At 36.0% G+C, this 72,089-nt stretch overlaps 2 protein-coding genes across 3 annotated transcripts; both read left to right on the top strand.

Moving 5' to 3' along the window:
* The first annotated feature begins 39,829 nt into the window (after window positions 1-39,829).
* On the top strand, window positions 39,830-56,562 carry LOC310734078 (uncharacterized protein). Of its 2 annotated transcripts, none has more exons than XM_083555718.1 (14): window positions 39,830-40,078; window positions 43,704-43,997; window positions 44,816-45,115; window positions 46,050-46,355; window positions 46,516-46,626; window positions 49,449-49,610; window positions 49,946-50,221; window positions 50,348-50,398; window positions 50,493-50,750; window positions 52,241-52,594; window positions 54,657-54,926; window positions 55,239-55,508; window positions 55,608-56,170; window positions 56,497-56,562. In XM_083555718.1, the coding sequence occupies exons 1-13, from the start codon at window positions 40,027-40,029 to the stop codon at window positions 55,634-55,636; spliced, it is 2,733 nt and encodes a 910-aa protein (XP_083411844.1). In that variant the 5' UTR covers window positions 39,830-40,026; the 3' UTR covers window positions 55,637-56,170; window positions 56,497-56,562. The 2 variants fall into 2 exon arrangements, with proteins under 2 accessions (XP_083411844.1, XP_083411843.1); XM_083555717.1 differs by having other exon boundaries at window positions 56,489-56,562.
* Window positions 56,563-57,240: 678 nt separating this feature from the next.
* Window positions 57,241-71,682, top strand: LOC310734068 (uncharacterized protein). Its single transcript, XM_083555693.1, has 6 exons — window positions 57,241-57,703; window positions 63,452-68,707; window positions 68,809-69,019; window positions 70,271-70,365; window positions 70,523-70,614; window positions 70,991-71,682. The coding sequence occupies exons 1-6, from the start codon at window positions 57,647-57,649 to the stop codon at window positions 71,046-71,048; spliced, it is 5,769 nt and encodes a 1,922-aa protein (XP_083411819.1). The 5' UTR covers window positions 57,241-57,646; the 3' UTR covers window positions 71,049-71,682.
* Window positions 71,683-72,089: the final 407 nt, after the last annotated feature.

Below are 72,089 nucleotides of genomic sequence, written 5' to 3'. Positions count from 1 at the left end.
CTTTTCCTATACTTCAAAAGCATGTAACTCATATTAAAAGTAGGCCAAACAAGTCTTTCAAAAAAGACAAATAAATAAAGCAATCTTTTAAACAGGACTTTTTAATTAACAAGTAGATTTATAGTTTAATTTTACAAAGTAGACAAACTAGTAGATTTCAAAAGAAAATTAAAAAATTTTACTTGGCAATGCCTGGGATTGAACCCCCAACCTTGTGGGGACCTGCTGATCGATAAACCAACACCTTACCAACTGAGCTATCTTTTCTCCCTTGTGCAAGCAGTCAATGGGCCTAATAAACTAAAATGGCTTCTTTTCCTATACTTCAACCCTTTGTAACTTATATTAAAAGTAGGCCAAACAAGTCTTTCAAAAAAGACAAATAAATAAAGCAATCTTTTAAACAGGTCTTTTTAATTAACAAGTAGATTTATAGTTTAATTTTACAAAGTAGACAAACTATTAGATTTCAAAAGAAAATAAAAAAATTTACTTGCCAATGCCTGGGATTGAACCCCCAACGTTGTGGGGACCTGCTGATCAATAAACCAACACCTTACCGACTGAGCTATCTTTTCTCCCTTGTGCAGGCAGTCAATAGGCCTAATGAACCAAAATGGCTTTTTTTCCTATACTTCAACACTATGTAACTCATATTAAAAGTAGGCCAAACAAGTCTTTCAAAAAAGACAAAGAAATAAAGCAATCTTTTAAACAGGTCTCTTTAATTTACAAGTAGATTTATAGTTTAATTTTACTAAGTAGACAAACTATTAGATTTCAAAAGAAAATTTAAACATTTTACTTGGCAATGCCTGGGATTGAACCCCCAACCTTGTGGGGACCTGCTGATCGATAAACAAACACCTTACCGAATTAGCTATCTTTTCTCCCTTGTGCAGGCAGTCAATGGGCCTAATGAACCAAAATGGCTTCTTTTCCTATACTTCAAAACCATGTAACTCATATTAAAAGTAGGCCAAACAAGTCTTTCAAAAAAGACAAATAAATAAAGCAATCTTTTAAACAGGTCTTTTTAATTAACAAGTAGATTTATAGTTTAATTTTACAAAGTAGACAAACTATTAGATTTCAAAAGAAAATTAAAAATTTTTACTTGGCAATGCCTGGGATTGAACGCCGAAACCTTGTGGGGACCTGCTGATCGATAAACCAACGCCTTACCAAGTGAGCTATCTTTTCTCCCTTGTGCACGCAGTCAATAGGCCTAATGAACCAAAATTGCTTCTTTTTCTATACTTCAACACCATGTAACTCATATTAAAAGTAGGCCAAACAAGTCTTTCAAAAAAGACAGAGAAGTAAAGCAATCTTTTAAACAGGTCTCTTTAATTACCAAGTAGATTTATAGTTTAATTTTACAAAGTAGACAAACTATTAGATTTCAAAAGAGAATAAAAAAATTTACTTGGCAATGCCTGGGATTGAACCCCCAACTTTGTGGAGACCTGCTGATCGATAAACCAACAGCTTACCGAGTGAGCTATCTATTCTCCCTTATTCAGGCAGTCAATAGGCCTAATGAACCAAAATGGCTTTTTTTCCTATACTTCAACACTATGTAACTCATATTAAAAGTAGGCCAAACAAGTCTTTCAAAAAAGACAAAGAAATAAAGCAATCTTTTAAACAGGTCTCTTTAATTTACAAGTAGATTTATAGTTTAATTTTACTAAGTAGACAAACTATTAGATTTCAAAAGAAAATTTAAACATTTAATTTGGCAATGTCTGGGATTGAACCCCCAACCTTGTGGGGACCTGCTGATCGATAAACCAACACCTTACCGAGTTAGCTATCTTTTTTCCCTTGTGCAGGCAGTCAATGGGCCTAATGAACCAAAATGGCTTCTTTTCCTATACTTCAAAAGCATGTAACTCATATTAAAAGTAGGCCAAACAAGTCTTTCAAAAAAGACAAATAAATAAAGCAATCTTTTAAACAGGACTTTTTAATTAACAAGTAGATTTATAGTTTAATTTTACAAAGTAGACAAACTAGTAGATTTCAAAAGAAAATTAAAAAATTTTACTTGGCAATGCCTGGGATTGAACCCCCAACCTTGTGGGGACCTGCTGATCGATAAACCAACACCTTACCGACTGAGCTATCTTTTCTCCCTTGTGCAGGCAGTCAATAGGCCTAATGAACCAAAATGGCTTTTTTTCCTATACTTCAACACTATGTAACTCATATTAAAAGTAGGCCAAACAAGTCTTTCAAAAAAGACAAAGAAATAAAGCAATCTTTTAAACAGCTCTCTTTAATTTACAAGTAGATTTATAGTTTAATTTTACTAAGTAGACAAACTATTAGATTTCAAAAGAAAATTGAAACATTTTACTTGGCAATGCCTGGGATTGAACCCCCAACCTTGTGGGGACCTGCTGATCGATAAACAAACACCTTACCGAGTTAGCTATCTTTTCTCCCTTGTGCAGGCAGTCAATAGGCCTAATGAACCAAAATTGCTTCTTTTTCTATACTTCAACACCATGTAACTCATATTAAAAGTAGGCCAAACAAGTCTTTCAAAAAAGACAGAGAAGTAAAGCAATCTTTTAAACAGGTCTCTTTAATTACCAAGTAGATTTATAGTTTAATTTTACAAAGTAGACAAACTATTAGATTTCAAAAGAGAATAAAAATTTTTTATTTGGCAATGCCTGGGATTGAACCCCCAACCTTGTGGAGACCTGCTGATCGATAAACCAACAGCTTACCAACTGAGCTATCTATTCTCCCTTATGCTGGCAGTCAATAGGCCTAATAAACCAAAATGGCTTTTTTTCCTATACTTCAACACTATGTAACTCATATTAAAAGTAGTCCAAACAAGTCTTTCAAAAAAGACAAAGAAATAAAGCAATCTTTTAAACAGGTCTCTTTAATTTACAAGTAGATTTATAGTTTAATTTTACTAAGTAGACAAACTATTAGATTTCAAAAGAAAATTTAAACATTTTACTTGGCAATGCCTTGGATTGAACCCCCAACCTTGTGGGGACCTGCTGATCGATAAACAAACACCTTACCGAATTAGCTATCTTTTCTCCCTTGTGCAGGCAGTCAATGGGCCTAATGAACCAAAATGGCTTCTTTTCCTATACTTCAAAACCATGTAACTCATATTAAAAGTAGGCCAAACAAGTCTTTCAAAAAAGACAAATAAATAAAGCAATCTTTTAAACAGGTCTTTTTAATTAACAAGTAGATTTATAGTTTAATTTTACAAAGTAGACAAACTATTAGATTTCAAAAGAAAATTAATAAATTTTACTTGGCAATGCCTGGGATTGAACCCCCAACCTTGTGGGGACCTGCTGATCGATAAACCAACACCTTACCAACTGAGCTATCTTTTCTCCCTTGTGCAAGCAGTCAATGGGCCTAATGAACTAAAATGGCTTCTTTTCCTATACTTCAACCCTTTGTAACTTATATTAAAAGTAGGCCAAACAAGTCTTTCAAAAAAGACAAATAAATAAAGCAATCTTTTAAACAGGTCTTTTTAATTAACAAGTAGATTTATAGTTTAATTTTTTACAAAGTAGACAAACTATTAGATTTCAAAAGAAAATAAAAAAATGTACTTGCCAATGCCTGGGATTGAACCCCCAACGTTGTGGGGACCTGCTGATCAATAAACCAACATCTTACCGACTGAGCTATCTTTTCTCCCTTGTGCAAGCAGTCAATGGGCCTAATGAACCAAAATGGCTTCTTTTCCTATACTTCAACACCATGTAACTCATATTAAAAGTAGGCCAAACAAGTCTTTAAAAAAAGAGACAAAGAAATAAAGCAGTCTTTTAAACAGGTCTCTTTAATTAACAAGTAGATTTATAGTTTAATTTTACAAAGTAGACAAACTATTAGATTTCAAAAGAAAATAAAAACATTTTACTTGGCAATGCCTGGGATTGAACCCCCAAACTTGTGGGGACCTGCTGATCGATAAACCAACACATTACCGACTGAGCTATCTTTTTTCCCGTATGCACGCAGTCAATGGGCGTAATGAACCAAAATGGCTTCTTTTCCTATACTTCAACACCATGTAACTCATATTAAAAGTAGGCCAAACAAGTCTTTCAAAAAAGACAAATAAATAAAGCAATCTTTTAAACAGGTCGTTTTAATTAACAAGTAGATTTATAGTTTAATTTTACAAAGTAGACAAACTATTAGATTTTAAAAGAAAATTAAAACATTTTACTTGGCAATGCCTGGGATTGAACCCCCAACCTTGTGGGGACCTGCTGATCGATAAACCAACACCTTAACGAGTTAGCTATCTTTTCTCCCTTGTGCAGGCAGTCAATGGGCCTAATGAACCAAAATGGCTTCTTTTCCTATACTTCAATCCTTTGTAACTTATAACCCAGCCATTAGGGGGGCACACGCCAGTGTACTCTTAGTGCCGGTCCCAAGCCCGGGTAAATGGGGAGGGTTGCGTTAGGAAGGGCATCCAGCGTAAAACATGTGCCAAATCAAATATGCGGATCACAAATGAGAATTTCATACCGGATCGGTCGAGGCCCGGGTTAACAACGACCGCCACAGGTATCGTTAGCCGACAGGGTACCGGTGGAAATTGGGCTACTGTTGGCCGAAGGAGGAGAAGGAGAGGAGGAAGGCGTCTACAGAGACGGCAGGAAAAGGAGCAGTGTAGGAGAGTAGAGGTTCGGGTTGGTACTTTAAATGTTGGTACTATGACGGGTAAAGGGAGAGAGATAGCTGATATGATGGAGAGGAGAAAGGTAGATGTGTTGTGTGTTCAGGAGACCAAGTGGAAAGGGAGTAAGGCCAGGAACATTGGAGGTGGGTTTAAACTGTTTTATCATGGTGTGGATGGGAAGAGAAATGGTGTAGGGGTGATTCTGAAGGAAGCGTACAGTAAGAGTGTAGTGGAGGTGAAGAGAGTTTCTGATAGGGTGATGATCGTGAAGGTGGAAGTTGAAGGGATAATGATAAATGTCATCAGTGCCTATGCTCCACAAGTTGGCTGTGAGATGGAGGAGAAAGAAAGATTCTGGAGTGAATTAGATGAAGTGGTAGATGGTGTACCTAGGAAAGAACGATTGGTGATTGGGGCAGACTTTAATGGGCATGTAGGTGAAGGGAACAGAGGTGATGAGGAGGTGATGGGTAGGTATGGTTTTAAGGAGAGGAATGTGGAAGGTCAGATGGTGGTAGATTTTGCTAAAAGGATGGAAATGGCAGTGGTGAACACGTATTTTAAGAAGAAGGAGGATCATAGGGTGACGTATAAGAGTGGAGGAAGGTGCACACAGGTGGATTATCTTCTGTGTAGGAGATGCAACCTGAAGGAGATTGGAGACTGTAAGGTGTTGGCGGGGGACAGTGTAGCTAGACAGCATCGGATGGTGGTCTGTAGGATGGTTTTGGAGGCGAAGAAGAAGAGGAGGAAAGTAAGGTTTGAAAGAAGAATAAGATGGTGGAAACTAAAGGAGGAAGAGTGTAGTGTGAGGTTCAGGGAAGAGGTCAGACAGGGGCTCGGTGGAGGTGAAGAGGTGCCGGATGATTGGGCAACTACTGCAGGAGTGATGAGGGAGGCAGCTAGAAAAGTACTTGGTGTGACATCTGGAAATAGAAAGCAAGACAAGGAGACGTGGTGGTGGAATGAGGAAGTGCAGGAGAGCATTAGGGGGAAGAGGTTGGCAAAACAGAAGTGGGATCGACAGAGTGATGAGAAAAGTAGGCAGGAGTACAAGGAGATGCGGCAGCAGGTTAAAAGGGATGTGGCGAAAGCCAAGGAAAAGGCATATGAGGAACTGTATAAGAGGTTGGACACTAAGGAAGGAGAAAAGGATTTATACCGATTGGCCAAGCAGAGGGACCGAGCTGGGAAGGATGTACTGCAAGTTAGAGCAATAAAGGATGGAGAGGGAAATGTGTTGACTAGTGAGGAGAGTGTGTTGAGAAGATGGAGGGAGTATTTTGAGCAGCTGATGAATGAGGAAAATCAGAGAGAGAGAAGGTTGGAGGATGTGGAGTTAGTAAAGCAGGATGTAGATAGGATTAGTAAGGAGGAAGTGAGAGCAGCGATTAAGAGGATGAAGAATGGAAAGTCGGTTGGACCAGATGACATACCGGTAGAAGCGTGGAGATGTTTAGGAGAGATGGCAGTGGAGTTTTTAACCAGATTGTTTAACAGGATTCTGGAAGGGGAGAGGATGCCTGAGGAATGGAGAAGGAGTGTGCTGGTACCGATCTTTAAGCATAAGGGAGATGTGCAGACCTGCAGTAACTACAGGGGAATTAAGTTGATCAGTCACACCATGAAGTTATGGGAAAGAGTAGTGGAAGCCAGGTTGAGAGAAGAGGTGACCATCTGTGAGCAACAGTATGGTTTCATGCCGAGGAAGAGCACCACAGATGCCTTATTTGCTTTAAGGATGTTGATGGAGAAGTACAGAGAAGGACAGAAGGAGCTGCATTGTGTATTTGTGGATTTAGAGAAAGCGTACGACAGGGTGCCGAGAGAGGAGTTGTGGTATTGTATGAGGAAGTCAGGTGTGTCAGAGAAGTATGTGAGGGTGGTGCAGGACATGTATAAGGACAGTGTGACGGCAGTAAAGTGTGCAGTAGGTACGACAGACTGGTTCAGGGTGAAGGTTGGACTGCATCAAGGATCGGCCCTGAGCCCTTTCCTGTTTGCAGTGGTGATGGACAGGTTGACGGACGAGGTCAGACAGGAGTCTCCCTGGACTATGATGTTTGCAGATGATATTGTGATTTGTGGTGAGAGTAGAGAGCAGGTTGAGAAGAGCCTGGAGAGGTGGAGATATGCGCTGGAGAGAAGGGGAATGAAAGTCAGTAGGTGTAAGACAGAGTACATGTGTGTGAATGAGAGGGAGGGCAGTGGAGTGATGCGGTTGCAGGGAGAAGAGGTGGAGAAGGTGGAGGAGTTCAAGTACCTGGGGTCAACAGTGCAAAGTAATGGAGAGTGTGTTAGGGAAGTAAAGAAAAGAGTGCAGGCAGGGTGGAGTGGGTGGAGAAGAGTGACAGGAGTGATTTGTGATAGAAGAGTATCTGCAAGAATGAAAGGGAAAGTTTATAGGACTGTGGTGAGACCTGCGATGTTGTATGGATTAGAGACAGTGGCATTGAGTAAAAGACAGGAGGTGGAGCTGGAGGTAGCAGAGCTGAAGATGTTGAGGTTTTCGTTGGGAGTGACGAGGATGGACAAGATTAGAAATGAGTTTATTAGAGGGACAGCACATGTAGGATGTTTTGGTGACAAGGTGAGGGAGGCGAGATTGAGATGGTTTGGACATGTGCAGAGAAGGGACATGAATTATATTGGTAGAAAAATGCTGAAGATGGAGCCACCAGGTAGGAGGAAAAGAGGAAGGCCAAGGAGGAGGTTCATGGATGTGGTGAGGGAAGACATGCAGGTAGTTGGTGTAAAAGAGGCAGATATAGAGGACAGGGTGGTATGGAGACGGATGATCCGCTGTGGCGACCCCTAATGGGAGCAGCCGAAAGAAGAAGAAGAAGAATCCTTTGTAACTTATATTAAAAGTAGGCCAAACAAGTCTTTCAAAAAAGACAAATAAATAAAGCAATCTTTTAAACAGGTCTCATTAATTAACAAGTAGATTTATAGTTTAATTTTACAAAGTAGACAAACTATTAGATTTCAAAAGAAAATAAAAAAATTTTACTTGGCAATGCCTGGGATTGAACCCCAAACCTTGTGGGGACTTGCTGATCAATAAACCAACACCTTACCAACTGAGCTATCTTTTCTCCCTTGTGCGAGCAGTCAATGGGCCTAATGAACCAAAATGGCTTCTTTTCCTATACTTCAACACTATGTATCTCATATTAAAAGTAGGCCAAACAAGTCTTTAAAAAAAGACAAAGAAATAAAGCAATCTTTTAAACAGGTCTCTTTAATTAACAAGTCGATTTATAGTTTAATTTTACAAAGTAGACAAACTATTAGATTTCAAAAGAAAATTAAAACATTTTACTTGGCAATGCCTGGGATTGAACCCCCAACCTTGTGGGGACCTGCTGATCGATAAACCAACACCTTACCAAGCGAGCTATCTTTTCTCCCTTGTTCACGCAGTCAATGGGCCTAATGAACCAAAATTGCTTCTTTTTCTATACTTCAACACCATGTAACTCATATTAAAAGGAGGCCAAACAAGTCTTTCAAAAAAGACAGAGAAGTAAAGCAATCTTTTAAACAGGTCTCTTTAATTAACAGGTAGATTTATAGTTTAATTTTACAAAGTAGACAAACTATTAGATTTCAAAAGAGAATAAAAAAAATTACTTGCCAATGCCTGGGATTTACCCCCAACCTTGTGGGGACCTGCTGATCAATAAACCAACACCTTACCGACTAAGCTATCTTTTCTCCCTTGTGCAAGCAGTCAATGGGCCTAATGAATCAAAATGGCTTCTTTTCCTATACTTCAACACCATGTAACTCATATTAAAAGTAGGCCAAACAAGTCTTTCAAAAAAGACAAAGAAATAAAGCAGTCTTTTAAACAGTTCTCTTTAATTAACAAGTAGGTTTATAGTTTAATTTTACAAAGTAGACAAACTATTAGATTTCAAAAGAAAATAAAAAAAATTTACTTGGCAATGCCTGGGATTGAACCCCCAACCTTGTGGGGACCTGCTGATCGATAAACCAACACATTATCGACTGAGCTATCTTTTCTCCCGTATGCACGCAGTCAATGGGCCTAATGAACCAAAATGGCTTCTTTTCCTATACGTCAACACCATGTAACTCATATTAAAAGTAGGCCAAACAAGTCTTTCAAAAAAGACAAATAAATAAAGCAATCTTTTAAACAGGTCTCTTTAATTAACAAGTAGATTTATAGTTTAATTTTACAAATTAGACAAACGATTAGATTTCAAAAGAGAATAAAAAAATGTACTGGCCAATGCCTGGGATTGAACCCCCAACCTTGTGGGGACCTGCTGATCGATAAACCAACACCTTACCAAGTGAGCTATCTTTTCTACCTTGTGCAGGCAGTCAATAGGCCTAATGAACCAAAATTGCTTCTTTTTCTATACTTCAACACCATGTAACTCATATTAAAAGTAGGCCAAACAAGTCTTTTAAAAAAGACAAATAAATAAAGCAATCTTTTAAACAGGTCTCTTTAATTAACAAGTAGATTTATAGTTTAATTTTACAAAATAGACAAACTATTAGATTTCAAAAGAAAATAAAAAAATTTTACTTGGCAATGCCTGGGATTGAACCCCCAAACTTGTGGGGACCTGCTCATCGATAAACCAACACCTTACCAACTGAGCTATCTTTTTTCCCTTGTACAAGCAGTCAATGGGCCTAATGAACCAAAATGGCTTCTTTTCCTATACTTCAACACTATGTAACTCATATTAAAAGTAGGCCAAACAAGTCTTTCAAAAAAGACAAAGAAATAAAGCAATCTTTTAAACAGGTCTCTTTAATTTACAAGTAGATTTATAGTTTAATTTTACTAAGTAGACAAACTATTAGATTTCAAAAGAAAATTTAAACATTTTATTTGGCAATGTCTGGGATTGAACCCCCAACCTTGTGGGGACCTGCTGATCGATAAACCAACACCTTACCGAGTTAGCTATCTTTTTTCCCTTGTGCAGGCAGTCAATGGGCCTAATGAACCAAAATGGCTTCTTTTCCTATACTTCAAAAGCATGTAACTCATATTAAAAGTAGGCCAAACAAGTCTTTCAAAAAAGACAAATAAATAAAGCAATCTTTTAAACAGGACTTTTTAATTAACAAGTAGATTTATAGTTTAATTTTACAAAGTAGACAAACTAGTAGATTTCAAAAGAAAATTAAAAAATTTTACTTGGCAATGCCTGGGATTGAACCCCCAACCTTGTGGGGACCTGCTGATCGATAAACCAACACCTTACCAACTGAGCTATCTTTTCTCCCTTGCGCAAGCAGTCAATGGGCCTAATAAACTAAAATGGCTTCTTTTCCTATACTTCAACCCTTTGTAACTTATATTAAAAGTAGGCCAAACAAGTCTTTCAAAAAAGACAAATAAATAAAGCAATCTTTTAAACAGGTCTTTTTAATTAACAAGTAGATTTATAGTTTAATTTTACAAAGTAGACAAACTATTAGATTTCAAAAGAAAATAAAAAAATGTACTTGCCAATGCCTGGGATTGAACCCCCAACGTTGTGGGGACCTGCTGATCAATAAACTAACACCTTACCGACTGAGCTATCTTTTCTCCCTTGTGCAGGCAGTCAATAGGCCTAATGAACCAAAATGGCTTTTTTTCCTATACTTCAACACTATGTAACTCATATTAAAAGTAGGCCAAACAAGTCTTTCAAAAAAGACAAAGAAATAAAGCAATCTTTTAAACAGGTCTCTTTAATTTACAAGTAGATTTATAGTTTAATTTTACTAAGTAGACAAACTATTAGATTTCAAAAGAAAATTGAAACATTTTACTTGGCAATGCCTGGGATTGAACCCCCAACCTTGTGGGGACCTGCTGATCGATAAACAAACACCTTACCGAGTTAGCTATCTTTTCTCCCTTGTGCAGGCAGTCAATAGGCCTAATGAACCAAAATTGCTTCTTTTTCTATACTTCAACACCATGTAACTCATATTAAAAGTAGGCCAAACAAGTCTTTCAAAAAAGACAGAGAAGTAAAGCAATCTTTTAAACAGGTCTCTTTAATTACCAAGTAGATTTATAGTTTAATTTTACAAAGTAGACAAACTATTAGATTTCAAAAGAGAATAAAAATTTTTTATTTGGCAATGCCTGGGATTGAACCCCCAACCTTGTGGAGACCTGCTGATCGATAAACCAACAGCTTACCAACTGAGCTATCTATTCTCCCTTATGCTGGCAGTCAATAGGCCTAATAAACCAAAATGGCTTTTTTTCCTATACTTCAACACTATGTAACTCATATTAAAAGTAGGCCAAACAAGTCTTTCAAAAAAGACAAAGAAATAAAGCAATCTTTTAAACAGGTCTCTTTAATTTACAAGTAGATTTATAGTTTAATTTTACTAAGTAGACAAACTATTAGATTTCAAAAGAAAATTTAAACATTTTACTTGGCAATGCCTTGGATTGAACCCCCAACCTTGTGGGGACCTGCTGATCGATAAACAAACACCTTACCAAACTAGCTATCTTTTCTCCCTTGTGCAGGCAGTCAATGGGCCTAATGAACCAAAATGGCTTCTTTTCCTATACTTCAAAACCATGTAACTCATATTAAAAGTAGGCCAAACAAGTCTTTCAAAAAAGACAAATAAATAAAGCAATCTTTTAAACAGGTCTTTTTAATTAACAAGTAGATTTATAGTTTAATTTTACAAAGTAGACAAACTATTAGATTTCAAAAGAAAATTAATAAATTTTACTTGGCAATGCCTGGGATTGAACCCCCAACCTTGTGGGGACCTGCTGATCGATAAACCAACACCTTACCAACTGAGCTATCTTTTCTCCCTTGTGCAAGCAGTCAATGGGCCTAATGAACTAAAATGGCTTCTTTTCCTATACTTCAACCCTTTGTAACTGATATTAAAAGTAGGCCAAACAAGTCTTTCAAAAAAGACAAATAAATAAAGCAATCTTTTAAACAGGTCTTTTTAATTAACAAGTAGATTTATAGTTTAATTTTACAAAGTAGACAAACTATTAGATTTCAAAAGAAAATAAAAAAATGTACTTGCCAATGCCTGGGATTGAAACCCTAACGTTGTGGGGACCTGCTGATCAATAAACCAACATCTTACCGACTGAGCTATCTTTTCTCCCTTGTGCAAGCAGTCAATGGGCCTAATGAACCAAAATGGCTTCTTTTCCTATACTTCAACACCATGTAACTCATATTAAAAGTAGGCCAAACAAGTCTTTAAAAAAAGAGACAAAGAAATAAAGCAGTCTTTTAAACAGGTCTCTTTAATTAACAAGTAGATTTATAGTTTAATTTTACAAAGTAGACAAACTATTAGATTTCAAAAGAAAATAAAAACATTTTACTTGGCAATGCCTGGGATTGAACCCCCAAACTTGTGGGGACCTGCTGATCGATAAACCAACACATTACCGACTGAGCTATCTTTTTTCCCGTATGCACGCAGTCAATGGGCGTAATGAACCAAAATGGCTTCTTTTCCTATACTTCAACACCATGTAACTCATATTAAAAGTAGGCCAAACAAGTCTTTCAAAAAAGACAAATAAATAAAGCAATCTTTTAAACAGGTCGTTTTAATTAACAAGTAGATTTATAGTTTAATTTTACAAAGTAGACAAACTATTAGATTTTAAAAGAAAATTAAAACATTTTACTTGGCAATGCCTGGGATTGAACCCCCAACCTTGTGGGGACCTGCTGATCGATAAACCAACACCTTAACGAGTTAGCTATCTTTTCTCCCTTGTGCAGGCAGTCAATGGGCCTAATGAACCAAAATGGCTTCTTTTCCTATACTTCAATCCTTTGTAACTTATATTAAAAGTAGGCCAAACAAGTCTTTCAAAAAAGACAAATAAATAAAGCAATCTTTTAAACAGGTCTCATTAATTAACAAGTAGATTTATAGTTTAATTTTACAAAGTAGACAAACTATTAGATTTCAAAAGAAAATAAAAAAATTTTACTTGGCAATGCCGGGGATTGAACCCCAAACCTTGTGGGGACTTGCTGATCGATAAACCAACACCTTACCAACTGAGCTATCTTTTCTCCCTTGTGCGAGCAGTCAATGGGCCTAATGAACCAAAATGGCTTCTTTTCCTATACTTCAACACTATGTATCTCATATTAAAAGTAGGCCAAACAAGTCTTTAAAAAAAGACAAAGAAATAAAGCAATCTTTTAAACAGGTCTCTTTAATTAACAAGTCGATTTATAGTTTAATTTTACAAAGTAGACAAACTATTAGATTTCAAAAGAAAATTAAAACATTTCACTTGGCAATGCCTGGGATTGAACCCCCAACCTTGTGGGGACCTGCTGATCGATAAACCAACACCTTACCAAGCGAGCTATCTTTTCTCCCTTGTTCACGCAGTCAATGGGCCTAATGAACCAAAATTGCTTCTTTTTCTATACTTCAACACCATGTAACTCATATTAAAAGGAGGCCAAACAAGTCTTTCAAAAAAGACAGAGAAGTAAAGCAATCTTTTAAACAGGTCTCTTTAATTAACAGGTAGATTTATAGTTTAATTTTACAAAGTAGACAAACTATTAGATTTCAAAAGAGAATAAAAAAAATTACTTGCCAATGCCTGGGATTTACCCCCAACCTTGTGGGGACCTGCTGATCAATAAACCAACACCTTACCGACTAAGCTATCTTTTCTCCCTTGTGCAAGCAGTCAATGGGCCTAATGAATCAAAATGGCTTCTTTTCCTATACTTCAACACCATGTAACTCATATTAAAAGTAGGCCAAACAAGTCTTTCAAAAAAGACAAAGAAATAAAGCAGTCTTTTAAACAGTTCTCTTTAATTAACAAGTAGATTTATAGTTTAATTTTACAAAGTAGACAAACTATTAGATTTCAAAAGAAAATAAAAAAAATATACTTGGCAATGCCTGGGATTGAACCCCCAACCTTGTGGGGACCTGCTGATCGATAAACCAACACATTATCGACTGAGCTATCTTTTCTCCCGTATGCACGCAGTCAATGGGCCTAATGAACCAAAATGGCTTCTTTTCCTATACGTCAACACCATGTAACTCATATTAAAAGTAGGCCAAACAAGTCTTTCAAAAAAGACAAATAAATAAAGCAATCTTTTAAACAGGTCTCTTTAATTAACAAGTAGATTTATAGTTTAATTTTACAAATTAGACAAACGATTAGATTTCAAAAGAGAATAAAAAAATGTACTGGCCAATGCCTGGGATTGAACCCCCAACCTTGTGGGGACCTGCTGATCGATAAACCAACACCTTACCAAGTGAGCTATCTTTTCTACCTTGTGCAGGCAGTCAATAGGCCTAATGAACCAAAATTGCTTCTTTTTCTATACTTCAACACCATGTAACTCATATTAAAAGTAGGCCAAACAAGTCTTTCAAAAAAGACAAATAAATAAAGCAATCTTTTAAACAGGTCTCTTTAATTAACAAGTAGATTTATAGTTTAATTTTACAAAATAGACAAACTATTAGATTTCAAAAGAAAATAAAAAAATTTTACTTGGCAATGCCTGGGATTGAACCCCCAAACTTGTGGGGACCTGCTCATCGATAAACCAACACCTTACCAACTGAGCTATCTTTTTTCCCTTGTACAAGCAGTCAATGGGCCTAATGAACCAAAATGGCTTCTTTTCCTATACTTCAACACTATGTAACTCATATTAAAAGTAGGCCAAACAAGTCTTTCAAAAAAGACAAAGAAATAAAGCAATCTTTTAAACAGGTCTCTTTAATTTACAAGTAGATTTATAGTTTAATTTTACTAAGTAGACAAACTATTAGATTTCAAAAGAAAATTTAAACATTTTATTTGGCAATGTCTGGGATTGAACCCCCAACCTTGTGGGGACCTGCTGATCGATAAACCAACACCTTACCGAGTTAGCTATCTTTTTTCCCTTGTGCAGGCAGTCAATGGGCCTAATGAACCAAAATGGCTTCTTTTCCTATACTTCAAAAGCATGTAACTCATATTAAAAGTAGGCCAAACAAGTCTTTCAAAAAAGACAAATAAATAAAGCAATCTTTTAAACAGGACTTTTTAATTAACAAGTAGATTTATAGTTTAATTTTACAAAGTAGACAAACTAGTAGATTTCAAAAGAAAATTAAAAAATTTTACTTGGCAATGCCTGGGATTGAACCCCCAACCTTGTGGGGACCTGCTGATCGATAAACCAACACCTTACCAACTGAGCTATCTTTTCTCCCTTGCGCAAGCAGTCAATGGGCCTAATAAACTAAAATGGCTTCTTTTCCTATACTTCAACCCTTTGTAACTTATATTAAAAGTAGGCCAAACAAGTCTTTCAAAAAAGACAAATAAATAAAGCAATCTTTTAAACAGGTCTTTTTAATTAACAAGTAGATTTATAGTTTAATTTTACAAAGTAGACAAACTATTAGATTTCAAAAGAAAATAAAAAAATGTACTTGCCAATGCCTGGGATTAAACCCCCAACGTTGTGGGGACCTGCTGATCAATAAACCAACACCTTACCGACTGAGCTATCTTTTCTCCCTTGTGCAGGCAGTCAATAGGCCTAATGAACCAAAATGGCTTTTTTTCCTATACTTCAACACTATGTAACTCATATTAAAAGTAGGCCAAACAAGTCTTTCAAAAATGACAAAGAAATAAAGCAATCTTTTAAACAGGTCTCTTTAATTTACAAGTAGATTTATAGTTTAATTTTACTAAGTAGACAAACTATTAGATTTCAAAAGAAAATTGAAACATTTTACTTGGCAATGCCTGGGATTGAACCCCCAACCTTGTGGGGACCTGCTGATCGATAAACAAACACCTTACCGAGTTAGCTATCTTTTCTCCCTTGTGCAGGCAGTCAATAGGCCTAATGAACCAAAATTGCTTCTTTTTCTATACTTCAACACCATGTAACTCATATTAAAAGTAGGCCAAACAAGTCTTTCAAAAAAGACAGAGAAGTAAAGCAATCTTTTAAACAGGTCTCTTTAATTACCAAGTAGATTTATAGTTTAATTTTACAAAGTAGACAAACTATTAGATTTCAAAAGAGAATAAAAATTTTTTATTTGGCAATGCCTGGGATTGAACCCCCAACCTTGTGGAGACCTGCTGATCGATAAACCAACAGCTTACCAACTGAGCTATCTATTCTCCCTTATGCTGGCAGTCAATAGGCCTAATAAACCAAAATGGCTTTTTTTCCTATACTTCAACACTATGTAACTCATATTAAAAGTAGGCCAAACAAGTCTTTCAAAAAAGACAAAGAAATAAAGCAATCTTTTAAACAGGTCTCTTTAATTTACAAGTAGATTTATAGTTTAATTTTACTAAGTAGACAAACTATTAGATTTCAAAAGAAAATTTAAACATTTTACTTGGCAATGCCTTGGATTGAACCCCCAACCTTGTGGGGACCTGCTGATCGATAAACAAACACCTTACCGAATTAGCTATCTTTTCTCCCTTGTGCAGGCAGTCAATGGGCCTAATGAACCAAAATGGCTTCTTTTCCTATACTTCAAAACCATGTAACTCATATTAAAAGTAGGCCAAACAAGTCTTTCAAAAAAGACAAATAAATAAAGCAATCTTTTAAACAGGTCTTTTTAATTAACAAGTAGATTTATAGTTTAATTTTACAAAGTAGACAAACTATTAGATTTCAAAAGAAAATTAATAAATTTTACTTGGCAATGCCTGGGATTGAACCCCCAACCTTGTGGGGACCTGCTGATCGATAAACCAACACCTTACCAACTGAGCTATCTTTTCTCCCTTGTGCAAGCAGTCAATGGGCCTAATGAACTAAAATGGCTTCTTTTCCTATACTTCAACCCTTTGTAACTTATATTAAAAGTAGGCCAAACAAGTCTTTCAAAAAAGACAAATAAATAAAGCAATCTTTTAAACAGGTCTTTTTAATTAACAAGTAGATTTATAGTTTAATTTTACAAAGTAGACAAACTATTAGATTTCAAAAGAACATAAAAAAATGTACTTGCCAATGCCTGGGATTGAACCCCCAACGTTGTGGGGACCTGCTGATCAATAAACCAACACCTTACCGACTGAGCTATCTTTTCTCCCTTGTGCAAGCAGTCAATGGGCCTAATGAACCAAAATGGCTTCTTTTCCTATACTTCAACACCATGTAACTCATATTAAAAGTAGGCCAAACAAGTCTTTAAAAAAAGAGACAAAGAAATAAAGCAGTCTTTTAAACAGGTCTCTTTAATTAACAAGTAGATTTATAGTTTAATTTTACAAAGTAGACAAACTATTAGATTTCAAAAGAAAATAAAAACATTTTACTTGGCAATGCCTGGGATTGAACCCCCAAACTTGTGGGGACCTGCAGATCGATAAACCAGCACATTACCGACTGAGCTATCTTTTTTCCCGTATGCACGCAGTCAATGGGCGTAATGAACCAAAATGGCTTCTTTTCCTATACTTCAACACCATGTAACTCATATTAAAAGTAGGCCAAACAAGTCTTTCAAAAAAGACAAATAAATAAAGCAATCTTTTAAACAGGTCGTTTTAATTAACAAGTAGATTTATAGTTTAATTTTACAAAGTAGACAAACTATTAGATTTTAAAAGAAAATTAAAACATTTTACTTGGCAATGCCTGGGATTGAACCCCCAACCTTGTGGGGACCTGCTGATCGATAAACCAACACCTTAACGAGTTAGCTATCTTTTCTCCCTTGTGCAGGCAGTCAATGGGCCTAATGAACCAAAATGGCTTCTTTTCCTATACTTCAATCCTTTGTAACTTATATTAAAAGTAGGCCAAACAAGTCTTTCAAAAAAGACAAATAAATAAAGCAATCTTTTAAACAGGTCTCATTAATTAACAAGTAGATTTATAGTTTAATTTTACAAAGTAGACAAACTATTAGATTTCAAAAGAAAATAAAAAAATTTTACTTGGCAATGCCTGGGATTGAACCCCAAACCTTGTGGGGACTTGCTGATCGATAAACCAACACCTTACCAACTGAGCTATCTTTTCTCCCTTGTTCGAGCAGTCAATGGGCCTAATGAACCAAAATGGCTTCTTTTCCTATACTTCAACACTATGTATCTCATATTAAAAGTAGGCCAAACAAGTCTTTAAAAAAAGACAAAGAAATAAAGCAGTCTTTTAAACAGGTCTCTTTAATTAACAAGTCGATTTATAGTTTAATTTTACAAAGTAGACAAACTATTAGATTTCAAAAGAAAATTAAAACATTTTACTTGGCAATGCCTGGGATTGAACCCCCAACCTTGTGGGGACCTGCTGATCGATAAACCAACACCTTACCAAGCGAGCTATCTTTTCTCCCTTGTTCACGCAGTCAATGGGCCTAATGAACCAAAATTGCTTCTTTTTCTATACTTCAACACCATGTAACTCATATTAAAAGGAGGCCAAACAAGTCTTTCAAAAAAGACAGAGAAGTAAAGCAATCTTTTAAACAGGTCTCTTTAATTAACAGGTAGATTTATAGTTTAATTTTACAAAGTAGACAAACTATTAGATTTCAAAAGAGAATAAAAAAAATTACTTGCCAATGCCTGGGATTCACCCCCAACCTTGTGGGGACCTGCTGATCAATAAACCAACACCTTACCGACTAAGCTATCTTTTCTCCCTTGTGCAAGCAGTCAATGGGCCTAATGAATCAAAATGGCTTCTTTTCCTATACTTCAACACCATGTAACTCATATTAAAAGTAGGCCAAACAAGTCTTTAAAAAAAGACAAAGAAATAAAGCAGTCTTTTAAACAGTTCTCTTTAATTAACAAGTAGATTTATAGTTTAATTTTACAAAGTAGACAAACTATTAGATTTCAAAAGAAAATAAAAAAAATTTACTTGGCAATGCCTGGGATTGAACCCCCAACCTTGTGGGGACCTGCTGATCGATAAACCAACACATTACCGACTGAGCTATCTTTTCTCCCGTATGCACGCAGTCAATGGGCCTAATAAACCAAAATGGCTATTTTTCCTATACGTCAACACCATGTAACTCATATTAAAAGTAGGCCAAACAAGTCTTTCAAAAAAGACAAATAAATAAAGCAATCTTTTAAACAGGTCTCTTTAATTAACAAGTAGATTTATAGTTTAATTTTACAAATTAGACAAACGATTAGATTTCAAAAGAGAATAAAAAAATGTACTGGCCAATGCCTGGGATTGAACCCCCAACCTTGTGGGGACCTGCTGATCAATAAACCAACACCTTACCAAGTGAGCTATCTTTTCTCCCTTGTGCAGGCAGTCAATAGGCCTAATGAACCAAAATTGCTTCTTTTTCTATACTTCAACACCATGTAACTCATATTAAAAGTAGGCCAAACAAGTCTTTCAAAAAAGACAAATAAATAAAGCAATCTTTTAAACAGGTCTCTTTAATTAACAAGTAGATTTATAGTTTAATTTTACAAAATAGACAAACTATTAGATTTCAAAAGAAAATAAAAAAATTTTACTTGGCAATGCCTGGGATTGAACCCCCAAACTTGTGGGGAACTGCTCATCGATAAACCAACACCTTACCAACTGAGCTATCTTTTTTCCCTTGTGCAAGCAGTCAATGGGCCTAATGAACCAAAATGGCTTCTTTTCCTATACTTCAACACTATGTAACTCATATTAAAAGTAGGCCAAACAAGTCTTTCAAAAAAGACAAAGAAATAAAGCAATCTTTTAAACAGGTCTCTTTAATTAACAAGTAGATTTATAGTTTAATTTTACAAAGTAGACAAACTATTAGATTTCAAAAGAAAATTAAAACAATTTAATTGGCAATGCCTGGGATTGAACACCCAACCTTGTGGGGACCTGCTGATCGATAAACCAACACCTTACCAAGTGAGCTATCTTTTCTCCCTTGTGCAGGCAGTCAATAGGCCTAATGAACCAAAATTGCTTCTTTTTCTATACTTCAACACCATGTAACTCATATTAAAAGTAGGCCAAACAAGTCTTTCAAAAAAGACAGAGAAGTAAAGCAATCTTTTAAACAGGTCTCTTTAATTACCAAGTAGATTTATAGTTTAATTTTACAAAGTAGACAAACTATTAGATTTCAAAAGAGAATAAAAAAATTTACTTGGCAATGCCTGGGATTGAACCCCCAACTTTGTGGAGACCTGCTGATCGATAAACCAACAGCTTACCGAGTGAGCTATCTATTCTCCCTTATTCAGGCAGTCAATAGGCCTAATGAACCAAAATGGCTTTTTTTCCTATACTTCAACACTATGTAACTCATATTAAAAGTAGGCCAAACAAGTCTTTCAAAAAAGACAAAGAAATAAAGCAATCTTTTAAACAGGTCTCTTTAATTTACAAGTAGATTTATAGTTTAATTTTACTAAGTAGACAAACTATTAGATTTCAAAAGAAAATTTAAACATTTTATTTGGCAATGTCTGGGATTGAACCCCCAACCTTGTGGGGACCTGCTGATCGATAAACCAACACCTTACCGAGTTAGCTATCTTTTTTCCCTTGTGCAGGCAGTCAATGGGCCTAATGAACCAAAATGGCTTCTTTTCCTATACTTCAAAAGCATGTAACTCATATTAAAAGTAGGCCAAACAAGTCTTTCAAAAAAGACAAATAAATAAAGCAATCTTTTAAACAGGACTTTTTAATTAACAAGTAGATTTATAGTTTAATTTTACAAAGTAGACAAACTAGTAGATTTCAAAAGAAAATTAAAAAATTTTACTTGGCAATGCCTGGGATTGAACCCCCAACCTTGTGGGGACCTGCTGATCGATAAACCAACACGGTACCAACTGAGCTATCTTTTCTCCCTTGTGCAAGCAGTCAATGGGCCTAATAAACTAAAATGGCTTCTTTTCCTATACTTCAACCCTTTGTAACTTATATTAAAAGTAGGCCAAACAAGTCTTTCAAAAAAGACAAATAAATAAAGCAATCTTTTAAACAGGTCTTTTTAATTAACAAGTAGATTTATAGTTTAATTTTACAAAGTAGACAAACTATTAGATTTCAAAAGAAAATAAAAAAATGTACTTGCCAATGCCTGGGATTGAACCCCCAACGTTGTGGGGACCTGCTGATCAATAAACCAACACCTTACCGACTGAGCTATCTTTTCTCCCTTGTGCAGGCAGTCAATAGGCCTAATGAACCAAAATGGCTTTTTTTCCTATACTTCAACACTATGTAACTCATATTAAAAGTAGGCCAAACAAGTCTTTCAAAAAAGACAAAGAAATAAAGCAATCTTTTAAACAGGTCTCTTTAATTTACAAGTAGATTTATAGTTTAATTTTACTAAGTAGACAAACTATTAGATTTCAAAAGAAAATTGAAACATTTTACTTGGCAATGCCTGGGATTGAACCCCCAACCTTGTGGGGACTTGCTGATCGATAAACAAACACCTTACCGAGTTAGCTATCTTTTCTCCCTTGTTCAGGCAGTCAATAGGCCTAATGAACCAAAATTGCTTCTTTTTCTATACTTCAACACCATGTAACTCATATTAAAAGTAGGCCAAACAAGTCTTTCAAAAAAGACAGAGAAGTAAAGCAATCTTTTAAACAGGTCTCTTTAATTACCAAGTAGATTTATAGTTTAATTTTACAAAGTAGACAAACTATTAGATTTCAAAAGAGAATAAAAAATTTTTATTTGGCAATGCCTGGGATTGAACCCCCAACCTTGTGGAGACCTGCTGATCGATAAACCAACAGCTTACCAACTGAGCTATCTATTCTCCCTTATGCTGGCAGTCAATAGGCCTAATAAACCAAAATGGCTTTTTTTCCTATACTTCAACACTATGTAACTCATATTAAAAGTAGGCCAAACAAGTCTTTCAAAAAAGACAAAGAAATAAAGCAATCTTTTAAACAGGTCTCTTTAATTTACAAGTAGATTTATAGTTTAATTTTACTAAGTAGACAAACTATTAGATTTCAAAAGAAAATTTAAACATTTTACTTGGCAATGCCTTGGATTGAACCCCCAACCTTGTGGGGACCTGCTGATCGATAAACAAACACCTTACCGAATTAGCTATCTTTTCTCCCTTGTGCAGGCAGTCAATGGGCCTAATGAACCAAAATGGCTTCTTTTCCTATACTTCAAAACCATGTAACTCATATTAAAAGTAGGCCAAACAAGTCTTTCAAAAAAGACAAATAAATAAAGCAATCTTTTAAACAGGTCTTTTTAATTAACAAGTAGATTTATAGTTTAATTTTACAAAGTAGACAAACTATTAGATTTCAAAAGAAAATTAAAAAATTTTACTTGGCAATGCCTGGGATTGAACCCCCAACCTTGTGGGGACCTGCTGATCGATAAACCAACACCTTACCAACTGAGCTATCTTTTCTCCCTTGTGCAAGCAGTCAATGGGCCTAATGAACTAAAATGGCTTCTTTTCCTATACTTCAACCCTTTGTAACTTATATTAAAAGTAGGCCAAACAAGTCTTTTAAAAAAGACAAATAAATAAAGCAATCTTTTAAACAGGTCTTTTTAATTAACAAGTAGATTTATAGTTTAATTTTACAAAGTAGACAAACTATTAGATTTCAAAAGAAAATAAAAAAATGTACTTGCCAATGCCTGGGATTGAACCCCCAACGTTGTGGGGACCTGCTGATCAATAAACCAACACCTTACCGACTGAGCTATCTTTTCTCCCTTGTGCAAGCAGTCAATGGGCCTAATGAACCAAAATGGCTTCTTTTCCTATACTTCAACACCATGTAACTCATATTAAAAGTAGGCCAAACAAGTCTTTAAAAAAAGAGACAAAGAAATAAAGCAGTCTTTTAAACAGGTCTCTTTAATTAACAAGTAGATTTATAGTTCAATTTTACAAAGTAGACAAACTATTAGATTTCAAAAGAAAATAAAAACATTTTACTTGGCAATGCCTGGGATTGAACCCCCAAACTTGTGGGGACCTGCTGATCGATAAACCAACACATTACCGACTGAGCTATCTTTTTTCCCGTATGCACGCAGTCAATGGGCGTAATGAACCAAAATGGCTTTTTTTCCTATACTTCAACACCATGTAACTCATATTAAAAGTAGGCCAAACAAGTCTTTCAAAAAAGACAAATAAATAAAGCAATCTTTTAAACAGGTCGTTTTAATTAACAAGTAGATTTATAGTTTAATTTTACAAAGTAGACAAACTATTAGATTTTAAAAGAAAATTAAAACATTTTACTTGGCAATGCCTGGGACTGAACCCCCAACCTTGTGGGGACCTGCTGATCAATAAACCAACACCTTACCGACTGAGCTATCTTTTCTCCCTTGTGCAAGCAGTCAATGGGCCTAATGAACCAAAATGGCTTCTTTTCCTATACTTCAACACCATGTAACTCATATTAAAAGTAGGCCAAACAAGTCTTTCAAAAAAGACAGAGAAGTAAAGCAATCTTTTAAACAGGTCTCTTTAATTACCAAGTAGATTTATAGTTTAATTTTACAAAGTAGACAAACTATTAGATTTCAAAAGAGAATAAAAAAATTTTATTTGGCAATGCCTGGGATTGAACCCCCAACCTTGTGGAGACCTGCTGATCGATAAACCAACAGCTTACCAACTGAGCTATCTATTCTCCCTTATGCTGGCAGTCAATAGGCCTAATAAACCAAAATGGCTTTTTTTCCTATACTTCAACACTATGGAACTCATATTAAAAGTAGGCCAAACAAGTCTTTCAAAAAAGACAAAGAAATGAAGCAGTCTTTTAAACAGGTCTCTTTAATTAACAAGTAGATTTATAGTTTAATTTTACAAAGTAGATAAACTATTAGATTTCAAAAGAAAATATAAATATTTTAAATGCTAATGCCTGGGATTGAACCCAAAACCTTGTGGAGACCTGCTGATCGATACACCAACAGTTTACCGAGTGAGCTATCTTTACTCCCTTGTGCAAGCAGTCAATGGGCCTAATGAACCAGAATGGCTTCTTTTCCTATACTTCAACCCTTTGTAACTCTTTAAAAGTAGGCCAAACAAGTCTTTTAAAAAAGACAAAGAAATAAAGCAGTCTTTTAAACAGGTCTCTTTAATTAACAAGTAGATTTATAGTTTAATTTTACAAAGTAGACAAACTATTAGATTTCAAAAGAAAATTAAAATATTTTACTTGGCAATGCCTGGGATTGAACCCCCAACCTTGTGGGGACCTGCTGATCGATAAACAAACACCTTACCGAGTTAGCTATCTTTTCTCCCTTGTGCAGGCAGTCAATAGGCCTAATGAACCAAAATTGCTTCTTTTTCTATACTTCAACACCATGTAACTCATATTAAAAGTAGGCCAAACAAGTCTTTCAAAAAAGACAGAGAAGTAAAGCAATCTTTTAAACAGGTCTCTTTAATTACCAAGTAGATTTATAGTTTAATTTTACAAAGTAGACAAACTATTAGATTTCAAAAGAGAATAAAAAAATTTTACTTGGCAATGCCTGGGATTGAACCCCCAACCTTGTGGAGACCTGCTGATCGATAAACCAACAGCTTACCAACTGAGCTATCTATTCTCCCTTATGCTGGCAGTCAATAGGCCTAATGAACCAAAATGGCTTTTTTTCCTATACTTCAACACTATGTAACTCATATTAAAAGTAGGCCAAACAAGTCTTTCAAAAAAGACAAAGAAATAAAGCAATCTTTTAAACAGGTCTCTTTAATTTACAAGTAGATTTATAGTTTAATTTTACTAAGTAGACAAACTATTAGATTTCGAAAGAAAATTTAAACATTTTACTTGGCAATTCCTGGGATTGAACCGCCAACCTTGTGGGGACCTGCTGATCGATAAACAAACACCTTACCGAGTTAGCTATCTTTTTTCCCTTGTACAAGCAGTCAATGGGCCTAATGAACCAAAATGGCTTCTTTTCCTATACTTCAACACTATGTAACTCATATTAAAAGTAGGCCAAACAAGTCTTTCAAAAAAGACAAAGAAATAAAGCAATCTTTTAAACAGGTCTCTTTAATTTACAAGTAGATTTATAGTTTAATTTTACTAAGTAGACAAACTATTAGATTTCAAAAGAAAATTTAAACATTTTTTTTGGCAATGTCTGGGATTGAACCCCCAACCTTGTGGGGACCTGCTGATCGATAAACCAACACCTTACCGAGTTAGCTATCTTTTTTCCCTTGTGCAGGCAGTCAATGGGCCTAATGAACCAAAATGGCTTCTTTTCCTATACTTCAAAAGCATGTAACTCATATTAAAAGTAGGCCAAACAAGTCTTTCAAAAAAGACAAATAAATAAAGCAATCTTTTAAACAGGACTTTTTAATTAACAAGTAGATTTATAGTTTAATTTTACAAAGTAGACAAACTAGTAGATTTCAAAAGAAAATTAAAAAATTTTACTTGGCAATGCCTGGGATTGAACCCCCAACCTTGTGGGGACCTGCTGATCGATAAACCAACACCTTACCAACTGAGCTATCTTTTCTCCCTTGCGTAAGCAGTCAATGGGCCTAATAAACTAAAATGGCTTCTTTTCCTATACTTCAACCCTTTGTAACTTATATTAAAAGTAGGCCAAACAAGTCTTTCAAAAAAGACAAATAAATAAAGCAATCTTTTAAACAGGTCTTTTTAATTAACAAGTAGATTTATAGTTTAATTTTACAAAGTAGACAAACTATTAGATTTCAAAAGAAAATAAAAAAATGTACTTGCCAATGCCTGGGATTGAACCCCCAACGTTGTGGGGACCTGCTGATCAATAAACCAACACCTTACCGACTGAGCTATCTTTTCTCCCTTGTGCAGGCAGTCAATAGGCCTAATGAACCAAAATGGCTTTTTTTCCTATACTTCAACACTATGTAACTCATATTAAAAGTAGGCCAAACAAGTCTTTCAAAAAAGACAAAGAAATAAAGCAATCTTTTAAACAGGTCTCTTTAATTTACAAGTAGATTTATAGTTTAATTTTACTAAGTAGACAAACTATTAGATTTCAAAAGAAAATTGAAACATTTTACTTGGCAATGCCTGGGATTGAACCCCCAACCTTGTGGGGACCTGCTGATCGATAAACAAACACCTTACCGAGTTAGCTATCTTTTCTCCCTTGTGCAGGCAGTCAATAGGCCTAATGAACCAAAATTGCTTCTTTTTCTATACTTCAACACCATGTAACTCATATTAAAAGTAGGCCAAACAAGTCTTTCAAAAAAGACAGAGAAGTAAAGCAATCTTTTAAACAGGTCTCTTTAATTACCAAGTAGATTTATAGTTTAATTTTACAAAGTAGACAAACTATTAGATTTCAAAAGAGAATAAAAAAATTTTACTTGGCAATGCCTGGGATTGAACCCCCAACCTTGTGGAGACCTGCTGATCGATAAACCAACAGCTTACCAACTGAGCTATCTATTCTCCCTTATGCTGGCAGTCAATAGGCCTAATGAACCAAAATGGCTTTTTTTCCTATACTTCAACACTATGTAACTCATATTAAAAGTAGGCCAAACAAGTCTTTCAAAAAAGACAAAGAAATAAAGCAATCTTTTAAACAGGTCTCTTTAATTTACAAGTAGATTTATAGTTTAATTTTACTAAGTAGACAAACTATTAGATTTCGAAAGAAAATTTAAACATTTTACTTGGCAATGCCTGGGATTGAACCGCCAACCTTGTGGGGACCTGCTGATCGATAAACAAACACCTTACCGAGTTAGCTATCTTTTTTCCCTTGTACAAGCAGTCAATGGGCCTAATGAACCAAAATGGCTTCTTTTCCTATACTTCAACACTATGTAACTCATATTAAAAGTAGGCCAAACAAGTCTTTCAAAAAAGACAAAGAAATAAAGCAATCTTTTAAACAGGTCTCTTTAATTTACAAGTAGATTTATAGTTTAATTTTACTAAGTAGACAAACTATTAGATTTCAAAAGAAAATTTAAACATTTTTTTTTGGCAATGTCTGGGATTGAACCCCCAACCTTGTGGGGACCTGCTGATCGATAAACCAACACCTTACCGAGTTAGCTATCTTTTTTCCCTTGTGCAGGCAGTCAATGGGCCTAATGAACCAAAATGGCTTCTTTTCCTATACTTCAACACCATGTAACTCATATTAAAAGTAGGCCAAACAAGTCTTTCAAAAAAGACAGAGAAGTAAAGCAATCTTTTAAACAGGTCTCTTTAATTACCAAGTAGATTTATAGTTTAATTTTACAAAGTAGACAAACTATTAGATTTCAAAAGAGAATAAAAAATTTTTATTTGGCAATGCCTGGGATTGAACCCCCAACCTTGTGGAGACCTGCTGATCGATAAACCAACAGCTTACCAACTGAGCTATCTATTCTCCCTTATGCTGGCAGTCAATAGGCCTAATAAACCAAAATGGCTTTTTTTCCTATACTTCAACACTATGTAACTCATATTAAAAGTAGGCCAAACAAGTCTTTCAAAAAAGACAAAGAAATAAAGCAATCTTTTAAACAGGTCTCTTTAATTTACAAGTAGATTTATAGTTTAATTTTACTAAGTAGACAAACTATTAGATTTCAAAAGAAAATTTAAACATTTTACTTGGCAATGCCTTGGATTGAACCCCCAACCTTGTGGGGACCTGCTGATCGATAAACAAACACCTTACCGAATTAGCTATCTTTTCTCCCTTGTGCAGGCAGTCAATGGGCCTAATGAACCAAAATGGTTTCTTTTCCTATACTTCAACACCATGTAACTCATATTAAAAGTAGGCCAAACAAGTCTTTCAAAAAAGACAAAGAAATAAAGCAGTCTTTTAAACAGTTCTCTTTAATTAACAAGTAGATTTATAGTTTAATTTTACAAAGTAGACAAACTATTAGATTTCAAAAGAAAATAAAAAAAATTTACTTGGCAATGCCTGGGATTGAACCCCCAACCTTGTGGGGACCTGCTGATCGATAAACCAACACCTTACCAACTGAGCTATCTTTTCTCCCTTGTGCAAGCAGTCAATGGGCCTAATGAACTAAAATGGCTTCTTTTCCTATACTTCAACCCTTTGTAACTTATATTAAAAGTAGGCCAAACAAGTCTTTCAAAAAAGACAAATAAATAAAGCAATCTTTTAAACAGGTCTTTTTAATTAACAAGTAGATTTATAGTTTAATTTTACAAAGTAGACAAACTATTAGATTTCAAAAGAAAATAAAAAAATGTACTTGCCAATGCCTGGGATTGAACCCCCAACGTTGTGGGGACCTGCTGATCAATAAACCAACACCTTACCGACTGAGCTATCTTTTCTCCCTTGTGCAAGCAGTCAATGGGCCTAATGAACCAAAATGGCTTCTTTTCCTATACTTCAACACCATGTAACTCATATTAAAAGTAGGCCAAACAAGTCTTTAAAAAAGAGACAAAGAAATAAAGCAGTCTTTTAAACAGGTCTCTTTAATTAACAAGTAGATTTATAGTTTAATTTTACAAAGTAGACAAACTATTAGATTTCAAAAGAAAATAAAAAACATTTTACTTGGCAATGCCTGGGATTGAACCACCAAACTTGTGGGGACCTGCTGATCGATAAACCAACACATTACCGACTGAGCTATCTTTTTTCCCGTATGCACGCAGTCAATGGGCATAATGAACCAAAATGGCTTCTTTTCCTATACTTCAACACTATGTAACTCATATTAAAAGTAGGCCAAACAAGTCTTTCAAAAAAGACAAATAAATAAAGCAATCTTTTAAACAGGTCTTTTTAATTAACAAGTAGATTTATAGTTTAATTTTACAAAGTAGACAAACTATTAGATTTCAAAAGAAAATAAAAAAATATACTTGCCAATGCCTGGGATTGAACCCCCAACATTGTGGGGACCTGCTGATCAATAAACCAACACCTTACCGACTGAGCTATCTTTTCTCCCTTGTGCACGCAGTCAATGGGCCTAATGAACCAAAATGGCTTCTTTTCCTATACTTCAACACCATGTAACTCATATTAAAAGTAGGCCAAACAAGTCTTTAAAAAAGAGACAAAGAAATAAAGCAGTCTTTTAAACAGGTCTCTTTAATTAACAAGTAGATTTATAGTTTAATTTTACAAAGTAGACAAACTATTAGATTTCAAAAGAAAATAAAAAAAATTTTACTTGGCAATGCCTGGGATTGAACCTCCAAACTTGTGGGGACCTGCTGATCGATAAACCAACACATTACCGACTGAGCTATATTTTTTCCCGTATGCACGCAGTCAATGGGCGTAATGAACCAAAATGGCTTCTTTTCCTATACTTCAACACCATGTAACTCATATTAAAAGTAGGCCAAACAAGTCTTTAAAAAAAGACAAAGAAATAAAGCAATCTTTTAAACAGGTCGTTTTAATTAACAAGTAGATTTATAGTTTAATTTTACAAAGTAGACAAACTATTAGATTTTAAAAGAAAATTAAAACATTTTACTTGGCAATGCCTGGGATTGAACCCCCAAACTTGTGGGGACCTGCTGATCGATAAACCAACACATTACCGACTGAGCTATCTTTGTTCCCGTATGCACGCAGTCAATGGGCGTAATGAACCAAAATGTCTTCTTTTCCTATACTTCAACACCATGTAACTCATATTAAAAGTAGGCCAAACAAGTCTTTCAAAAAAGACAAATAAATAAAGCAATCTTTTAAACAGGTCGTTTTAATTAACAAGTAGATTTATAGTTTAATTTTACAAAGTAGACAAACTATTAGATTTTAAAAGAAAATTAAAACATTTTACTTGGCAATGCCTGAGATTGAACCCCCAACCTTGTGGGGACCTGCTGATCGATAAACCAACACCTTAACGAGTTAGCTATCTTTTCTCCCTTGTGCAGGCAGTCAATGGGCCTAATGAACCAAAATGGCTTCTTTTCCTATACTTCAATCCTTTGTAACCTATATTAAAAGTAGGCCAAACAAGTCTTTCAAAAAAGACAAATAAATAAAGCAATCTTTTAAACAGGTCTCATTAATTAACAAGTAGATTTATAGTTTAATTTTACAAAGTAGACAAACTATTAGATTTCAAAAGAAAATTAAAACATTTTACTTGGCAATGCCTGGGATTGAACCCCCAACCTTGTGGGGACCTGCTGATCGATAAACCAACACCTTACCAAGCGAGCTATCTTTTCTCCCTTGTTCATGCAGTCAATGGGCCTAATGAACCAAAATTGCTTCTTTTTCTATACTTCAACACCATGTAACTCATATTAAAAGGAGGCCAAACAAGTCTTTCAAAAAAGACAGAGAAGTAAAGCAATCTTTTAAACAGGTCTCTTTAATTAACAGGTAGATTTATAGTTTAATTTTACAAAGTAGACAAACTATTAGATTTCAAAAGAGAATAAAAAAAATTACTTGCCAATGCCTGGGATTCACCCCCAACCTTGTGGGGACCTGCTGATCAATAAACCAACACCTTACCGACTGAGCTATCTTTTCTCCCTTGTGCAAGCAGTCAATGGGCCTAATGAACCAAAATGGCTTCTTTTCCTATACTTCAACACAATGTAACTCATATTAAAAGTAGGCCAAACAAGTCTTTCAAAAAAGACAAAGAAATAAAGCAGTCTTTTAAACAGGTCTCTTTAATTAACAAGTAGATTTATAGTTTAATTTTACTAAGTAGACAAACTATTAGATTTCAAAAGAAAATTTAAACATTTTACTTGGCAATGCCTGGGATTGAACCCACAACCTTGTGGGGACCTGCTGATCGATAAACCAATACCTTACCGAGTTAGCTATCTTTTCTCCCTTGTGCAGGCAGTCAATGGGCCTAATGAACCAAAATGGCTTCTTTTCCTATACTTCAAAACCATGTAACATATTAAAAGTAGGCCAAACAAGTCTTTAAAAAAAGACAAATAAATAAAGCAATCTTTTAAACAGGTCTCTTTAATTAACAAGTAGATTTATAGTTTAATTTTACAAAGTAGACAAACTATTAGATTTTAAAAGAAAATTAAAACGTTTTACTTGGCAATGCCTGGGATTGAACCCCCAACCTCGTGGGGACCTGCTGATCGATAAACCAACACCTTACCGACTGAGCTATCTTTTCTCCCTTGTGCACGCAGTCAATGGGCCTAATGAACCAAAATGGCTTCTTTTCCTATACTTCAACACCATGTAACTCATATTAAAAGTAGGCCAAACAAGTCTTTCAAAAAAGACAAAGAAATAAAGCAGTCTTTTAAACAGGTCTCTTTAATTAACAATAGATTTATAGTTTAATTTTACAAAGTAGACAAACTATCAGATTTCAAAAGAAAATAAAAAAATTTTTACTTGGCAATGCCTGGGATTGAACCCTCAACCTTGTGGGGACCTGCTGATCAATAAACCAACACCTTACCGAGTGAGCTATCTTTTCTCGAGTATGCGGGCAGTCAATGGGCCTAATGAACCAAAATGGCTTCTTTTCCTATACTTCAACACCATGTAACTCATATTAAAAGTAGGCCAAACAAGTTTTTCAAAAAAGACAAAGAAATAAAGCAGTCTTTTAAACAGGTCTCTTTAATTAACAAGTAGATTTATAGTTTAATTTTACAAAGTAGACAAACTATTAGATTTCAAAAGAAAATAAAAAAATTTTACTTGGCAATGCCTGGGATTGAACCCCCAACCTTGTGGGGATCTGCTGATCGATAAACCAACACCTTACCAACTGAGCTATCTTATCTCCCTTTTGCAAGCAGTCAATGGGCCTAATGAACCAAAATGGCTTCTTTTCCTATACTTCAACCCTTTGTAACTCTTTAAAAGTAGGCCAAACAAGTCTTTCAAAAAAGACAAAGAAATAAAGCAATCTTTTAAACAGGTCTCTTTAATTAACAAGTAGATTTATAGTTTAATTTTACAAAGTAGACAAACTATTACATTTTAAAAGAAAATTAAAATGTTTTACTTGGCAATGCCTAGGATTGAACGCCCAACCTTGTGGGGACCTGCTGATCAATAAACTAACAGCTTACCGAGTGAGCTATCTTTTCTCCCTTGTGCAAGCAGTCAATAGTCCTAATGAACCAAAATGGCTTCTTTTCCTATACTTCAACACTATGTAACTCATATTAAAAGTAGGCCAAACAAGTCTTTCAAAAAAGACAAAGAAATAAAGCAGTCTTTTAAACAGGTCTCTTTAATTAACAAGTAGATTTATAGTTTAATTTTACAAAGTAGACAAACTATTAGATTTCAAAAGAAAATACAAAAATTTTACTTGCCAATGCCTGGGATTGAACACCCAACCTTGTGGGGACCTGCTGATCGATAAACCAACACCTTACCGAGTGAGCTATCGTTTCTCCAGTATGCAGGCAGTCAATGGGCCTAATGAACCAAAATGGCTTCTTTTCCTATACTTCAACACCATGTAACTCATATTAAAAGTAGGCCAAACAAGTCTTTCAAAAAAGACAAAGAAATAAAGCAGTCTTTTAAACAGGTCTCTTTAATTAACAAGTAGATTTATAGTTTAATTTTACAAAGTAGACAAACTATTAGATTTAAAAAGAAAATAAAAAAATTTTACTTGGCAATGCCTGGGATTGAAACCCCAACCTTGTGGGGACCTGCTGATCGATAAACCAACACCTTACCAACTGAGCTATCTTTTCTCCCTTGCGCAAGCAGTCAATGGGCCTAATGAACCAAAATGGCTTCTTTTCCTATACTTCAACCATTTGTAACTCTTTAAAAGTAGGCCAAACAAGTCTTTCAAAAAAGACAAAGAAATAAAGCAATCTTTTAAACAGGTCTCTTTAATTAACAAGTAGATTTATAGTTCAATTTTACAAAGTAGACAAACTATTAGATTTTAAAAGAAAATTAAAACGTTTTACTTGGCAATGCCTGGGATTGAACCCCCAACCTTGTGGGGACCTGCTGATCGATAAACAAACACCTTACCAAGTTAGCTATCTTTTCTCCCTTGCGCAGGCAGTCAATGGGCCTGATGAACCAAAATGGCTTCTTTTCCTATACTTCAACACCATGTAACTCATTAAAAGTAGGCCAAACAAGTCTTTCAAAAAAGACAAAGAAATAAAGCAGTCTTTTAAACAGGTCTCTTTAATTAACAAGTAGATTTATAGTTGAATTTTACAAAGTAGACAAACTATTAGATTTCAAAAGAAAATTAAAACATTTTACTTGGCAATGCCTGGGATTGATCCCTCAATCTTGTGGGGACTTGTTGATCAATAAACCAACACCTTACCGACTGCACTATCTTTTCTCCCTTGTGCAAGCAGTCAATGTGCTTAGTAAACCAAATTGGCTTCTTTTCCTATACTTCAAAAGAGAAATTAAAGATTTTCATTGGCAATGTGGGGAATTGAACCCCCAACCATGTAGGGACCTGCTGATCACTAAACCAACAACTTAACAACTGAGCTATTTCTTCTCTCTTGTACAAGCAGTCAATTTGCCTAATAAACCAAATTGGCTTCTTTTCCGATACTTCAAAAGAGAAATAAATTATTTTCATTGGCGATGTAGGGACTTGAACCCCCAACCTTGGGGGGACCGCTGATCAAGAAACGAACACCTTACCGACTGAGCTATCGCTTCTCCCTTTTGCAAGAAGTCAATGTGCCTAATGAACCAAATTGGCTTCTTTTCTTATACTTCAAAAGAGAAATAAGAAATTTTCATTGGCGATGCGGGGAGTTGAACCCACAACCTTGCGGGAACCTCCGATCAAGAAACTAAAACCTTACCGAATGATCTATCTCTTCACCCTTATATAAGCAGTCAATGTGCCTAATTAACCAATTTGGCTTCGTTTCCTATACTTCAACACTATGTAACTCATATTAAAAGTAGGCCAAAAAAGTCTTTTGAAAAAGACAAAGAAATAGAGCACTCTTTTAAACAGGTCTCTTTAATTACAAATAGATTTACAGTTTAATTTCACAAAGTAGAAAAACTATTAGATTTTAAAAGAGAAATACTTACTGTTAATGCAGGGAATTAAACCCCCAACCTTGTGGGGACCTACTAATCAAGAAACTAACACCTTACAAACTAAGCTAACTCTTCTCCCTTTTGCCAACAGTCAATGTGCCTAATGAACAAAATTGGCTTCTTTTCCGATACTTCAAAAGAGAAAAAAAACGGTTTATTGGCAATGCGGGTAATTGAACCCATAAACTTGTGGGGTTTACGGATCAAGAAACTAACACCTTACCGACTGAGCTAGCTCTTCTCCCTTGTGCAAGCAGTCAATGTGCCTAATGAACCAAATTGGCTTCTTTTCCTATACTTCAAAAAAGAAATAAAAATCTTCATTGGCGATGCAGGGATTTGAACCCGCAACCTTGTGGGGACCTGTTGATCAATAAACCAACACCTTACTGACTGAGCTATATCTTCTCCCTTGTACAAACAGTCAATGTGCCTAATGAACCAAATTGGCTTCTTTTCCTATCTTTCAAAAGAGAAAGAAAATATGTTCATTGGCTATAAGCGGAATGGAACACCCAACATTGTGGGGACCTGCTGATCAACAAACCAACACCTTAACAACGGAGCTATCTCTTCTCGCGTGTGCAAGCAGTCAATGTACCTAATGAACCAAATTGGCTTCTTTCCTATACTTCAAAAGAGAATTACAAAATTTTTCATTGGCGATGCGGGGAATTAAACCTACAACCTTGCGGGGATTTGCTGATCAATAAACCAACAACTTACCGACTGAGCTATCTCTTCTCCCTTTTCCAAGCAGTCAATGTGCCTTATGAACCAAATTGGCTTCTTTTCCTATCTTTCAAAAGAGAAAGAAAATATTTTCATTGGCTATAAGCGGAATGGAACCCCTAACATTGTGGGGACCTGCTGATCAACAAACCAACACCTTAACAACGGAGCTATCTCTTCTCGCGTGTGCAAGCAGTCAATGTACCTAATGAACCAAATTGGCTCCTTTCCGTCAACCGAGAAAGAAAAAAAGTTTCGATAGCGATGCTGGGAATTGAACCCCCAAACTTGAGGGAACCTGCTGATCAATAAACCAACACATTACAGACTGCGCTATCTCTTTTCCATTGTACGACCAGTCAATCTGCCTAATGAACCAAATTGGCTTCTTATCTTATCCTTGAGAAGAGAAATAAAATATTTTTGTTGGTGATGCAGGGAATTGAACCCACAACCTTGTGGGGACCTGCTGATCAATAAAACAACAATTTACCAACTGAGCTATCTATTCTCCCTTGTGCCAGCAGTCAATGTGCCTAATGAACCACATTGGCTTCTTTTCCGTCAAACGATAAAGAAAAAAAGTTTCGATAGCGATGTTGGAAATTGAATCACCAACCTTGTGAGGACCTGCTGGTCAATAAACCAACACCTTACCAACTGAGCTATCTCTTGTCCGTTGTACAATCAGTCAATGTGCCTAATGAACCAAATTGGCTTCATTTCCTATACTTCAAAAGATAAATAAAATATTTTCATTTGCGATGTGGGGAATTGAACCCACAATATTTTGGGTACCTGCTAATCAAGAAACAAAGACCTTAACGACTGAGCTATTTCTTCTCCCTTGTGCAAAAAGTCAATGTGCCTAATGAACCAAATTGGCTTCTTTTCCTATACTTCAAAAGAGAAAACATTAATTTTTATTGGCGATGCAAGGAATTGAAGCACCAGCCTTGTGAGGACATGCTGATCAATAAATCAACACCTTACCAAATGAGCTATCTCTTCACCCTTAGCCAAGCAGTCAATGTGCCTTGTGAACCAAATTGGCTTCTTTTCCTATACTTCAAAAGAGAAATAAAAAATTTTCATCGGCGATGCAAGAAATTGAAGCACCAGCCTTGTGAGGACATGCTGATCAATAAACCAACACCTTACCAAATGAGCTATCTTTTCTCCCTTGTGCAAGCAGTCAATGTGCCTAGTGAACCAAATTGGCTTATTTCCTATACTTCAAAAGAGAAATAAAAATGTTGCGTTGGCGATGCGAGGAATTGAACCCACAAACTTGTGGGAACCTCTGAGCAAGAATCTAACACCTTACCGCCTGAGCTATCTCTTCTCCCTGGTACTAGCAGTCAATGTGACTAATGAACCAAACTGGATTATTTTCCTATACTTCAACACCATGTAACTCATATTAAAAGTAGGCCAAAAAAGTCTTTCGAAAAAGACAAAGAAATAATGGAATCTTTTAAACAGGTCTCTTTGATTAACAAATAGATTTACAGTTTAATTTAACAAAGTAGACAAACTATTAGATTTCAAAAGAGAAATAAAAAAGTTTCATTGGTGATACAGGGAATTGAACCAACAACATAGAAGGGACCGACTGAGCAATAAACCAACTCCTTACCGACTGCACTATCTTTTCTCCCTAGTGCAAGCAGTCAATGTGCTTAGTAAACCAAATTGGCTTCTTTTCCTATACCTCAACAGAGAAAAAAAAATGTTTACTGATGATGCAGGGAATTGAACCCCCAACCTTGTGGGGACGTGCTGATCATTAAACCAACACTTTACGGACTGAGCTATTTCTTCTCCCTTGTGCAAGCAGTCGATGTGCCTAATGAACCAAATTTGCTTCTTTTTCTATACTTCAACAGAGAAATAAAAAATTTTCATTGGTGATGCGTGAAATTGAACCCTCAACCTTGCGGGGACCTGCTGATCAATAAACGAAAACCTTACCGACTGAGCTATCTCTTCTCCCTATTGTGAACAGTCCATGTGCCTAATGAACCAATTTGGCTTATTTTCCTATACTTCAACACCATGTAACTCATATTAAAAGTAGGCCAAACAAGTGTTTAAAAAAAAACAAAGTAATAAAGCAATCTTTTAAACAGGTCTCTTTAATTAACAAATAAATGCACTGTTTAATTTCACAAAGTAGACAAACCATTAGTATTCAATGAAATAGAAAGAAAGCAACTAACCAATTCAGCAAAGAGGATTAAGGAGACCTGTGGTGGACTTAGAGCATGCACCTGGGCAAAAAAGTGCTTGAACCTTCAACCTTCTGATTGGTAACCCAACACCTTAACCACTGAGCTAACAGCCCCCCTTTGGGCAACAGTCACTGGACCTAATGGACCAACATGCTTCTTTTCCATACTTCAACACCATGTAATTCTGTCTGGACTGTGGCTAATTAGAACCAACTTCACACAACCTGTGCTGTAAAGACTTCCTGACAATCCTACTTGTGTAAAACTATTAAAACCTTAATCCAAAACCTACTCCATTACAAGTTATAAGTCACCAATTCCAATATGACTTGAGTAAAATGTAGAGTATGTGATTTCAACCATGCTTGAGTATTTAACTCATTAAACGTAGACCAAACAAGTCTTAAAAAATAAAAAAATAATAAATATTTTAAACAGGTCTCTTTTCTTAACCCAAATTTAGTAGTTTTAGCATTCTCCTTAGGTGTTTTCTTTGCTTGATGCATGCCAATAATTTGAACCTTCTGAACATCTTTTCCATGACCACAGGATGTTTTTTCCGACATGGTTGTTTAAGAAACGAGAAGCTAATTACTGCATCAGTTAGGGTTAAATAACTTGTTGCCAGCTAAATCATAACCATCCATGCAGCAATTATCCAATTGGAGCTATTTGCTTTGCTAAATCCAGGTGGTGACTTTTTTTGGATGGACAGTGTATAAACAATTCAGTTGCAGTTTTGCAGACATTAAAGTGCTGAGCATAAATATGTTTGAATGGAGGGGGCAGTATGAACGATAGGCATGAGTATGTCTGGGAAAGAAAGTATACAAATCACAAAATATTTTACATAATAGTAAAGACACTAACATCGTTAAACACCAACAAAGTGGTATTGATGTGGTTGTAAATGTCAGATGAAGTTTTAAAGTGACAGTGCATATTGTAATTTCCAAATCAGACAATGATTAAAGTGATCAGCATGCTTTCTATGGTGTCTCTGTTGAACGCGGTGAGCAGGTGGATCTGATTAGGTGTCTAGGTGCACAAAACAATTTTTTTTACTAACCAACTAACTATTGCTCACAGAGAGCAGATGGCAGGTTTCTGAATGTTCCAGTTAACTACATCTCAGTTCTATACAAAAAGGTGGGAAACTGTCAGGATCTAGGGGTCCCTGTTAGATTTTGATTCCCCCCATGCTTCCTCTATTCACCCACCAGATGTCGCCATTGTTTCCCTCTGTCCTTAGATGCCTATTATTTTCACTTCAGTTGAATCACCTCCAGTGTGTTAAGTTCCCCATTTGTCTGTTTCTTTGCATGATTGTTGAAGTGTGGTTTGTTACCCAAATTAGTTTTTCTGTGTCTGCATCCCTGTTTTGAGTTCTTATTTATGTATGCGTTGTTTGTTTTGTTTTTGCTTTGCTATTTCCTGAGAAGACTTTGTTCTGAGCATTTTCTGTCCCATCTCCAGAGAAAGACTTTTTCCTTAGTTCTTGAAGAGCTGCTTTTGTAATTAATTTTTGGGACCTGATTCTGTGGATACTATACGAAATTTTCAAGTCGGTCTTTGCACTTGGGTTCTCATATCTCCCTATAGCAAACTGTCTTTGTAAGGGGAATTTGAAATATATTTTTAACATTTGACATTCCAGAATATTTTTGCCAGGGTTGGATCTCAAAACCAGAGTTTATTAACAAAGTGCTCCCCTATCCTTCACAAGCTCTTGTCTTTTTTTTTTTTTTCCTTTTAATCTTTATGTTCCTTTTGTTTTAATTCTTGACCCCATTCTATCCTATCATTGGTGTTTCCAGATTTGTGGCCTGGTGTTCAATGTTTAGCCCTTGATTTGTCTTTGTTCTAGTCTAATTGTAAAATATTCATATAATTTCTCCATTAAGGGATTAGTTCTTTTTCCCTGTGTTCTTCATAATTTCAAGTTTTGCTTATTGTGTGTGATTATGGGGATCCTATTTGTCATTGTCTATGTTTGATTGTTTGGGGAAAAAAGATGCTGATGAACACGCCTAGCATTTTTAAATACAGTCTGTGTATAAAAAACATTTATAATCAAGTCATCTATTTTTCTAACAGATAGTCAAGTCTGAACCAGTTGGCATTTCTAGTTGGTCCATTAAGTTTGTTTAACAGTGGCTTTCTTGCTACCCTCTGTGTGAGAAACCTGTATTTCTCTCAGCCCTATAAAAAAAAAACACTCACTCTTCATCCCCATACCCCAACCCCCCCCCCCCCCCCCCCCCACAAACATACACACACACACTTTGTTTTCACTGAAAAATATGGTGTTTAACCTTCTTTTTTTTTCTATTTTCTATTACTTTGATTTTAACAATTTTGTTTTTTGCACTTACCATCATACAAGAGTTGCAAAGAGAGACAGAGAGAGAAAGAGAGAGAAAGGTGGAGGAAGAATGACTGACTTGTGGCAAAACAGTCAGGCTCACAAATGCACATATATGTATGTAAACTACCTTTAAAGTTACACCATTTATTGCTAGTGTTTGTTTTAATGTATGTATAATTTTTTACATTTAATAAAGACAGTCATGCACAGAGAGAGAGAGAGAGAGAGAGAGAGAGAGAGAGAGAGAGAGAGAGAGAGAGAGAGAGAGAGAGAGAGAGAGAGAGAGAGAGAGAGAAGCACTATACTGTCATACTAGACTGCACTGACTGTTATCAGGTGGTGGGATTAAAAATTAATGGTTATTTTTAAAACAAACCCTTTTTTTTCTGTTACATGATTTGTTCCTCTTTGCTCATGTTTTTTTTTAGAAGTTACAGTAATCTTTCTGATATACTGGGACTCAACTTGTAATTAATCATTGTGAGGTCACAAGGGAATGAGGATTTCAGCTGGGTCACTATATCCCGTGAATATAAAGTAGCCTAAAACATTGGATAGTGGCCAGGTTGAATTTTAAGTGCCCAATGTCCTAAAATCTCTCTCTCTCTCTCTCTCTCTCTCTCTCTCTCTCTCTCTCTCTCTCTCTCTCTCTCTCTCTCTCTCTCTCTCTCTCTCTCTCTCTCTCTCTCTCTCTCTCTCTCTCTAACTCCACACTTTCTGTCAGTGTTTTGGAAACGGTGATCACTTACATAGGCAGTTTACTCCTTTTTTTGGGTTCTCATTCTCCTCTGCCCACTCTAACAAACACCCACTATCTCGTCTGACTATAAATGCGGGTGGTGTGTTACTATCTAAGAGAGAGGGAGTAAAAAAAAGTGTCAGATAAGGCATGATCAACAGTGAAGGGACATGATGTGTAAAGTCCTGTTGTGTTTTTGTGTCCTGAGTCTAATAAATCATGGTGAGTATTCAAATTCAATTATCACAATTTTAGATCAAACAGGTTAGCACAGTGTTAGGTGAGATTTGCAGGAAAAATTTGTATCACAATATGGTTGTTAGGATACAAAGGCACAGTTCTTTGTTAAGTCAATCACAGTCAGCGGCAATGTGGTTCAATATACATGTTTAACCGTGTAAAGCATTTGAAAATTTACAGCACTAGAACTTGTCTGAGGGTAACAAAAGCTCTCAGAGAGACAACACCTTGACTAACCAGTCATAAATACAATTTTCTATTATTTATTTATTTACTTCTTTGTTGGTTGCCTAGTTTATCTTTATCTAAGTAAACTTGCTTGATATGTAGCATGTAATTGCAACTGCATTTCATTGGCTCTGTACATGTACCTTTTACAATGACAATAAAGCTGAAACTAATCTAAAAGAAATCTAATCTAATTAATTGTTTTCTCTATATTATCCAAATGCAGTGTATCATATACACTTAGTATATAGTATATATAGTATACTATATATACTATATATACTATATAGTATATATAGTATACTATATATACTATATACTAAGTGTATAGTATATAGTATATATAGTATACTATATATACTATATACTATACACTTAGTATATAGTATATATAGTATACTATATATACTATATAGTATATATAGTATATATAGTATACTATATATACTATATATATAGTATAAAAATATATATTTGCAAACGCATACTAAAGAATCAGTTTGTGTATTAAAGAAACAGTTTAATGTAATACATTTTTCATTTTGCATTTACTATATTATTTTTACCTTAATTATTTTTGACCCATGTTGCTGCTCTATTATAATAAATTAAATCTTGACATGCAGCTCTTTCACTGACTCTCTTATCAGGCGGCTACATAAAGTTATTAACACACCATCAAATCACTCTCAACTGTAAAGGTTCATTGGTTTAGCACGAGTGACGCAATACTTTCCAAACTCTATCGCTCAATTTTTTCTTTATTTTGCTTGATTTGAAAGTTCCATTATGTATTAGTTGTCTCTTTCAACTCAAAATGGAAAAGAGTTTATTATTACTTAATTTTTGTACCACACATGATAGTAACTAAACAAATGCAAGATGAATAAGGGTACAAAATGAGTGTCTTTGTCTTTGATGGGTGTCTTTTTAGATTAATAAATAACTAGACAATAAAATCTGTTGGTAGGACAAAGCTTTTTTGTTGGTAGGACAATAATGTATGACAGGTAATTTACACTTGGCACTAAGTTAATGACTTACATTCCTTCCTAATGATAGATGATCATAATGATAACAATGTGTGATGGAAAAACAGGTTAATGGCTCTTATCTGAATGTTGGGTAATGCAACAAGAGTCATCACATGTACTATATATTGTGCACATAGCATTGTAATTACACTCATTGGTGTGTAAAAACAGACAACTCTTATGCTTTGTTTGAATAGGAATTTAACTGAGCATTAATGTTAAATGCTACTGTGAGTCAAATTATGTATTTATGATCTCTCTCTTTTGCGCTAACTTTTCTTTCTATCTTTGTCCATGTTAGTGTCTAAATGTGTTAAAAACAATCAAACTTTGTAGTCAAAATTCGCTTTAAAATTATAGCTTATTTATTCTACATAAATTATTCATACTAATTAGTTAAAAAGACAAAAGGTGAATTGTTTCTTTTTACATTTGACTTCTTTGTAAGCAAATATAATATGTGGTTATGTAACAAACTCCTTCTCATATAAAGATTGAGATTGAGTGCATGTCTTATGGTTTTGAATAAATGTTTAAATGCCATGAACTATGTAATTTAGCAGTATAAAGATGTATTTTAACCAAACAAATATTTAAATGTACAGATTTTACACAAATAACACATTCTTGGCATCCAGACAGTTTGTTTTTTCAAAAATTCAACTGAAACACTTTGCCATGCCTCTTGTAAAACTTCCCAAAGGTGTTCTTCATTAGCTGGATATTTCTTTTTGACCTTGGCAGGCTCTTCCATGATAGATAACACTTTAGTTGATTGTTTGCTCTAAAAAAAAATGCTTACAGAGCTTGGAGGCATGCTTTGGGACATTGTCATGTTGTATGGTGAAATTGTTTTTGATTAGCCACAATCTAGACAGAAATGCTTGGCATTTAATTATAGAACAATAGCCATGTTCAGTATTCCTTTCACTTGGAATAAGTCTCTAGTCTTCGCTGCTTCAAAAACTCCAAATCATTAAGCTTCCACCTCCATGTTGGTCTTAAATAAGTTCTTCTGTCAAATTTGTACATTCTTCCGAACATGCACTGTCCAATTCTTGTGTGTTTTTTGCATTTTACATAGTTTGTTGCATATATACAAATGGAATTTGTAAACATGCATGTTCAGGCTTCTACTATTTTAAAGGCAATTCAAGTGGAATTATTTGTATTTAAAGTTTTTTATATAGTTATAGTTATATGAACGACGACGGTACAGCACATAACGTACCCAATATATAAATTGCAAATGCACAATAGTTTGAGGCGAATGCAAGACTGTAAATCCACAGGACAATAAATACATAGAACATAGATCTGTTGTGTAGTGCAGTATAACAGCAATATTGGCAGCAAATCAAGTTCTAGAAATATAAAGAGATTTCTGCTAAATTTAAATTCTGATGGAAATAATTACTCAGACCTTCAATGAGCTTTAAAAGAAAAAAGCCTTTGAATTAGTATTCTGTTACCAATTTTTTTTGTGTTAAATAAGAGTACAGAGTCTCCACCCTAAAATGCATTAAGTAACTATATACTCGCATATAGTTGCAATGTTTGTGCCAATATGTTGGTACTTTTGATGTTCCTTTCTTGCCTGTATTCCTCTCTATTAAAAAGATGCATAGACATAAGAAAAAAACTATTAGGTCTCACTGCAAGCTCCTAAAAAGAAAAACATAAGTGTTTCTTATCTCACCCACTATTCTCCTGAAAATTTTAGTGGAAAAATCTAAAGTTAAATAATAGAGACAGCAGAAATTCTCCAATGGACTCTGGATGCAATGCAGCTCTATGAAGCTAAACTTCTAAATTACAATAGAGACTGTTGCCTTCTTAGTGATCTATAAAAATATCAATGTCCTGTCATTGATGGCAGTTTTATTTTTATTTTTAAATGTAAGTTGAAGCATTGGAAGCTGGGTAAATTGCACAGATAAGTATATTAGCGATATGGATGGAATAAAGACTAAGCACCATGCTGTGACTCTTGTTAGTTATAATTGAACCAATAGCTACATCCTAGCATGTATTTAACAAACTTAAAACACAAAAAGGGTGTGTTTTAAACAGTATGTAGGACAAATATTATTCACAGTTTAAATCAAAACAATTTAAACATTTTAAGCATTGATACTTCCTTTTGAAATTTACAGTCAAGCAACAAATATTTAAAGAGCAATCACTAATTGAAGAAGACCCAATTTCAGGCAACATAGAGCATTAATCAATTCAAAATATTTTCTTCTGATATCTGTTGTAATATTACATAACATTGCATAATTAAAACCTCTGGTTTGAATGTAAATGAATGTCTTCTCCCATTTCTGTCCTTTGCTTTCAAGTTTTTCCCACCGAGATATCTGTGCATCTAAACTCCTCAGTTGCCCTGCCCTGCGCATTCTATCTTTCAAACAATGATAAACTCTTCAACATCACTTGGTCCTTCAACGGATCCATCATTGCTTCCAATGAAGAAACAGAAAGTGAACGGTACTTGATCGCATCATCCAGTGGATTCAATGGATTTTTCCCCCTGACAGTGTACAATGTTACTCCACACAGTCAGGGGTTGTATGAGTGCCATGTAAAGAGCAATCTAACTGATTACTTCAGCAATGTAACACTGATCATTTTGGGTGAGTTACAAAAGTTGCATCCCATCATGAGTATGTTCATGAAACATAAGAAAACATGCATTTAACCATCTCAGGCAGCAAAATTATTTTACAAGGTGACAGGGGGTTGTATTTTGCTTTTAAATTAGAATAGGCAAAAAAAACCAAATAACCGTACTGTGGTTAACAAGCATCCACGCTAATGCTACAATATTCTAATATAAGCCATATGAATGATAGAACAAATTGTTCTTCTTTTCCTGATTTTGAAGAAAACGGGATTACGTGAAATATTACAAACATATTACTGAGAAAAATGTTTATATTTTCTTTTAATTGATGACTTTGTGTCAAAAGACTATTGTGTTATATGTACATTTTATATACATATTTGTAAATCTGATTTCAGTGATACACAAATGAAACCCTAATTGTGAAATCCACCACAAAATCTATATTCCTGTAAGCTATTTATAAAAATAGAAAACAGACATAATGTCTACCAGCATTGAGGAATAGTGACTTGACATCTGGTAGAATTAAGGATGTTTTAATCACTGAAAATCCTCATCAGTTCTAGGTTATGCTGTACCATAAATTCAGCATTAAACTATTCTATACATTTAAATGCTTTCATAGTATAACAAAAGATTTAATATAGTATCAGTAAAACAGTGGCAATTGTTTCCTCAAATTCTTATTTTTGGCTGACTGGAGATGTACTCCAACAAACTTGTCTGACACAAACAACCATGCTGCAAATAATTGGATAAATGCATGAATGCGTAGACATATGCATGTAGTTAGTTTTCCTTAATCGTATTATTTTTCATTTGCAGCTCCACCATCTGTATCAGTGCCTTTTACAGAGGTGGTGTTGGGGCGAGAAAGCACAATAAAGTGTTTGGCGAAGGATTTTAATCCTCCTAACATCACATTCTCTTGGACACGAGCAGGCCAAGAGATCAGAGCTCCTCAAAAATTCCAAATAAACCACACAGAAGATGGTCTATATGAAGGTCTAAGCCAGCTGGTGCTTATTCCAGAACTTACTGATCGAAACACTACATATGCCTGTGTAGTAAACCATGAAACTCTGGAGTACCCACTTGTGAGAGAGTTCAGAATAAACATCACCAGTGAGTTATTTGAATTACTGATAACATTGCGGCCATAACATGGAATATATTATTTAGCTGTTCCTTTAAACTTATTCATATCTTTTGCAGGATTATGTAAAAGTGGAAACTTTAGTGACATTATCATTTTTTTTTCTTTTGTATAAGGCTAAGCAATTTATTTTTTATGCAATAATTAAACAGTATAGACTTTTATGCAACAGTTAGTTCCAGTCCACTAATTGCAGTATATACCACACTATGGAATTATCTCTGTTTAACATGTAAATTAAATTCTACAAACAGTCCTATTAAAACTCTTACAGTAGTGCTAGTGACATTTTTACTGATGAATGAATAAAGTTTCTGAAAATCTGATTGAAAGCTCGAGGAAGGCAATTTCAGTGGATGCATTTCGAAAAGGAATGTACAAATTAATGCATGCAAGCTAGCCAGTTAGCATAAGTCAGTGAGGCCTATTTGGCCATGTTGTGTCAAAATGTTACTTACTCAATGGAAAAATTGCTCTATGAAAGCAATATTACAATAAAAATATTTTTTTTACACATTTTTGTCTTCATTAGAGAACAAAAAAAGGCCAATGAGCAAATTTCTGTTTATAGCCATTATAACAAGTAATAACAGGGAAGAGCTTGTTTCATAGACATTTCACAACAATAAAAGTAACTATGTACAGATAAAAATATAGATGCTATTTTTAATATTATTTACAGCAAATATATTTATTAATAACATAATTTTCTGTTTATAGTTACATTTACTGTTGTAAAATATCATTGGGATAAGTTTGTTTCTGTTATCAGCCATTATGTTATTTTAATGTTATGTACAAGTTAATATTTTATTCCACTATAGTATACATATTGTGTTTATGGGCTGGGAAATGACACTTTTATTGAGCTGACCTACTGTTTAAACTTTTCCCAACTTTCAGTCCTTCCCAAAGTCACTCTGTCTGTTGTGCCGTCCTCTTTACGCTCATCTCCGCTTACCTTGGTGTGCGAAATCAGCGGATTTTATCCACAGAATGTGTCTGTGTTGTGGATCAGAAATGGCACTGTCCTTCCTGAGACTCCTCAGATACAACAGAACAATGATGGAACGTATAGAATGCGTCACTTTCTCACTCTTAGCATGGAGGAGCGGGAGAGAGCTGGACAAGTGCAGTGTGTAGCTCAACAACGTCATATATTTCAACCAGCTTCGAGTACCATCGACCTATTAACGGCTGATTCGTTGGGTAAATTTCATAAATATACTGCATGTCATCAGCATTGAAAACAATGTTAATACTGAGCTTGGAAAAAGCTTAGCTTTATATAGTGTATTCTCTTTTATTATGTTTAATATGTAAAAGGGCTATTAGCTTCTCATCAGTGTTTATTGTCTTTATTTCTCAGTGCAGAAACTTCTGCTTACTAAATCTGCAAAGGCCTCAGTGGCAATGATGATCATCTCTTTGGTACTCGTCCTTCTGCTTTGCTTTGGATTCTCTTGGAAAAGAAGAGATGGTGAGGCAGCAAAAAAAAAAAATTATACCTGCACAAACATTTTGCTTGATTTATTTTGACCATTATAGTTTTGTGTTGCAACTGAAAACCCTAAACTAGGTGTGTGATACTCATTTTAGGCAACTTAGTTCAATGTGAAATTAGCCTGTGTTTATTAGACCAATAACACAAAAAACTGTTCATTGTAGCTTTAAATTTATGTTCTTTTTTCTACTGTAAGGTTTGGTTTGAATTTCTTTTCATCAAATTTGTTAGGAGGGATATTTGAAATACTCTAGCCTTCATAACAGTTTAAACAATTTTTCCAGTGTTATTAATTTAAGAAGTTTGCAACTCAACTGTGACTGACTTTCAACTTGACTTATGAGGTTTCACTTGATTTATTTTTAAATTATAATTATCATGAAACTCACAAGTTGCACAAAGAATGATTTGAGTTTTGACGTTCAGGATTTATTTGAGCTATTCTTACATAGTATTTAGTGTCCTTGTGTTTCCTTGCCTTCACTGCTCTAGTAAAGAATTTTAATTAATTAATATTCTCTCTCTCTCTCTCTCTCTCTCTCTCTCTCTCTCTCTCTCTCTCTCTCTCTCTCTCTCGAAAATCCCAAGGCAAAGACAAATTGAACTCAAATTGAAGAAAGATGAGAAAATTGAACTTATGTACTTACCTGTAGTTTTTGTGTGTCTCTTAAATACCCATATAATTCCAATTACTCAAACTTATAGTTTGTTTAGAAAGTGCTTAAACAACAGCTTTAAAAATCCAAACTCCCGATATATATACAGTGGTGTGAAAAAAATGTCCTGATTTCTTAATTTTTTGCATGTTTCTCTGACTTTAATGTTTCAGATCATCAAACTAATTTAAATATTAGCAAAAGATAACACAAGTGAACACAACATGCAGTTTTAAATAAAGGTTTTTATTACTGAGGGACCTTCCCGTGGGCTCACCACCTGCAGGAGGGACCGTAAGGGACCGGTGCTGAGAGGATTGGGCAGCAGTCGAAGGCGGGGGCCTTGACAGCCCGATCCCTGGACACGGAGAAGTGTCTGGGGAATCTGCTTAGACTGCTGCCCCCGCGACCCGAATTATGGATAAGCGGGAGAAGATGAATGAATGAATTACTGAGGAAAAAACAAAATCCAAAACTACAAGGCCCTGTGTGAAAAAGTGTTTGCACACCTGAGTTCAATTTCTCTAGCCAAGCCCAGGCCTGATTACTGACACACCTGTTTGCAATCAAGAAATGTCTTAAATAGGACCTGCCTGACAAAGTCAAGTAGACCAAAAGATCCTCAAAAACTTGACATCATGCTGAGAGCCAAAGAAATTCAGAAACAAATGAGAAAGAATGTATTTGAGATCTATCAGTCTGGAAAGATCATAAAGCCATTTCTAAAGCTTTGGGACTCCAGCGAACCACAGTAAGAGCCATTATTCACAAATGGCAAAACTAAAACAGTGGAGAACCTTCCCAGGCATAGCCGGCAAACCAAAATTACCCCAAAAGCACAACGATGACTCATCCAAGAGGTCACAAAAGACCCCACAACAACATCCAAAGACCTGCAGGCCTCACTTACCTCAGTTAAGGTCAGTGTTCATGACTTCACCATAAGAAAGAGACTGGGCAAAAATGGTCTGCGTGGTAGAGTCCCAAGACAAAAACTGCTGATGAGCAACATCTTGATGATCCCCAAGAATTCTGGAAAAATCTGTGGACTGGAAAGACAAAATTTGAACTTTTTGGAAGGTGTGTGTACCATTATTTCTAGCCTAAAAGTAACACCACATTTCAGAAAAAGATCATACCAACAGTAAAATATGGTGGTGGTTGTGTGATTGTCTGGGGCTGTTTTGCTGCGTTCGGACCTGAAAGACTTGCTGTGATAAATGGAATCATGAATTCTGCTGTTTACCAAAAAATCCTGAAGGAGAATGTCTGGCTTTCTGTTCATGACCTCAAGCTAAAGCAAACTTGGGTTCTGCAGCAGGACAATGATCCAAAACACACCAGCAAGTCCACCTCTGAATGGCTGACGAAAAACAAAATGAAGACTTTGGAGTGGCCTCGTCAAAGTCTTGACCTGAATCCTATTGAGATGCTGTAGCATGACCTTTAAAAAGCAGTTCATGCATGAATACCCTCCAATGTGGCTTAATTACAACAATTGTGAGTGAACTAAAATTCCTCCACAGCGCTGTAACAGACTCATTGCAAGTTATCGCAAACGCTTGATTGCAGTTGTTGTTGCTAAGAGTGGCCCAACCAGTTATTAGGTTTAGGGGCAAACACTTTTTCACACAGGGCCATGTAGTTTTGGATTTTGTTTTCCCTCAATAATAAAAACTTTAATTTAAAAACTGCATGTTGTGTTCACTTGTGTTATCTTTAACTAATATCTAAATTAGTTTGATGTTCTGAAACATTAAAGTGTGAAAAACATGCAAAAAAATAAGAAATTAGGACACTTTTTCACACCACTTATACATTTACTATATTCTGGCTTTACCTTCATACAGAGTTTTGTGTAGGACTCAAAAACCCAAGTAAAGGACTTGGAACCTGACTTGCAATTATTAGTCTTGGCTTAAATGCCAAGACGTGAGACTTTCTTGTGGCCCTTAAAAACAATGACTTGCACCTGCTTACTGCCTAAGACTTTTCTGTCTGAAAAAACTTTGTTCACTGAATGTAAATGCTAGAATTGTGCATGAGAATATTCTTTTAAAAAGATATATGTTTACGGTGACATTATCTCGACTTATCCCTGCAAAACTATAACATCTCCAAATATCTCAATTCTTCTTGTAGAAAAGCAAAAAAGTTTAAGTGTGTCATGCATCATTCTGCCCCCGAGGGTGGTGGTGGGACAGAAAGGCCGTGTCACCATCAGCATAGAAGGAAGAAGAGCAGATCAAGTCCAAACAGCCTGGTTTCTCAATGATATCCCTATAACAGATACATCACACAAGGGTAACACTCCCTGCTACAAACTTTTATGAGAGTCAGATGTGTACACATTTTTCCTAGATTGCTTGACATTGATCCTTATCTTTTCTGTAAGTACTGTATATGATTAACCATGTAAAAAGTTTGTAGAATTTTTGAAGGCAAAACATTTATTCATTTTGATTATCTACAGTGACCCTGACTAGGAAACAAATTACTGAAGATAAATGCATGAATCAAGATAAATGTATAAACTATGACCATTAGAAAAGAGAGTCCAGTAATATAGTATGAAAATTGTGTATTAAGACTTATAACCCACTTGTCCTCTCTTGTCTGTCTCTTTTCCTGTGGAGAAGAAAGCAGTGGCTCGAGAGGTCACACGCCAAGAACATCCCGTGTATCACTGTTGTCAGAAAAAGCCCCTTTGCTGGCTTCTACTGCTCTAGGTTACTACAAACTGCACACCCGAAAGCCCCTGCACTCGACGGGCCCCACCAAGCAACTCCTTTCCTCCTTCACTTTCATTCCTACTCTGTTGGTTCATAAAGGGGCTGTCTTCAAGTGCCAAATTTCCTATAAAGGGAAAGACAAGATAGTAATGGAGAGAGTGTCAGAGAAGTTTACAGTTCTGTGTAAGGAAGCAACTTGCATTTTGGATAATTTTTCTATATGTTAATTTCATGTACTTATTCCCTTGCTATTATTGCATTGTCTGTGTGCATTTTTTTTCATAAAGAAACATGTTATTTCTTTCCCAGCACCGCCTGAGGTCTCAGAAATCCAGCTCTCAGAGCCAAATAAAGAGACAGGTCTCACACATCCATACATCCACATATATACACACACACACACACACACATACCTGTAAGAAAAAAGGTCAATAACAGACATTTCTGTCTCCAGGTATTGTAATAATGACAGTTGAGGCCTCTCACTTTCACCCAGATGTTATCACCTTTCGCTGGTTCTGTGAGGGGGGAGAGCTATGTCCCCTGGCTGCCCCCTCAGCCCTGGCAGCTCCAGGTCCCGATGCACAAGGTTTCTTTTCAGCACAAAGCCAGTGCAGGTTGCCCAGGAACAAGCTGGAAAGAGGAGAAACAGCAGTGTGGGTCACTGTCCATCATATGTGTCTTAAACAGCCTATCACACGAAAGACCAGAGGTGAGAGAGTGCAAGCTGAAGGTGTATGTAAAAACACCCTGTGAACACTAATTAAACATTGTTCTAATTATTAATTTGAATAATTTCTGTAGATTTTAGTTTTTAGTTTCCTTCATTAAATTTTAATAAATTAATTAATTATTTGTAATTAATAATAAGTTGTAAAACCTCTTAGATATATTAAGAGTAATATTAGATTAGATTAGATTAGATTAGATTAGATTAGATTTAACTTTATTGTCATTACACATGTACAAAATGCAGTTTGGGTCTAACCAGAGTGCAATAACAGCAAGTGCAGGATATACAGTTTTTACATGATTTACATAGTTAAATAGAATGGTAATATAGACTATAAACAGTCATTTAAAGATGTATATGTACTATAAATGTAGTATACAGATGAATATATATGTACTAAGAACATAATATACAGATTAATATATATGTACTATGAATATAATTACAGATGAATATGAATATATATGTACTATGAACAATAATATATAGATGCCTATTACTATACACAGAGATTTACAGAAAGATGTGAACGGTGAACATAATATATTGCTATTACTATGAACAGAGAACGGGTATATATACAATGTAATAAGGTAATGGTGCAGTACAAAGAAGAGCAGTGTGCAAATGAGCATAGGTTTGTGTAAACAGTCCGTGCAATAACAAAGTGTGTGGTGAGAAATGATCAGTGTCACGGTGAGCATAAGTTTTTAAGTAGACAGTCCATTAGCAAAGTGACAAAGTATGAGGTGTTGGGGGAAATGTGGTAGTGTATCAGTGAGTGTCAGAGTTCACTAAAGAGACAGCTCTAGGAAAAAAGCTGTTCTTTAGTCAGCTAGTCCTGAAACGCCTGAAACGCCTGCCGGATGGCAGAAGAGTAAACAGTCTATGGGCGGGATGAAAGGAGTCCTTAAGAATGCTGCGAGCTCGACGCAGACAGCGTTTCTTTTAAATGTCCTCCATGTCTGGGAGTGGAGTCCCTGTGATGCGCTGGGCAGTTTTCACCACCCGTTGCAGTGCCTTAGGCTCTGCAACAGAGCAGCTCCCATACCAGACTGTGACACCGCTGGTCAGGATGCTTTCTATTGCGCAGCGGTAGAAGTTCACCAGGATATCCGAGGAGAGCTGATTTTTCTTAAGTATCCTCAGGAAAAAGAGGCGCTGGTGTAATATGTAAATAAGATTAATTGTTTGTTTTAATTTATATTTATACTAAGGTGTAAAATCTCTTACATATATCCAGAAATGTGTTAATTGATGAATAAGTAAAACATTTTTTTTTTTTTTTTTTTTAGTATTTGTGTTAATGTTCTTACATAGATTCAGTTAAAGTTAAATATAGTTATAGCTAATTGAAAATAATTCTATTGACAAATAGAAAATAGTGGTTAAAGTAAACAGGCCTAAAGACAGAAATTAATACACAAATATAGGAGCTAACATAATTTCTTTGCTTTTCCTTGTACCAGGGTTCATAAAGAAGCCGACTGTATCAGAAATCACCAGCTCTCTCTATCCACAAAGCCCACAAACAGGACTTTTAACACTGGCCTGTAGCATCACAAGCTTCTACCCTCCAGACATTGCAGTAAAATGGCTAAAGCGATACAACAATGTGGAAATGGAAGTTAAGAAAGAGGAAGGGCTGATGGAAGTATGGGGGCCATTCCAGACACAACTGAAGACATTTAGAGCTATGGCTTTGCTAACAGAAGTGGAGAACAGGCTGAAGGACATAGAAAAGGATGCAAAGTTTGTGTGCAGAATTGAGCACTGCTCTCTCCTCGAGCCCATTGAGCGTGTCTGGACAAACTCTCATTTTGGTAAAGAAGTTTAATTGACAATAATACATTTGATCATATCAAAAATTCAGTATGCAATATTTTTATACCATAATTTTCTCTTTATAAATCTCTATGATGTATTTGAGCTACATCTGTGCTAAGTGGGTTTGTGTTATTTATTTATGTATACTTATTTTTACAGTTAAAGTAAAAGTTTTAAAGGTAAAAGTAAAGTTGTACAGTTATAAGATGTTTGAGAATCCCTGTCAATTATTACATTTATGATGTGATGGTGAAGCTACAGGCAACGCCAGTCCCATTCACAGTGTGTTTGTCAGGGTATGGACCACGAGCCGGAAGCAGGAGTAGCTCTATCCTGTTTATTATAAGAGTTTAGTTCATAAGCAGAGTATCGAGAGCTTTACGAACCGTGATGCAGGTCGGGTCTGTAATGCCCATGTATTCAGCTGAGGAAAGGGTAATCTGAAAAGCAGGAAGTATAATTCACACGGAAGGTATCATTCACACAGGTGGTATAATCCATGGTACAGGTATAATCTTGGGAACAGGAATAATCCATGGAAGTGGTATAATCCCCGAAACAGGTAGTAGGAGGAGGAACCAGCGTGGAATGCTGGCAGTCGGGAACCAGCTTGATCACCATAACTAACGACTAGGTCCGACACGAGTGAGATCGGAAAGGGAGCTTATGTAGGGAACTAGTTAATGAGGAACCGGTGTCGGTAATCAACACCAGGAGCCACAGAGAGAGCGGCCGCATAACAGCTGCAGAGATCAGGAGCAGAGCGATGTCCTCAGCGGAGATCAGAGACTGAACGACACCCTCAGTGGAGATCAGAGACTGAGCGACGCCCTCCGCAGAGTTCGAAGGTTGAAAGGCGCTCTCGGCGGAAATCAGAGGCTGGGAACCGCCCTCTGCCGAGTCTAGGGGCAGAGAGACACCCTCTGAGGAGGTTTGGAGATGACTCCGGGGTACAATGGTGCCCTCGGCAGGACACAGGAGCGCAGTGGTTCCCTTGGTGGGGGTCAGAGGTGCCATGGCAACTACGAGGGAACCCAGAAAGGTGGTGGTTCTTGTGGTGGGACTCTGGGGCGTGATGGCGCCCTCTATGGATGTCCGAGGTGCTATGGCGCCCTTGATGGAGTTTTGGACTATGACGACATCTTGGTGGGAGTAGAGGAGCACAGTGTCGCCTTCAGAGAGACTTTGAGGTGCTACGTCGCCGTCAGAGGTGTCTTGAAGCGCAATGGCGCCCTGGGAGAACCTTGGGACTGTGTCGTCACTTTCAGAAGGGCTTGGGGGCGCTACGTCACTTCTAGCAAGGTCATGGACTGTGTCGTTGCCCTTAGAGGGACTTGGAGGCGTGATGTCGCCATCAGAGGGACTTGGAGGCGTGATGTCGCTGTCAGTGGAGCTTAAAGCGTGATGTCAACTTTAGAGGAGCTTTGAGGTGTGACGTCGCCTTCAGAGGAGTTTGGAGGTGCGATCTTGCCTTCAGAGGGACTTGGAGGTACGACGGCACATCCGGAGGGGTCTGGCAACGATGTTTTGTTCATGTCGCGGTCCGGCGGCGGCAAGAACTTATTTTCGCGGCCTAGTGCCGGTAAGGCGATCCCTTGGCGGCCTGGCGGCGCTACAACGTCTCTTTCGTGGCAAGGCGGTGGTACAATGTCCGTTTTGCGGCCAGGCGGCGGTACAACGGCCGTTTTATGGCCGGGCAGCGGTACAACGCTCAGGGGAACCCTGAAACACTGGAGCGGAGAGGCGTGCTCGGCAGAACACTAGAGCGGAGAGAGACGCGCTCAGAGGAACACTGGAGCGGAGCAGCACACTCGGAGAACACTGGAGCAGAGAAACAAATTTTTTTTTAATACTACTGGTATTGGATACATGATATCCCTACCATATTGGAAGTTTTTTTTAGCCCAAACAGATTTATGTTTACAAAAATTTGAAATCTTAGTAAATATGGTTGTGCTACACAGACATATTAATTTATTGTGTTTTTGTTTAGTTTTTTTTACTCAGACAGTTTTAATAACCTTTTTATGTACTTCCTTATCTTTTTTATATATCCAGTGGCTCCCTCCATCCCTGCTTCCTTGTCTGTCAGCTGGAATAATGATGGTGTAGGAGTGTTTTCGTTGTGCCTGTCTGGTGGTGTTCCACATCCCAAACTCCAGTGGGCTGCAGGAGGCTCCTTTTTAATGCCACTCATATCTAGAGAGACAGAGAAAGTGACAGACAAAGCAGCAAGAGAGCTACACAGTGTCTGTGCATTGACAAAATCTGCAGAACCACAAGGAGGCAAAGCCAGCATTCAAAATGTCGAAAATGGACATCTATGCAGTGAGTTTGCTGTTGCTGTGATAAACTATGAATAGTTATAGGGTTAACTGTCTGTTAAAGTCATTTTAAATGTCTTGGGCATGTTCCAAGCCAAACATAGAGTAGTGCAGCATATAACATAACATCTGCATGACTTGATTTTGTTACTTAATTAACACTTAAGTTGAAGCCAAACTGCATTTCTAACTGTTTTATGAATTCTGTGTTATGTCACAGAAATGTTAGACAGCAAAGAATAGGGAGAATAAGGCAATGGAAACAAGTAAAAAAAAATGCTCATGCTCATACTGAAAATATATGTCTGTTTAATAGATTCTCAGTTTCCAGCATTGCAAAGTGAAGCAAATAATGAGATCCTGGATCGTAAAAGAAAACAAGAGAACCAAAGTGAAAGAGGTCAAGTGACACCAGACATTATAGACGAGACCACAAACAAAGCTGGACAGACTGAACTTGATTCTTTGTACATAAATAAAGTATATGTGGGGAAAGAAGGAAGACGAGCAGAGAGAGGGTGTCTGAGAGTTACAGTGGAAATTACCCATCCTGCACTTCACCTACCTGTTTACTTCAACTGGACAGGTAACTATAACACATGTAACAATAAACACAAGTTTATTTGAATTGTATAAAAAAAAAAACATTATTACTATCTAATTTATGTGCTTTACAATCTTACAGAGCCTGAAGAGGAAGTGGAGTCTGTATAATAAAAAAACTAAAATTATCTAAAACATTTATTTTTTTTTTTTATCTTAGCTTTTTAGAAATCTTACAGCATTTATAATTTCCAATAACCTGCAGCATTTTCCTAAGACTTTATTTACATTCATGTGTTATTGTTTATAAATACTTTACTAAATAGTTTTTAGTACTAATAACTTATTTTTTTATTTAAAAAAATGTTAAATTATGTTCTATGCTATAAACATTATAAGCTTGAATTTGTGACAAAATAACATAACATGATAAGATTATATGTATCTTTTGTAATAATATTTTTGGTGAGTCCTAATGTAACAGGATTTTTTATATATGTGTGTGTGTGTGTGTGTGTGTGTGTGTGTGTGTGTGTGTGTGTGTGTAAAACCTTTATAGTAAAGTTTTGTTAATTTGCAAAAGAAAATGATTTTAGTGTGCACTGCTATTCTTATATTTAGAGGAACTGAATAGTTGCATGTAACTGATAAAATGTATTTTGGCAAATGTGCACATGAAGTAGTAAAATGTTTAGTTAAACATAAGTCCTAGTTAAAGGACTTAAAAAGCCCCGGTATCGCCAAGCTGCCACTCTTGGGCCCTTGAGCAAGGCCCTTAACCCTCTGTGCTCCAGGGGACCCTTACGAGAAAAATAAATTAAGGACCGTGACGTCGGAGCGATGTGGGGCCGCCTTCCCGTGGGCTTACCACCTGCGGGAGGGACCGTAAGGGACCGGTGCTGAGAGGATTGGGCAGCAGTCGAAGGCGGGGGCCTTGACAGCCCGATCCCTGGACACGGAGAAGTGTCTGGGGAATCTGCTTAGACTGCTGCCCCCGTGACCCGAATTACGGACAAGTGGGAGAAGATGAGATGAGATGGATTTAAAAAGAAGATAATACTGATTTTTATACAAACATAAATGAAGTTTACAATTAAGCTCTTTGTTCTGTCTTTCCTAGTCATTGATACCAACATATAATGTACTGCAGAATAAATAACTATTCATTCGTAAAAAGGTTTATAGGGTTAAAGTATTTTTTTTTTCCAACAGTTGTTCAACAGTGTGATTATCTTTCGTTTCTCCCACACTGCCATGCTGAAGCGGCTCTCATTTGCATAATGACATGTCCATTTCAACGAGTCGACTCTTTGAGTCGGCTGTTTTGAGTGAACGTTGGGAGCCGAGTCGTGTATCTCTAACGTAAATCATCTTTGTTTTCTTTTTTGTTTAGGAGTAAAGTTTTTCTTTTACTATATTAATCAAATCTAATAATAATATTAATGAAGAATCTATAGCCTAATAGAGTTATAGCGAAATATCGCGTGAAGTTTAGATACTGTAAAGCAATTACACTGGGGCAGCTGTAAACTGAAAGAGTCAACTCTTTTAGATGATCCGATCATTCCCATCATCAACAAGATTCTGGTTCCTTGTGGTCTGATGAGTCCCTCTGGAAAAGGGCGTGGCTTTGACTTTTCCTCCAAAAAATAAAAATAAAACATTCTATTAAAAGTGTTATAAACTCGTTTTCTTATTCAATTAAAACCTAAATGTATCAGCAGCACTTGCTGAGTCACATTCTGTCACTTGGGTCTACTTTCCTCTCACATCACAAGTCAGGGTTTGGTTGCGCTGAGCTCCATCGTCAAATGCGGTTATTTCTACATCCAGCTCGTTTCCTGGTTTGTTACACTTTTAAACATTAGGGAAGTGTTCACAGGCTCGTGTTGCAGTAGCAGTGCGATTAGAGAAGTGCTTATCAGCAAACCGACTTTTGGATCATGTATTAGTGTTTCTTAGCTTTCGTATTTTTCTTTTTTTTTTATTAACCACAAACCAAACGCACGTCCTGTAATATGCTTCTCTTCGACCAAAACAGATCTCTTTGGCTCCTTCCTCTTTAAAACCCCAATTTCTCGACCTTAAGAGCTAGACTGGAGAGCTGCATGTTCAGTTCACAGATCTAGAACGACTTTTTCAGTATTTATTTAAAGCAACTTTATTTCAAAGTGACCAGAGATGGAAGGTTCAGAGAGCACAATAAGCAGAGTTGGTCGTGCTGTGTGGACCGTTTGGGTGAGTGGTTGATTTTTGGGTTATTTGTTTAGTTAAACATCTGGCCTGTGTAAAGGAGGTCAAGATAAAGATGCAGGAGATGCGTTTCTGGGGCCATGTAAAACTAATAACTTTACCTCAAATGTGTTTAAATCATCTTTATTATTATGATTGTTCTTTTTGTCCAAACATCACTGTTATATTTATGATTATGTTGTAATTGTAATTCATATTGGTCACCTGAATTCATTACAAATATCAGATTATAAATAATCTTGGTCTATCTGTCAATTTTAAGAATAAAAAGCTATGCACTTCTGAGCAAGAGAGGGCCTAGCCCAAAAACAAACTTTCGTAATGGTCTTGAATCATTGGGAAAAAAAATTAAGAAATAAACTATTTCACGCCTGACTGGTCCTGTCCACTATTTAGTCTTTTACTTTTTCGGAAGTGAACTGCTATACTGTATATGCATTTTATATGCAAAGGAATAATCAGCATGATAAACATTTTGTTTAAACAAACGCATCTGGTTGTGCAAAGTCTTCCAAATATATATTTTGCTGCTTGGGTTTTTATCATAAATGGACCTATGATTAACAAAAGCTGAGATCTACAGTATTTGTTTAAATATAAAAAACTTATTTAAAAAAAAATTTTGCTCAATGATTTGTGGTTAAGATCAGTAAAAGCTTTATATATTTTTATTTTAAAAATATATAAACTTTGTTCACATACATGCATGTGATGTTCAGTTGTCCACAGACATTTGCCGATGAAGTGTATATGGCAACAAATAACAGAGAAATCATTGATTCTATGTAAAATACAGTGTTGTAGAAAGACAGTTTCGGAATATTTAAATAAGCACAAAACCACACAAAGAAGCAACAGACATTTAAAGAAACCAGCTTATGGTGATCTGTGTGCACAAGTTGTGCATGTGGGGGGAGGGGGGTGAATACCACTTGTCCAGTTGTTCATACGGCCTGAAAAGCTAGAGGTGTGGCTCAAACGATTAGGCAAAAATATTGTACATGTTTAAATAACGAGATTCATATTTGATTAGAGACATTATGGTCATTTTAACATTAGTTAAACCAACAGTTATGTCTCGCAGGTTCACATTCCCTGGTTCCATCTTAAACGTATGTTACACACAGAGTTTCTGGGCATGTCTATATAGGTTTCTTGCAGTTTCTTTGGTTTCCATACACCTCCCAAAGCATGCCAGTAGTTGGACTGACATAGAAAAAATGCCCCCAGGGTGTGTGCGCATGTGTACCATATGCACAGGGTGCCCTGCAATAACCTACTGCCCCTCCCAGAGTGTATACCTGCCACACACCCAAAGTTTCCAGGATTGGCTCCAGATCTACCTCAACACCGCACTAGGTCAACGTACTTACTGACTCTTTTTTCTGAAGTATTGCAGAATGAATTAATTATATGTATGTTTATATGTATACAAGGAGGATGTTTATCAGTGTGGTGAGGGAAGACATGCAGGTAGTTGGTTTGAGAGAGGCAGATTTAGTGGACAGAGTGGTATGGAGTGAGACGATCCGATGTGGCGACCTCTAATGGGTGCAGCAGAAAGATTATCTATCTATCTATCTATCTATCTATCTATCTATCTATCTATCTATCTATCTATCTATCTATCTATCTATCTATCTATCTATCTATCTATCTATCTATCTATCTATCTAAAAGAATGAGTTCAACAATTCACTCAATAAACATTTTAGAATTTTTATATCATGTATTAATTACTCAGAAGAGGCTAGGTTCCCTTTTGAGTCAGGTTCCCCTCAAGGTTCTTCCTCCTCATGTGTCAAAATATTTTCCATGCCACTGTCACCTATGGCCTGCTTATTCGGGATCTAAATCTGATGTAAAAGGCAAGCTCATCCACATACAGTAAAGTATGTAGGGTCTTTCGGTGGTCAGTAAGCAGTTGTAGGTTAGATCCTACACAGTCTAGGAGCAGTGAAAAACATGTAGAAATAAACATAGAAGTAAAAGACAGGTAAAGGTTTCTGATCATCAGGTTTGTAGTTCAGCATACACAACTGCAGCACATCTCATTGCACTGTTGATTTACTTCATCATATTTGTATATACCACACGCTCAACACTGGTCTCCTTTCTGAAAAAAAGGTGCTAAAATAAGAGCTTGCATTTCAGTTGCACAGTCATGATTCTATAAGTCAACACCTAACCTATCATTCTACACTAACATTTTGAATGCTGTTAACAACACTGGTGCTGACTGAAGAGTCTCACCTGTTTAGGGCAGTGCTTAGTTTTCACTTTTGTAGCAACTACTGTATTTCCCCCATTATGCACTGAGCAAAAACATTAGGTGATCAGTGAATGTGTTATTTTAACAACAGTTAAACCAACAGTTATTATTATTATTAGGGGTTCAAGCATGAAATGCTAAAACCCTATTGTTATTGTAGAGATTTTTGTTGTTATTATTATTTTTTAAAACTGATTGTGCAAACTAAACCGTAAGGTCTAGAGAGTTTGAAACGGAATGAGATATCTTTTTCACGAAGCTTTTTCACGAAGTGTTTATGCGCTCAATCTTTGGTCAAAAAATTGCTTAGCTTGGTGGCGCTAAACAAGAAAAAAATGAAAGACTGCTATAGGTGCACAACCATTTGTTCGATTTATCTGAATCTTAGCATGTAGAGTCTCTGTCCAATCTACCATAAGGGTTTCTGTCATTTGCATATCTCATAAAACATGGCCACCATCCACCAATGACATGGGAACATATGCACTGGCAATGTTACCAGAGGCGCATTACAATGAAACTCGGTGGGCATGTTGCTAATGCCTTTTTCCTTATGACCTTTAGTACAGACATGCATGAAACCTGCTAATTGCTGCATGCAGCTATATTTATTATTTATATTTATATAAAAGCTCAAGTGATAGTTGAGTAAAAAGCTTAACAAAGATTAATCACATAACAGAACCATTGCTTTACTGCAACAGTGTTAAGGATATTTAACAGTCTTCATTTTTTTCCACATGTAGTTGTAGTATTTTCATTGCAGTGTTATTTTCTTGCAAATGTATTGTACCATTCTGGTTCCAGCAAACATGCGATGCAAAATAATCTTTGTGTGCTGGCTAATACTGTATAAGCTGATGATTTGTAACTACTTGTAACATTCAAAAATCCACAAATTTTGGACGCACCCCCGCAATGACTACCTTATTGAATTCATCTAGACATTGTCACTTTAATACAACAATGTGTTTTATGAAATTTGTTAGTGAAAACAAAGTTTAAAATTTTATTCCTAATATTCCTGAACATTCTGTTCCGCTGTGGAATTCCCGCGAATTTTAAGATAATCTTGCTGTTAGTTAGGTTTCAAATGAAAACCCGTGAATTTTCCGAGTTGTGAGTTCCGAACCGCGAATTATTGAGGGGTGACTGTATAAGTTATTTTAGGATTTTTTGATGTTATAAGCTAGGCTAGTGGTGGCCAGACAGGGGGCAACAGTCTCTTTGGGGTAGAACATAAAATTATATTTTACGATATTTTATGATATTTAAAAATAAATGTTTAAACTTTAATTACCAGGCTAATTTAGGTGCCCTCAGCACAGCCATAATTGACTTGTTTGTAAATGTAATATTTTTTTTTTTTATATAGATCATTAATTGTCTCTATGACTTACATTTATTTTAGTTTTTTTAAGAAGTAAGGCAGAATGTTTATTCACCACTTTATTCATCATACTGATTTGATAGTATCATTCAAATAATTATGTTAAAATGTTATGGTGCTGTTAGAGCAAACATCTACCGTATTTTCCGGACTATAAGCCGCTACTTTTTCCCCACGCTTTTAACCCCGCGGCTTAAACAGCAAAGAGGCTAATTTATGGATTTTTCCTGGGTTTTTCCCGGTTTCACAAACTTCATGCCAAAAAACTAAACCCCATAACATTAGACCAATGAAATTGCCGAACGGGTTCAGGTGAACCAATGAAACTCTTTATATTAAATTGCGCTCCCACTGAATCGGGCCGCACCACATCATAAATATGGATGAGATTCCTCTGACGTTTGACCTGCCGCTCACTCGGACTGTCAACAGGAAAAGCGAATCATTCATCACGCTGAAAACAACCGGGCATGAAAAAACACACTTCACCTGTGTTCTGAGCTGCACGGCATAGGGGGAAAAGCTTCACCGATGGTGATATTTAAACGCACGACGATGCCAAAAGATAAACTCAAAGAAATAGTTGTGAAAGGAAGGAGGAAGACAGTGAACAATGACTTTCTTGGTAGGCTACTGTTTAGATACAAGCCGTGTAACAGACACTGTCTTTCATTAAAGCCTGTGTAAAGTTAATTAGTTTCAGTGTAGACAGGCTTATAGACAGGTGCGGCTTATTTATGTTTAAAATAAAAATCTTTGTCAAATTCAGTGGGTGCGGCTTATATTTGGATGCGCTTAATAGTCCGGATATTACGGTATATAGCATCTAAAAGACATCATTCTGCTATATTTTAATAAACCAAATCTTTAATATGATTTCTGGTTTCGCAGTAACTATAATATTTCCCAAAGCAGCAAAAGGACAACAGAAGCATGGATACTCTGAACTAAATACATTTTAATTAATTTCAGTGAAAGTCTCAAAATATGTTGCATTATATCTGTCTTGATTTTTTTTCCTTTTTGATTTGTTTGACTATATAATACATACATAAATACTGCTCATGATTTTGAGCCATATAATCAAACAGCAAATGGTTAGGAGGAAAAATGCAAGGTTGAATTTATATGAACACATTTAAATACCATGTCAAATTTTGAAGCTAAAATATATACACAAAAACATGAATCGATTTTATGTATCAATAAATGAATCATTTATTGATACAAACCTATTCACATATCTTGTTTTCCTACGGCCTTTTGTGCATGTCACATATATGCACTTATGCTGCTTATATATGCATATATACAATTTTGGATTGGATTTTATTAGCTTGCCTGTAACGTGTTCCCACAAGAAACGTAGGACTCCTGCAGTGGCTTGTCTTAAAAAACATTTCTAAGACCATATACTCTACATTAAAGATTAAAAAGATAAATCTTGTGAGAGTTTTGCAGGATGGTTATCATCATAGATATGAACAAAAATGCACAGTCCAAGTTGGAGAAACGAAATTGCCTTTTTTTGTTAGGAAAGAAACATATCTATCACTAAGAAACTTCAATTATGCTGAAGATGTAGTTGTAACTAGGGTGACTATAGGGCCATGGACACCCATACCCAAACCTATTCTATCTTTTATAATATTTTTATTTAAAAATATTTTTTGCATATGTATCCATTCTTCTTTGCTTTTACTAGACACACTATATTTAAACTATTTTACACTTTTATGCCTATTTATTGTAGCAAAACAGTCACTGAGAGGCTCTGGGTGAAGTGTGTATGAAAACTAAAGTAATGGTCTACCTCAAAGCAAAACTTTAAAAGCATTAGCAAAACAGACAAAGAATTAAATACATGTGGCAAGTAATATCTGGTATGCATTACACAAGGTTACAGGTATTTTCCTCCCTGAAATAGTGCCATACAGGTGATTACAGAATATACAGTATTTCTTTCTACCATCGACCAAAAGCATGTGACTATTTATCTTTTTTTAAACTAAACACAAAATACATGGCTCTTACTTTGTGTTTGCCTGTTTTCACTGTTGTTTCTATACAGGGTTACCTTACAGGCACTGTTGGAAGATATCTCAGACCAGAGGTCACGAATCAAGAGGCCCACAATGTGCATTTTAAACAAGATGAAACTGTGTCAATCAGTAAGGGTTATAAGGAGTTACAAATAAAGGAAGAGGACAAAGAAAGAACTAAAACAAAGACAGAGAGAAAGACAATCGAAGATCTGCAGTATCCCGGGGTTAGTGTGCGGGCCGCTGCTGTTCAGTGGGAAAAGTCGAACATTGTTTGTGATGGTCATGAAGTAAAAGACAAGAGCAAACACACTTGCATTAGCTCAAAAGTCATAGACAAGAGAGCACAGAAGGATAAAGAAAAAACTTTGGATAATAAAAATGAATCACAAAAAACTCCCAATAAACAATTTACTGAACAAGAAGATTCACCTGCTTCCATTGTTGCAGATGTCAAGAACCAAGAGAGAACATTTTCTGCAGGGGAGGAAGATGATTTTAATCTTGGGAAGAGTGAAAGCAAACCGGACCAGACAAAGAAACCAGAAGAGAAGGAGAAAAGGGTAGAATTTGAGGAAATTGGAAAAGAAGAGTATACTCCATGGCTAGACCAGGGCTTGACACTGGAAGTTGATCTCAATTTTGAGAAGGGTGAAAACAGCAAAGAGCAGGAAAGAAGACAGAAAAGAAAAGAGGACATGGCAAGGGAAGAGGAGAATGACACTGACAGAGGTCTGTTTGAAGATGACGTTATTGTCCATGGCTTACTTGTGAAGGAATTATATTCCTCATATTCATATTTTACTGAGAGTAATGAAAACAGTCAGAAAGAGAAAGGGGAAGAAAAAGGTGTTGAAATAATGAGGAGAGATGATAAAGCAGAAGAAGGCACAATTAAACATGATTTGGTAGAACAAGAATTACTATCCAATGAAGCTGATCTAAATGTTAAGAAAATTTCAACCAATCAGGAGCAGGGAGGAAAAAAGGAAGAGAAAGTTGAAACTGGAGAAGAAATGTTTGAACGTGAGTTTGTTGAACAACGCTTACTGGCCAAGGAAGCTGATCTAAATCTTGAGAGTAATGTATTCCAGGAGCGAGGAGAAAAAGAGGGAAAGGAAGTTAAAAGTGCTGATGAAATTAGGAGGAGAGAGAAATATGAAACCGAAGAAGAACAAATTAAAGGTGAGGTTATCGACAAGGATTTATTGGCCAATAAATCTGATTTACATTTTGAAATAAGTGGAATCATCATGGACCAGAGAATTAAAACTAAAGAGGAAGGTGTTGATGAAATGTCTAGAAGAGAAAATTATGAATCTGAAGAAGAGCCAATTAAAAGTGGGTTTATTGATAAGTTTAGTGAAGCTGATATAAATAGTGAGGGGAATAAAACCAGTCAAAAACAGGGAAGAGCAGATAAAGAGGAAGTGGAAAGTGCTAATGAAATCTCTAGAAGAGAAAATGATGAAACTAAAGATGAACCAGTTAAAAGTGAGTTTATTGATCAGTTTATTGAAGCTGATCTTAATGTTGAGGGGAAAGCAAACAATGAACAGCAGGGAATGACAGATAAAGAGGAAGTAGAGGAAGTGGAAAGTGCTGATGAAATCTCTAGAAGAGAAAATTATGAAACTGAAGAAGAACCAATTGAAAGTGAGTTTATTGACCAGGGATTATTGACCACAGACGTTGATTTAAATGTTGAAAGAATTGAAAACAGTCAGGAGCAGGAAGAGGGAAAGGAAGAGAAAGGTGTTGAAATAATAAGGCGAGAGAATGATGACACTGGAAAAGATATTTTAAAATGTGAGTTTGTTGAACAAGGCTTACTGACCGAGGAAGCTGATCCTAATCTTGATAGGAATTTGTACCTTCAGGAACAGGAAAGAAAAGAGGAAAAGGAAGTTGTAAGTGCTGATGAAATTTTAAGGAGTGAGAATGACGACACTGAAGAAGAACCAATTAAAAGTGAGTTTATTGATCAGTTAATTGAAGCTGATCTTAATGTTGAGGGGACTGCAAACAATGAACAGCAGGGAAGGACAGATAGAGAGGAAGTACAGGAAGTGGAAAGTGCTGATGAAATCATTAGAAGAGAAAATTATGAAACGGAAGAAGAACCAATTAAAAGTGAGTTTATTGATCAGTTAATTGAAGCTGATCTTAATGTTGAGGGGGCTGCAAACAATAAACAACAGGACAGGACAGATAAAGAGGAAGTAGAGGAAGTGGAAAGTGCTGATGAAATCATTAGAAGAGAAAATTATGAAACGGAAGAAGAACCAATTAAAAGTGAGTTTATTGACCAGGACTTATTGACCACAGAAGCTGATCTAAATGTTGAGAGGAATGAAAACAATCAAGAGCAGGGAATGACAGATAAAGAGGAAGAAGTTAAGAATGTGAAAAGTGCTGATGAAATCTCTAGAGAAGAAAATTATGAAACTGAAGAAGAACCAATTGAAAGTGAGTTTTTTGACCAGGGATTATTGACCACAGACGTTGATTTAAATGTTGAAAGAATTGAAAACAGTCAGGAGCAGGAAGAGGGAAAGGAAGAGAAAGGTGTTGAAATAATAAGGCGAGAGAATGATGACACTGGAAAAGATCTTTTCAAATGTGAGTTTGTTGAACAAGGCTTACTGACCAAGGAAGCTGGTTCTAATCTTGAGAGGAATGTGTACATTCAGGAACAGGAAAGAAAAGAGGAAATGGAAGTTGTAAGTGCTGATGAAATTATAAGGCGAGATAATGATCAAACTGAAAAAGAACAAGTTAAAAGTGAGTTTATTAGCCAGGGCTTATTGGCCAATAAATCTGATTTAAATGTTGAGATAAATGTAATGAGCCTACAACAGAAAACGAAATCTAAAGATGAAGGTGTTGAAGTCTCAAATGATAAAACTGAAGAAGAACTAAGTGAGTTTATTGATCAGTTTATTGAATCTGATCTAAATGTTGAGGGGAATGTCAACAAGCAAGAGCAGAGAAGGACAGATAAAGAGGAAGAAACAGAGGAAGTGGAAAGTGCTGATGAAATTATGAGGAAAGAGAGAGATGAAAATGAAGAAGAACCAATTAAAAGTGAATTTACTGACCAACCCCTACTAGCCATGGAAGCTGATCTAAATGTTGAAAATAATGAAAGCAACCCGGAGCAGGGAGGGAATGAAGAAGAGGAAGGTGTTGAAATAATAATGCGAGAGAATGATGAAACTAGAGAAAGCACAATTAAATGTGAGTTCTTTGAACAAGGATTACTGGCCAAAGAAGCTGATCTAAATGTTGAAAAGCATGAAAACAGTCAGAAGCAGAGAAGGATCTATCAGGATAAAGAGGAAGAGAAGTATGTTGATGATAGCTTGCCAGAGTATGAAGGAACTGAAGATAAACCATTTAAAACTGAACTTATTGTCCAGGAGCCTGAAGAACAGGCAAGTTTGTGTGGTATGCAAGATACAGCCATGGTCCAGGTGGTTTTGGAGAATATTATTGGATATGTTAATGATCAGGATAATACTGAGCTTTATGTGGTAGAAGAAAGTAACCATGTAAGGACCAAAGATGAAAATCAAGAAGGTAATTCACAAACGATGAATGAGGCTCATCAGGCTTCAACATGGGAAGGAAAGGCCCCTTTAAATGAGGGCCTGAAACTGGTTGAAAATGCCACTTTGTTGCAAGAAAAAGAAGCGATTGAAGTCAACAATGAGGAAACAAAAAAAGAGACTGTGGGTAAAGAGAATGATGGATATGAAAATGAGTTCTCAGCATTTGAGAAGTTCACAGGCATCGACACTGTTGAAAAACAGAAAGTCTGTGACACAGAAAAGAAAAAAACGTTGAACAAAATTGAAGTTATTGTTGAATATGTGGAGACTAAAAGCCAACAATTGAAGAGGACACAAATTGAAACTGCAGAAGGATGTAGCAGCACTAGGTTTGAAGATGAAGACAATAGTTCAGCTGTTACAGTGAAATTGCAGAAGTTAGAACAAAGTAAAGAGCAAAAAGCCGCATCAGAGGTGGCCCTAAAGGTAGATCACAGGCATATCGATGATGCAGCTTATGATCACAATGGTTCACAACAACCAGCAGCATTGACCAAACCAGAGGCTGAAGTTGTCATTACACAACCAGAAAAAATGACAGGAAGCCAAACAGAAACAGCTGAAACCACATCAAAATGCAAAGAAGAAGTTGCTGCAATAGATGTAATTAAATCAGCTGAAAGAGAGACTAGCTTGCATGAGCAGCCCATAGACACAGAAGTGGCTATACAGGAAATAATGAGACCATGCCTCTTTGTACAACAAGGGCCTTTGCTAGAAGAATCAGCTGACAATAGAATAAATGAATTGAGCTTGGTGAAATCGGTTAGTGAAATACAGTCAGTTCCTTTCAAGCAATTAAGTGAATTTGCAGTTGAGTCTGTTGATGAAATGCAAACTTATTCCATGCAGAACCTTGACAAGTGCTCCAAAGAAGCAAAGCTCAGCTCACCTAAACAGACAGCTGAATGTTTTGAAACACTCAGTGAAGCAACAGTAATGAGAAAGGATGAACAGAAATTTGAGCAAGCTACTAATAAGCTAATTCATGAAGATGCCACTTTAGGGGATCAGATCAATCAGAATGAGTGCACAGTGCAAGATTCAGCCACTGACACTTCATCACATAGACTTCAGCTTGACTTCTCAGATTCGTTGTACCTGCCAGAGATGCAGAGCGATTCTCAAAAAGATACAGAAGAACAAGAGAGGACTGATGAGGAAGAGAACGGATTATCAGATGAAGTCAGGCATAACACAAGTGGGTTGACAAAGGAATCTGAAGACTCTAAGTGGAAATCGATGAGAGAAATGGAGACTACTGAAAGAAAAGAGAATGAAAGTGAACTTGAAAGTCATGATAAAACATTTGAAAACATGAATGTGGAAATACCGAATGTTGCATGGAAATGTGAAAAAGAATTAACAGAAATGATCGGTATTGAAACCATGGTGGTTTCGACACATAGAGAGATGGAGTCGGTGGAAAAAATGGAACAACCTTTCACAGAGCAAGAAAAGGATAAGTTTGAGTTGGTCTTCCCTGAATGTAAAGAATCAAAGGTAATGAACAAAGAACATGAAAAGGTTGAACATGAAAAATCAGTTGTAGACTGTAAAGAAGATGTACAAGGAGGCAGACCTGGACTCAAGAGACCATTCGAAAAAATCGCAGGGGACAATGACATGGATGAGCCTTGTGTATTAACAGGTCTTTCACTTCCATCACAGGTAAAATACTAATCAATGCACTTGGTGTACTATGTATTGGTAGTTTCTGAAATTTGTATTTGAGTTGACTGCTGCTGCTTTTTTTTATCTTACCATTGTAGGCTTCATCTTTGGACTTTACTGTTCAGAAGTCGAAGATTGCTGTGAAAAACCCTCTTGTTCGACCCCCTAAAGACCCTCGTTCACTTATTAACATGGCTTCTGTAGAACCCTTGATTCCTCCTCGGCCTTTACAGCCCAGCTTTCCAAAAAAGAGTCATATTGAAGGTGCATCAGTACCAAGCAAAGGTGTGATTGGATTCAAACTCCCTGGTGAGTTGATAAATTTAGAATAAAGCTAATTCATATTATGCAAATATTTAAAGTGAGTATATCTAGTCCAGGCCCAGAGCTTTTGAAGTATTAAAATATGTTCCTTTCATTGATTGCATTTGCGAGTTATAGGGAGAATATAAAGCAACACTAAAAAGCAACTTTCATGAAGACACCTTTATAAAATACAAAAAAAACAAGAAAATTGCTGCACACTCAGAACTCAGTGAACCACATACATCACAGACATGCTACAACTGTTGCCTAAGCAGTCAGAAAGGCAGAACCATAACTTTAGGCAAATCAATTCAAAAGATTTGTATATGTATTGACTACAGACAGAGATGTCATTCTCTGTCTGTAAAAGAAAAGTTCAGTTGACCAAATAGGCAGCAAGTTGTCAAATGTGAGCCAAACCTAATCAAGATCAGATAACATTTGGAGGAAGGGTAGCAAAAATTCTCAGCATGTCGTTATAACGTTTGACCAGTAGGTGGCAAAAATTGTTGTATTTTGTGAAGTTTGGTAAACATTTTTAGCACTTCCCAATAACTTTTCCCGAACAATATGTGCAGCATGGCAGGGCACGTTATCCAGCTAAAAAAAAATAAAATGAATGAAAGGACTACTAATTTTCCAGCAGAACATTTACCTGGGCATCCTTTCCCCTTCACATAGTGCATCCTCATGATCATATGCCTATATTAGGTGCTTTTGGATGTGGATGAGATGTCGCATGGGCACTTTTTGCAGCTACACAGCTTCATACACAGCAGGCTACAATGCACTGTGTTCTGACGCCTTGCTATCATAGCCAGTTCTATGGGATGAGATCAGATGAGCTTGCCTTTGCTCCCCACATGAGCTAATTATAAGCTAATAATGAGCCAATTGCTGGTTCTTTGGTTTTCCTTTTTGGAACTCTTTTGGTAGATACTAACCACTGCATACCAGAAACACGCCATAAGATCTGTCCTTTTGAAGAAGATCTGATCATCACAATTTGCCCTATTTTAAATTTGCGCAAATAACTGCTTAACACATCAACTTTGGGAAGTAACTGTACAATTGCTGCTTAATATATCCTATTTCCTGACTAGTGCCATTGTAACAAGGTAACTAATGTTATTTGCTTCTCTATCAGTGGTTTGAATGGTATACCTGATCAGTGTATATACTGTAGTTTGACTTGGGTATGTAGTCATATTTTTGTGTTGTGTAATAGTGACTTCCTCTTATTCTGTTATTAAGGTTTGGGTGCTGGTTTCCCTGCACTGAGAAAAACTGAAGCTGGAAAAAAAACAAGAGATGGAGAAGAAGCAGGAAGTGAAACATCACATGTACAGGTATAAAATTAAAACAGTAAACCCTGATATTTAAAATATGTACCGCATGTTCACAAACAGTAAATAGACTATTAGGATTAATGTTGATATTTTAGTGAGTGTGAATTATTAGATGTAGATGGAGTATAACTACAGTACCTACTTTTTACTCATGCAGAAATCCAACCCAGACTCACAGTCAGCAGATGATACGATCAAGCAGGAGATAAAACCTCCTAAACCTAAATGGACACCACCAAGACAACCTGGGTACAGCTGATTATTTTACTACAGATGTATAGATGGCAAATGAAAGGAAAACTGAAATATATTTTGTTAGTAAGGTGTTGGGCCACAGAATAATCAAAGGACAAAGGGATCAGTCAGAAGAACTTTGTACTGATTTGTAGACTTTCTAAATCTAAAGGGGAGTAAAGTGTACTGAAACTGTGGCACAAACTAAAACTATGCAATTATAATAGCATAACAGGGCCAAAACCCACCCCCTTTAATTTATCTCTCTCATGAAAAATACTGCATATTTAGACAAAATTAGATATTACTGCAAAACATGGACAATTGCTTGTGTTAATGCAATTTTTTTTTTCTCGTTCATCAAATGTTTTGTGTGGTGGTGTGTGTGCAGGATGGGCAGCCCCCTGATGATGGCAGAGCTGAAGAGCAAACTCAAAAAACCGAAGTAAAATAAATTTACCAGATGTATTGCATTTCTTTCCACATCTGTGCAGTGTAAATAAATTGTGTTTAAATGAGATATAATATATGTTTGAGTAAAATGTTTGTTTAAAATTAGACCCTGTTGTGGTGTAAGTTTTTAAGATCAGACAGACAGATGGTTTGCCCTCTATTATATGTTTAATAGTTCAAGGAACTGAAATAGTACATGCAGCTTCTACATCAGGTTAAGACTGATTTGGATCTAGTATCAGGAGGTGTCAGGTCAAGTCCTTCAACAGCTGTTCAAACACACTTTCTCCCTGCATTACAAACTGGCATTTGCTGTGAACGAGTCGCTATTTTGAATGAACATTGAGAGCAGACTTGTGTGAGTCTTTTTTTTTTTTTTTTTACTCGATATATAACTCGATATTTTTTGTTCATTGTGTTCTGTTCTTGATTCGTGTAGCATAGCTGGACTCTGACCTTTAAGATGTGAGCTTAAAGCTGCATATGAATTGTTTAATGGTGTTTGAAGTTGTTTAAAAAAAATTAAGAAGGTTATTAGAAAGTTACAGTAAAATTTTGTTCTATAGTTCAATGTTAGTCCAGCATTCAAGTTTGTTCAGCTAAAAAATAAAATTTCATCAACATTTGCAAGATGAAAGTGGCGACTCTTCTTGGTGAAGTGACCCAAATGATGACTCAGAAAAAAGTCAGAATTTTTGTATTAACTTTTTCTTTAACAGGTTTTTAAGACAAAGAGGGAGCTCACTAAATGTTCTTGCACCACAGACCAGTTTCACTCAAGACAATTTTTCCATGGACTGGGATGGGAGAGGGGGTTTGCATAACAAAAGAAAATACCATGCATTTTACACTATATATTATTAATAATGATTACATATACATATACAATGCAAATATAACTCAACTTGTCAATTGGGAGTCAGTGGGAGCCCCGTTTTATACAGAGTAGGCTTGGATCATAAGAATCACAAGTGTGCAATTGAACCCATAATCTTAAAAGGACTTTTTTTTTTTTTTTGCTTTTGGAGTCTTCTGCT

This window comes from Silurus aristotelis (assembly GCF_946808225.1).
Source record: "Silurus aristotelis genome assembly, chromosome: 12".
Taxonomy (NCBI): Eukaryota; Metazoa; Chordata; class Actinopteri; order Siluriformes; family Siluridae; genus Silurus; species Silurus aristotelis.
Note: the sequence above shows the minus strand (reverse complement) of the source record. Positions and strands in the feature narration are given on the sequence as shown.

Excerpts from the sequence above, each read along its gene's own strand:
- LOC310734068 (XM_083555693.1), top strand. The coding sequence starts at position 57,647 with ATGGAAGGTTCAGAGAGCACAATAAGCAGAGTTGGTCGTGCTGTGTGG. Across the intron at positions 57,704-63,451 it reads GTGCTGTGTGGACCGTTTGG|GGTTACCTTACAGGCACTGT; the intron begins GTGAGTGGTTGA and ends GTTTCTATACAG. Across the intron at positions 70,615-70,990 it reads ACACCACCAAGACAACCTGG|GATGGGCAGCCCCCTGATGA; the intron begins GTACAGCTGATT and ends GTGTGTGTGCAG.
- LOC310734078 (XM_083555718.1), top strand. The coding sequence starts at position 40,027 with ATGATGTGTAAAGTCCTGTTGTGTTTTTGTGTCCTGAGTCTAATAAAT. Across the intron at positions 50,222-50,347 it reads AGAGAAGTTTACAGTTCTGT|CACCGCCTGAGGTCTCAGAA; the intron begins GTAAGGAAGCAA and ends TTTCTTTCCCAG. Across the intron at positions 50,751-52,240 it reads TATCACACGAAAGACCAGAG|GGTTCATAAAGAAGCCGACT; the intron begins GTGAGAGAGTGC and ends TCCTTGTACCAG.